The sequence below is a fragment of the Sceloporus occidentalis genome, unplaced genomic scaffold (assembly GCF_023333645.1).
Source record: "Sceloporus occidentalis isolate IW3139 unplaced genomic scaffold, rSceOcc1.0.p SCAF_1, whole genome shotgun sequence".
NCBI classification, from domain to species: domain Eukaryota; kingdom Metazoa; phylum Chordata; class Lepidosauria; order Squamata; family Phrynosomatidae; genus Sceloporus; species Sceloporus occidentalis.
The window spans coordinates 165929355-166001443 of NW_028316981.1; the positions used below are offsets into that span (position 1 = coordinate 165929355).

Sequence of the window (72089 nt, forward strand, 5' to 3'; positions counted from 1 at the left end):
AATTGCTTCTGCTTTATGTTAATTACACTGCCCAAAGATTGATAGCCAGATTGCTCTGCCAGCCTCAGCCATGCTGGCAAACTTTGCTGTGCTGGGAGGTCTGGGGTTGGAAAATGAGTCTGTCAGGTTGATAAAGCCCCCCTTTTTCTGTACGGGAGAATTTTGTGGGTTTGTTGCTGTCACTGGGAGCTCTCCCAATTCGTCTAGTGACAGTAAGTTTCCAGAGGCAAAGCTTTTATAGAGGCAATCTCTTTCAGAGTATTGAAAGTTTGGAGTATGTTTTTTGTAATATCTATCAGCAAATTTTACACTAGGGTGACTGCAGGACTGAGATGTGACAATGAAGGGCCTAAATGCAATTGTTGGTCTCAACTAGAATGGTCTGGAACTAGAACTAGAATGGGGATTACTATTTCAGACTAGTGATTAGATTTATCCTAGTCAAGAGAGCCAGCATACTTTCGTGGTAGGAGTGTTGGACTACGGCTCTGGAGATCAGATTCAAATCCCTGCTCAGCTATGGAGACCCACTGGGTGATCTTGGACAAATCACACTCTCTCTACCTCTGAGAAAGGCAAAGGTAAGCCACCATTTGAACAATATTGTCAAGAGACCCTGTGATAAGTTCATTTAGAGTCACTGTAAGTAAGGAAATGACTTGAAAGCACACAGCAGCAGCAGCAGCAGCAACAACAACTTTGAAGCACCAGCCTTTCCTTCACAAGCAAACTGTGCAGAAAACTGGTGGTTTCTCTCCCCTCCAGACATGGTTCTTCCTGGTCAGCTGCTGAACTCAAACTTCATTCTTCTCTACTGGCTACATTCTACCTAACAAGCGTTCACTCTCCAGAGCTCAGCTCACACCCAAGCAAGTGTGATGCAATGCTTGAGTGAGTTCTAGTTGCCACTAGCTATCAAAAGCCACTGATGTCCCTGCAGGTTGCAATACTATATCCCAATGACCTGTGAATAAGCCCCACATGGGCTCAGCAGAAAATGCATCTGTAGCACTGTGCTACTAAGTAAGCATAAGCAACATCTTTTATCTATTAATTATACAGAAGGCTAGAGAGGGTGATCTCTCTTTACATGTCACACCATAACAGGGTTCTCATTGCAAGCTGGTTCCTTCATCTGTAACTCATCTTAATGGCCCATCCACTGAACAAGTAGAAACATTTCTCCTGGCTATCCTGAAGTGGTAGGCTTGATCTGTTCCATCTGGGACAGGTATTCAATCAAAAGAGGCAAATATTTCAAAATTGTTTTGGGAATGGAGGAAACAGCAGTGCCTTTTACAAAGATGGTGCCTCATGTCCCAGACAGCACTAAAAAGGAAGGCTGCCCAAGGTATTTTGTTGCTCAAGGCAAAGGATAAGATAGTGTTCCCTTTCATTTCACAGCTGATATCAAGATGGGCAGTTCAACCACACTATAGCATGGGCAACATGATAGCATGCTCTAGCGCCACATGTGAGGGCAGCAGGCAAGCTTAGGGATGTAGGATACATAGCTAGGATGGTCATATGAAAAAAGAGGACAATCTTTCTGTACCTTTTGCAAAAGAAAAACGTTCAACAGGTGCCCCTTATCACTAAAGTGATACCTAAAGAAATTTCTTCTTGCACAACTATTAAATGTAAATGAGCCTCATCTTCTTTTCCATCTGGTCACCTATACACAACTATGTCTCCTAAGAGAGCAAAATGACCAGGGGTCTCAAGAGCTACAACTGGGGGAGGTAGTGTCACATTCCTGCCCCCTCCCAGTTTTCCTGATTTGGTTTCCTCACTCTTCCTAAATATATAGAAGGCTATTCTATAGAGGAGAGAGGGCTGAGCAGCCTGCTCCTGGATATTATGACTGACACTTAAATACAGTATCTGGTCAGGCTGTGGAATGTGCTGCCACTCAGTGGATTGATGGATTAGAGAGACTTTGGACTGATCTAGTGTGACTGTTAATGTTCTTGAAAAAAATATGTTCCTGTTCCTACACCTGTAAAACAGAAATATAGTAGGGGAAACTTTTCCTGATGTGAAGGGAGTGTATTCCACTGTTGAACAGCTCTTACTGTCAGAAAGCTCCTCCTAATGTTGAGGTCGAATCTCTTTTCCTGGAGTTTGCATCCATTTCTCCCTGTCCTAGTCTCTGGAGCCGAAAAAACAAGCTTGCTCCATCCTCAGAATGTTGCTGTGTGCCTTCAAGTTATGTATGACTTATGGCAACCCTAAGGAGAACCTATCATGGGGTTTTCTTGGCAAGATTTAAAGAAATAAAACCACTCACATTGTGTGTTGTTACCAATAACACACCAAATCCCTATGACTGTTGTTGAGTTTTTAACTACAGCTTGATCTGAAGGCATATGCTGCTTCAACATGACTATACTGAAGTAGTTGGCTCAGTGCCTAGATGAAGAATCATCCAGAAACACCACATATGTTGCCTTTACCTCATGACTTCCATGGTGGAAGAAGAAATGTAACTGAATAAATATTCCTGGTAGATCTGGATATGCCAAGTACCAGAGATTAGTGAATAAGAGGTGTTCAGTTACCAGGAACAAAATGTAATGCATCTCCCTGCTATATTTCAAAATGCTTAGGTTATTTTCTGCCACAGAGTGTAGTGGAATCTCCTTCCTGGGTGGTAATTAAGCAGAGGCTAGATGGCCATCTGTCAGGGTGGCGGTGCTTTGATTATGTATTCCTGCATGGGAAGGTCTTGGATTGGATGGTCCTTGTGGTCTCTTCCAACTTTCTGATTTTCTGATTCAATAAAATATGTGATGCATAACCCTGAGCACAACCACCCACAAAAGCAGCCAACCAGGCAGATAGGAGAGCACTCCTATACATATGTATTGTTGTTAACTGCCACCAGTTAACAACAATAGATATGTGTTGGCCATCAACAATAGGCCATCAGTTAACAACAATAGATATGTATACACCATCAGGTTGACTTATTGCAACTCCATGAATGAGAAACCACCAAGTCACCCAATCATCAAAAGCCCTGCTCAGGCCTTGCAGACTCAGGGCCTTGGCTACCTTGATTATCCATCTGAAATGCAATCCTCCTCTTTTCTTACTGCTTTCCACTTTACCAATTATTACATTATTTTCTAGTGAGTCATGCCTTCTCATGAAATGTCCAAAGTATGAGAGTCTCAGGCGGGTTACAAATGGCTGAAAAGTGGCGGCCTGCACCCGCCCCTTTCCCAGCTGGATCGGGGCCTCAGTGGTCAGAGCGGCAGCCACTGAGGCCCCGATCCGCCGCTTTTCAGGCTGCGGGGAAGCAGCAAAAGGCCCCTTCCCCGCAGCCTGGAAAGGGGTGTCCTTGGCCCCTTTCTCCTCTGTGTCGCTGGGTGCAGCGCCCAGCGACGCAAACGGCAAAAGGAACTCCGTTTCGGAGCTCCTTTTGCAGCCGGGAAAGGGGCGCACTATGCGCCCTCGCACCGCATGATGATGCCATGTCCGCGCCGCCCCGTATAGAGGCGGCGCAGTCGTGACGTAATGGCAGGGACCGTGTGGAACGGCTGCCACCATTTTGTGCACGCTCTGCGCGTGCTAGGGTTGGGGGCATCCGGAAAGGATGCCCCTTTCTAACCCTAGCACGCACGGAGTGCACACTTTTAGGCCCGTTTGTAACGGGCCTCAGTTTAGTCACATTGGCTTCTAGGGAGAGTTCAGGCCTGATTTGCTCTAGGATTCATTTATTTGTCTTTTTAGCAGGACGTGGTATCTGTAAAACTCTTCTCCAACACCACATTTCAGATGAGTTTATTTTCTTCCTATCAGCTTTCTTTACTGTCTAGCTTTCACAAATATACATAAACATTGGCAATATGATGTTATGAACAATCCTTACTTTAGTATTCAATGATACATCTTTACACTTCAGGATCTTGTCTAGTTCTTTCATAGCTGCCCTTCCAAGTCCTAATGTTCTTCTGATTTCTTGACTGCAGTCTCCACTCGAGCCAAAGTATGGAAAATACTGGAAATATTTTGATGATCTTCATCCTCTCTTTAAAATTATGTAAATCATCTGTGGTCATTATCTTTGTTTTCTTAATGTTCAACTGTAAAGCTGCCTTTTACCTTCTTCCTTGACTTTCTTCAGTAATTCTTCAAAATCTTTGCTATTTTCTGCTAGTGGTATGGTAGTTTCTTGTTGTTGTTGTTGTAGTTGTTGTGTGCCTTCAAATGATTTCAGACTTATGGTTACTCTAAAGCAAACCTATCATGGGCTTTTCTTGGTAAGTTTCTTGGGGGGAGGGAGGCAGTTTGCCATTGCCATCCTCTGAGGCTGTGAGAGTGTGACTTGCCTAGGGCCACCCAGTGGGTTTACATGGCTGAGCCAGGATTTGAACCCTGGTCTCCAGAGACCTAGTTCAATGCCCAAACCACTCCACCCCCTGGCTCCATGGTAGCATCTACATATCTTAAACTGCTGATATTGCTTTCTCCAATTTTCACACATCCTTCCTCTGAGTATAATCTGGCTTTATATATATGTTCAGCAACTATTTTGTTGTTGTTGGGGGCCTTCAAATAATTTCTAATTTATGGCAACCCTAAGGCAGACCCTATCATGGGGATGAGAGAGTGTGGGAGTCTCCCAGTGGGTTTCATTGCCATACAGGGATTTGAACCCTGTTCTCCAGAATCATAGTCTATACATAATTATAAAGAAGGAAGCTTCTCTTAAATCAGTGGGCCTTACTCTCAGCTAACATTCATTGACTTCAGCCTAAAACATTTAGTGGGAGCGCCGAACTTCCACAGTGTTGTGGCTGGACATATCATTTTACAAAAGCTTGGAAAAGTTATTTTTTGCACTATAAATCCCTGAAGCCCACTGGCCTGGATATGAAACCCACTGGGTGACCTTGGGTGAGTCAAATGATCTCAGCTTCAGGAGAAGGTCATGGCAAGTCTCCTCTGAACCAATCTTCCCAACCCCAACCCCCCAAAAAAACCATGATAGGGTTGCCTTACATTCACCATAAGCTGGAAATTACTTGAAGGCACACAACAACAACACAACAACAAAATCTAAAAAGGGGGGGAACTTTTTCCAAGCTCTTGAGCTTTAGGAACTCAGCATTATTTCCTTCCTTTTACTGTACTTTGATTGCTCTTCCTGCTGTTGGCTTCCCTTTGTTCCATTTCCCCGGTTTCTGCCAGCTGGGGTTCTGCTCCCCCTTCCCTGTGGCTGCTTTTTGCAACCACACTCCCCGCCTTTAATCGTCATGCAGTCGAGCTCTACATATTTAACTCCCTTAATCTGCCTCCATAACTCAGTCCCACCAGCCTCCTTTATCATTTTTGTAGCCGTTCTCCCAACTGCTTCCAGTTTGTCAATATCTTTCGGGTAATGAGCTGCCTTTGCAAGCCAGAGAAGGGGAAGGAAGCAGCCGCTTGTTGTGGTGAGGAAAAGGACAACGAAAGTGTGATGAGTTCACAACTTGATAAATGATGGGTTTGGGGACTTTGAAGGGAAGTGATTGCACATAGTTATGGGTACTTCCTGCCAGAGTTTTCATCCTTCAATGGTCCTGTCTCCTTCATGGGATTGTATCTTCGGGCCAGAAGGCATAGCAGCCAGCATGCTGTAGTAGTGGTTTGATGCTTTGAGTGTGACTCTGGAGACCAGGGTTCAAATGCCTGCTCAGCCATAGGAACCTGCTGGGTGACCTTGGTCAAGTCACACTCTCTCAGTCTCAGAGGAAAGCAAAGGCAAACCACTGCTGAATAAATCTTGCCAAGAAAACCCCATGATAGGTTCTCCTTAGGGTTGCCATAAGTCATACATAACTTGGAGGCACACAGCAACATTCTGAGGATGGAGCAAACTTGTTTTTTCTGCTCCAGAGACTAGGACAGGGAGCAATGGATGCAAACTCCAGGAAAAGAGATTCGACCTCAACATTAGGAGGAACAATACTCAACATTAGGAAGTAACAATTCTCCTTGGTTTTAGTTATGCTGGCTATAGCTGGTGGAAGCTTCTTGGTCATGGAAGCCCACTGGGTGACTTTGAGTGAGTCAAACACACTCTCAACCCCTCCAAAAGCCCTTGATAGGTTTGTTTTAAAGTTGCCATAAGTTGGAAATGACTTGAAGGCACACAACAACAGACCACCTTCCTCTTGTAATATGATAATAAAATAACTGGGCACATTATAAAGTTGATGTATTATCATAATTACACTGCCTTTCTCAGCCTGGCACCAGCCAGATCTGTTAGATTACAAGTCCCATCATCCCTCCCACAGCCTGTATGTATGAGAAGTGTTTCAAGCGCTCTTAAGGTCCAAAATATACATTATGGCAAGAAACTTGGAAATGGTTCTTGCCTGTAAAAAGGTGGCTGAAAAACAAAAGAACCTTCAGACCCTGGACTTGCCTGAAGATGTGAAGGTGCCTTCCAGGTTCTAAGTGAGAACACTGGTTGAATTGGACTGGATATTGAGACTTGACACGTTAATCCCCCATGGTCTAAATGTTGACTAAGAGTACATCCATCACATCGTGGAATACTATCTTCTCTACAGCCTTTATAATTGATGACAGCAGTCTTCTTTCTGACTTTTAGTGTTACCCTGAAAGATGCTATCAAAAGGTGGTGAACCTCAATAGTTCCAGCACATTTAAAAGTTGGAAATAAAAAATATTTGGCTTTATCATTTCACTGACATGAGACTGAGAACTAAAAATAGCCTAACACAATTTTTGGATCTGAGGCAGGGGTGTTTTGCATTCAGATGCTACCTGGCTCTTTAACTATTGATGCAACAGCACTGGAAATGGAACCATCCTCTTACAAGGATGAACCATGGTTCTATCTTAACATCTTTGAATATTTTGGAGCATTTCTTGGATGAATCATCTCTGTGGTGTACTTGTCTATTGCTTGTGGTATTCTAAGGTTTAGCTTCGGCAGGGTGTGAACAGTGTGGGGCTTGATGATCTGGTGGACTAATGGCATGAAAATGGATTGGATAGCTTTCTGTTCCCTCCAAAAACTGTTTATTAGACAAGAGAAGTGAGGCCTCCTGGTTAACATATATTTATTCTTGTATTATTTGAGACATGGCGTTTGTCTGCCTTGAAGACAGAGATAGAACCATACAGTTGGAAGAGATCAAAAGGGCCATCCAGTGTAGATCCATTCTGTCATGCAGGAATATACAATCAAAGCACCCATGATAAATGGCCATCCAGACTCTGTTAAAAACCTTCGAAAAAGGAGACTCTACCACATTCTGAGGCAGGTCATGAACAGCTCTTACCACCAGAAAGTTCTTCCTAGTGTTTAGGTGGAATCTCTTTCTGTACAGTGCGCCCGCATCATATGCGGGTGCGCTGTACGTGCCTTTCAGCATATGCTGAAAGCCGCACGGGGAAGAAGGGGCGGCACATCCCCTAGGGATAAATGGGGTGTGCACCTGTGGCATGCGTGCACCACTGCATGCATGAGCCCCCTTCATTTAAATGGGGCTCAAGCATAGGCGTTATTTGTTTTTCGCGGGGGAGTCCAGAACGGATCCCCCATGTAAACAAAGGGCACACTGTAGTTTGCATCTATTGCTCTGTGTCCTAGTCTCTGGAGCAGTAGAAAACAAATTTGCTCCAGCCTCAATATGACACCCCTTCAAATATTTAAAGATGGCTATCATGTCACCTCTTAACCTTCTCTCCTCTAGGCTAAACATACCTTAAGCCACTCCTCATAGGACATGGCTTCTAGACTTCTCACCATTTTGGCTGCCCTCCTCTGGACGTATTCCATCTTGTCAATTTTGCTCTTAAATTGTGCTGCCCAGAACTCACAATATTCCAGGTGAGGTCTGACAAAAGCAGAATAGAGTGGTACTATTACTTCCCTCAAAACCTCAGGTAAAGCATCCTTGGAAGATGTCCAACTAAATTAATTTTGAAAGCCTGCAAGGCAATCTGTTGCACTACTTGAATAGCTGTTACTGTTAGGAGCTTCTTCCTAATGTTTAGTTGGAATCTTTTTCTCTTGTGATTTAAATCCATTGCTCAGTTCCTGTTCCCTGAAGCATCAGAAAACCATCTCACTCAATCTTCCATATGACAGTCCTTCAGCTATTGAGGTAATTATAAAAGCACTTCTCAATTTTCATTTGTGTGTTCCTGCATGGCAGGGAGTTGGACTTGATGACCCTTGTGGTTGCTTCCTATTGATGCAGCCTAGAATTATATTGGCTTTTTAAGCTGCTGCATCACACTGTTGACTTATGTTTAGCTTGTGGTCTACTACGACACGCTGATCCCTCTCACATGTACTGTTGACAAGCCAGATGTCACCCAGCCTATATCTGTGCATTGCATTTTTTTTCTGCTTAAGTGTATTACCTTGCATTTCTCCCTCTTGAAATTTAATTTTGCTAGTTCTGAGCCAGCTGTCTAATTTGTTAAGGTCACATTGAATTTTGATTCTGTCCTCTAGCATATTAACTGTCCCTTATAATTTGGCATCATCTGTGTATTTGATAAGCATGTCCTCTTTTCCATCATCCAAGTAACTGATAAAGATATTGAATAAATGTGGGACCAGGACAGAAAGTATAGCACCTTGCTAGTCATTTATCTCCAGAATAAGGAGGAGCCATTGTTGAGTACCCTTTGGGTTTGGTCAGTCAGCCAACTACAAATCCACCTGTTGCATTGTCCAACACATATTTTACTAGCTTTTTTGCAAGGATATAATGGAGGAATTTGTTAAAAGCCCTATTGAAATCAAGATACACTACATCCACAGCATTACCCTCATCTACCAAGGTTGTAACTCTATTAAAAAAAAAGAGAGAGGAGATTAGTCTGGCATGACTTGATTTTGAGAAACCCATGTTGACTTTTAGTGATCATGACATTCCTTTTTAAGTACTTACAGATTGACTGTTTCATGATCTGCTCTAGAATTTTTCTGGTATTGATTTCAAGCTGACTGGGAGGTAATTATTTGAGTCCTCTCCCCCTGCTCCCCCTTTCTGAAGATGAGGACAATATTTGCCCTCCTCTAGTCTGCTGGGCCTAGTCCTCTTCTCCAGGAATTCTCAAAGATTATTGCCAGTGGTTCTGAGATTACTTCCACCAGTTTCTTTCAATATTCTTGGATGAAATTCATCTGACCCTGGAAATTTGAATTTAATAATAATAATAATAATAATAATAATAATAATAATATGTTTTATTTATAGACCGCTATTCCGCGATGATCATAGCGGTGTACAGTAAAATCGTAATACAATACAAAATACAGTTAAAGGAGGGAGAAGTCTCGTCCTTCAGGCAGTCTCTGATGTTGCTGGGTCTGCCTGATCTCTCCCTCTGAGGCCGAGATGACAGTTGAGGAGGGAGGGGCCTCTTCCTTCAGGCAGTCCCTGATGTTGCTGGGTCTGCCTGATGGCTCCCTCTGAGGCCGAGATGACAGTTGAGGAGGGAGGGGCCTCTTCCTTCAGGCAGTCCCTGATGTTGCTGGGTCTGCCTGATGGCTCCCTCTGAGGCCGAGATGACAGTTGAGGAGGGAGGGGCCTCTTCCTTCAGGCAGTCCTTGATGTTGCTGGGTCTGCCTGATGGCTCCCTCTGAGGCCGAGATGACAGTTGAGGAGGGAGGGGCCTCTTCCTTCAGGCAGTCCCTGATGTTGCTGGTCTGCCTGATGGCTCCCTCTGAGGCCGAGATGACAGTTGAGGAGGGAGGGGCCTCTTCCTTCAGGCAGTCCCCGATGTTGCTGTGTCTGCCTGATGGCTCCCTCTGAGGCCGAGATGACAGTTGAGGAGGGAGGGGCCTCTTCCTTCAGGCAGTCCCCGATGTTGCTGGGTCTGCCTGATGGCTCCCTCTGAGGCCGAGATGACAGTTGAGGAGGGAGGGGCCTCTTCCTTCAGGCAGTCCAAGATGTTGCTGGGTCTGCCTGATGGCTCCCTCTGAGGCCGAGATGACATTTGAGGAGGGAGGGGCATCTTCCTTCAGGCAGTCCAAGATGTTGCTGGTCTGCCTGATGGCTCCCTCTGAGGCCGAGATGACAGTTGAGGAGGGAGGGGCCTCTCCCTTCAGGCAGTCCAAGATGTTGCTGGGTCTGCCTGATGGCTCCCTCTGAGGCCGAGATGACAGTTGAGGAGGGAGGGGCCTCTTCCTTCAGGCAGTCCCTGATGTTGCTGGTCTGCCTGATGGCTCCCTCTGAGGCCGAGATGACAGTTGAGGAGGGAGGGGCCTCTTCCTTCAGGCAGTCCCCGATGTTGCTGTGTCTGCCTGATGGCTCCCTCTGAGGCCGAGATGACAGTTGAGGAGGGAGGGGCCTCTTCCTTCAGGCAGTCCCCGATGTTGCTGGGTCTGCCTGATGGCTCCCTCTGAGGCCGAGATGACAGTTGAGGAGGGAGGGGCCTCTTCCTTCAGGCAGTCCAAGATGTTGCTGGGTCTGCCTGATGGCTCCCTCTGAGGCCGAGATGACATTTGAGGAGGGAGGGGCATCTTCCTTCAGGCAGTCCAAGATGTTGCTGGTCTGCCTGATGGCTCCCTCTGAGGCCGAGATGACAGTTGAGGAGGGAGGGGCCTCTCCCTTCAGGCAGTCCAAGATGTTGCTGGGTCTGCCTGATGGCTCCCTCTGAGGCCGAGATGACAGTTGAGGAGGGAGGGGCCTCTTCCTTCAGGCAGTCCCTGATGTTGCTGGTCTGCCTGATGGCTCCCTCTGAGGCCGAGATGACAGTTGAGGAGGGAGGGGCCTCTTCCTTCAGGCAGTCCAAGATGTTGCTGGGTCTGCCTGATGGCTCCCTCTGAGGCCGAGATGACAGTTGAGGAGGGAGGGGCCTCTTCCTTCAGGCAGTCCAAGATGTTGCTGGGTCTGCCTGATGGCTCCCTCTGAGGCCGAGATGACATTTGAGGAGGGAGGGGCATCTTCCTTCAGGCAGTCCAAGATGTTGCTGGTCTGCCTGATGGCTCCCTCTGAGGCCGAGATGACAGTTGAGGAGGGAGGGGCCTCTCCCTTCAGGCAGTCCAAGATGTTGCTGGGTCTGCCTGATGGCTCCCTCTGAGGCCGAGATGACAGTTGAGGAGGGAGGGGCCTCTTCCTTCAGGCAGTCCCTGATGTTGCTGGTCTGCCTGATGGCTCCCTCTGAGGCCGAGATGACAGTTGAGGAGGGAGGGGCCTCTTCCTTCAGGCAGTCCAAGATGTTGCTGGGTCTGCCTGATGGCTCCCTCTGAGGCCGAGATGACAGTTGAGGAGGGAGGGGCCTCTTCCTTCAGGCAGTCCCTGATGTTGCTGGTCTGCCTGATGGCACCCTCTGAGGCCGAGATGACAGTTGAGGAGGGAGGGGCCTCTTCCTTCAGGCAGTCCCCGATGTTGCTGGTCTGCCTGATGGCTCCCTCTGAGGCCGAGATGACAGTTGAGGAGGGAGGGGCCTCTTCCTTCAGGCAGTCCCCGATGTTGCTGGTCTGCCTGATGGCACCCTCTGAGGCCGAGATGACAGTTGAGGAGGGAGGGGCCTCTTCCTTCAGGCAGTCCCTGATGTTGCTGGGTCTGCCTGATGGCTCCCTCTGAGGCCGAGATGACAGTTGAGGAGGGAGGGGCCTCTTCCTTCAGGCAGTCCCCGATGTTGCTGGTCTGCCTGATGGCTCCCTCTGAGGCCGAGATGACAGTTGAGGAGGGAGGGGCCTCTTCCTTCAGGCAGTCCAAGATGTTGCTGGGTCTGCCTGATGGCTCCCTCTGAGGCCGAGATGACATTTGAGGAGGGAGGGGCATCTTCCTTCAGGCAGTCCAAGATGTTGCTGGTCTGCCTGATGGCTCCCTCTGAGGCCGAGATGACAGTTGAGGAGGGAGGGGCCTCTCCCTTCAGGCAGTCCAAGATGTTGCTGGGTCTGCCTGATGGCTCCCTCTGAGGCCGAGATGACAGTTGAGGAGGGAGGGGCCTCTTCCTTCAGGCAGTCCCTGATGTTGCTGGTCTGCCTGATGGCTCCCTCTGAGGCCGAGATGACAGTTGAGGAGGGAGGGGCCTCTTCCTTCAGGCAGTCCAAGATGTTGCTGGGTCTGCCTGATGGCTCCCTCTGAGGCCGAGATGACAGTTGAGGAGGGAGGGGCCTCTTCCTTCAGGCAGTCCAAGATGTTGCTGGGTCTGCCTGATGGCTCCCTCTGAGGCCGAGATGACATTTGAGGAGGGAGGGGCATCTTCCTTCAGGCAGTCCAAGATGTTGCTGGTCTGCCTGATGGCTCCCTCTGAGGCCGAGATGACAGTTGAGGAGGGAGGGGCCTCTCCCTTCAGGCAGTCCAAGATGTTGCTGGGTCTGCCTGATGGCTCCCTCTGAGGCCGAGATGACAGTTGAGGAGGGAGGGGCCTCTTCCTTCAGGCAGTCCCTGATGTTGCTGGTCTGCCTGATGGCTCCCTCTGAGGCCGAGATGACAGTTGAGGAGGGAGGGGCCTCTTCCTTCAGGCAGTCCAAGATGTTGCTGGGTCTGCCTGATGGCTCCCTCTGAGGCCGAGATGACAGTTGAGGAGGGAGGGGCCTCTTCCTTCAGGCAGTCCCTGATGTTGCTGGTCTGCCTGATGGCACCCTCTGAGGCCGAGATGACAGTTGAGGAGGGAGGGGCCTCTTCCTTCAGGCAGTCCCCGATGTTGCTGGTCTGCCTGATGGCTCCCTCTGAGGCCGAGATGACAGTTGAGGAGGGAGGGGCCTCTTCCTTCAGGCAGTCCCCGATGTTGCTGGTCTGCCTGATGGCACCCTCTGAGGCCGAGATGACAGTTGAGGAGGGAGGGGCCTCTTCCTTCAGGCAGTCCCTGATGTTGCTGGGTCTGCCTGATGGCTCCCTCTGAGGCCGAGATGACAGTTGAGGAGGGAGGGGCCTCTTCCTTCAGGCAGTCCCCGATGTTGCTGGTCTGCCTGATGGCTCCCTCTGAGGCCGAGATGACAGTTGAGGAGGGAGGGGCCTCTTCCTTCAGGCAGTCCAAGATGTTGCTGGGTCTGCCTGATGGCTCCCTCTGAGGCCGAGATGACAGTTGAGGAGGGAGGGGCCTCTTCCTTCAGGCAGTCCCCGATGTTGCTGGTCTGCCTGATGGCTCCCTCTGAGGCCAAGATGACAGTTGAGGAGGGAGGGGCCTCTTCCTTCAGGCAGTCCCTGATGTTGCTGGTCTGCCTGATGGCTCCCTCTGAGGCCGAGATGACAGTTGAGGAGGGAGGGGCCTCTTCCTTCAGGCAGTCCAAGATGTTGCTGGGTCTGCCTGATGGCTCCCTCTGAGGCCGAGATGACAGTTGAGGAGGGAGGGGCCTCTTCCTTCAGGCAGTCCAAGATGTTGCTAGGTCTGCCTGATCTCTCCCTCTGAGGCCGAGATGACAGTTGAGGAGGGAGGGGCCTCTTCCTTCAGGCAGTCCCTGATGTTGCTGGGTCTGCCTGATGGCTCCCTCTGAGGCCGAGATGACAGTTGAGGAGGGAGGGGCCTCTCCCTTCAGGCAGTCCAAGATGTTGCTGGGTCTGCCTGATGGCTCCCTCTGAGGCCGAGAGGACAGTTGAGGAGGGAGGGGCCTCTCCCTTCAGGCAGTCCAAGATGTTGCTGGGTCTGCCTGATGGCTCCCTCTGAGGCCGAGATGACAGTTGAGGAGGGAGGGGCCTCTTCCTTCAGGCAGTCCCTGATGTTGCTGTTACTCTAAATTTAATTTAGAGTAGCCAGGAATTCCCAGACTACCTTTTGTCTATTCTGTGCTGCATTTCCCTTATTGCATCATTTGCTCCAATTTCCCCAAGTTGACCACTGGTTTCCTTTTGGGAGAAATCCAAGGCAAAGAATAGTTCTTTCTTTTTTGTGCCCCTGTTAACATTTCTCCATCTGCTCCACACAGTGAACCTACTATTTCCTTGCTCTTCCTTTTGCTATGGATATAACAACAACAACAACAACAACAACAGCCTTTTATAAGATGCAAGAAAGGAAGGTTTTGTGTGTGTGTGTGTGTGTGTGTGTGTGTGTGTGTATTTCAGTCCAAACACCAGTTTGCCAATTTCTTTCATGTTTCAGTAGTACAGAACACAGTCTCATGCTATGTAAATCATCACCTGCTTTACGCTATAAACTCCCCTTCACACTCCACAATTACAGCTCTTTCATACCATCCTGGGATTTGTAGTTTTAGGAGGTATTAAAACTTCTCTGTTCTGTCATTAATCAAGCTATAAATCCCAGGACTCTGTAGTATGCATACAATACATGGCAGCTAAAGTGGTATCAAACTGCTATACAGTGGAACCTTGTTATACGCTGGTGTTTGGTTCCAAGATCCCCCGTGTATAACAAAATCTGTGTATGCTCAAGTCCCATTAAATATAATGGCAGAGCAAAACGGTGTCCCTTATAAAAAATGAAAAATCAAGGTTTGATCATTGAAATTTATACTTTTTTTGGAACATTTTCAAACCGTGTATGCTTGAATCCGTGTATAACAAATCCGTGTATAAGAAGGGCTGACTGTAACTGTGCAGTATAAAATGAGCCCTAGGTTAAATTATGGGACCATCCAGCCTATGAATAAAGAGTTGGAAAATAACGTGTTTAAAGTAATGTAGTTTCTCATTATTTTGGGGGTGTGGTGGGGGCAATGAGGGCCAATTTAATTGGTTCTAAGTGTTACAATCACAACAAGGTGAATGCTAGGTTTTTAAAAATATATATATATTTGAACACGTGTACATGTGTATACTATCAAGTTGCTTGTTGATTTATGGTGACCCCCATGAATTTTATAAAGTTTTCTAAAGGCAAGGAATATTCAGAGGTGCTTTTGCCAGTTTCTTCTTCTTAAAATCTAGCCTACAGCACTTCACATTCATTTGCCATAACAGGTAGCTATTACTACGGAGTGCTTTTCCACACCAGACCAACTTTGGGGGGTTGTTTTGGGGGTTTGGGGGGCATTTTAGCTAATTTTTTGTATTTTAAATACATTTTAATTTTTAAAAAGCAGTTCAAGCTGATGTATTAGTAACACATTCCTAATGAGTAATAGCCAACAAACTACTTTTTAAAAAAATCAAAGGTAATGCTAATGTGCTATCTTTTCCAGTAACATTTCCAAACCTCTGCCATAATGTTTCTTCTGACTGGCAGCAGCTCCACAGTCTCAGGCAGTGGTCTTTCCAGTCAGCCTGCTACCTGACCCTTTTTTAAACTGGAGATGCCAGGGACTGAACTTGAGACCTTCTGCATGCAAAGCATGTGCTTTATCATTGAGCTGTGGTCCCTCTCCATAATGCGGTATCCACTTGTGACATAATTGAATACCAGCACACACTCGCACTTCCAATGCACCTGTGCTGGAGGGGGAAGGGGAGACCAAAGATGCAAAATCCATTGCAATGCAGTGCAGGAGGCAAGGCCTCTTTCTGATTTACTAGTTTCATTTTGATTTCTCTCCCACCCTCTTCCCAAGGGCTCAGGGATGGGAAGGGACCATCACTCCTGCTTTATACGAAATAGGCCTCAGGTGTCAATCCCTGACATTGATTCAGAGAAGTGAGGAGTGGAAAAGGCCAACAGCCTAGACAGCTTCTGGTGGTCAAAATTGCTAGTACTGGATTAGGAGGACCAAATTTCTGAGCCAGCCATAAAAGTTCCTGGTGTAAAATGTTAAATGGGAAATAAATAGTAGTCAAAATGCAGTCCTCAGCTACATGAAAACCACCCTCTTATCACTTAATTCTGCCCTCTGCCAACCCAAAGATGAAAATTTTGTATCTTTTCTTTAGGAGAATAGTCAGGATCATAGGTGGACAGATGTTTGTTGTTATTTGTTGTCAAGCAGACTGCAACTTAAGGTGACCCTATGGACCTTATCACACATGAGGGCGGTTGCAGCTCAGATCCGCAGTCACTCCTGTTCTAGCAATGCAAAGCGTGATGATTTTTTACACCAGATCCAGAGTCACTCCTCTCTAGCAATTCGGATTGAGGTTAAATCGTGATGTTTTTCCACACCTGGTTGCCTTTCTGTTGTCCTTCCGAAGTGAGGGGCAAGCGAAGTCAGTTCGATTCCAAGCAAGTCATGTGATGCGGACTCAAGCAAAGGGGAGTGAGTGCAAATTTTATTACTACACCAGAGCATACTTTGAGGGTTCAGCGATTCCAATCGGCACCCTTGGGCATGCTCAGTGGGGCTCTTTAGCTATCATCCTTCATCGGGGTCTAGGACAGCGGTTCCCAACCTTTGTTGGGCCACGACCCCCATTGGGGAGGAAAGTCCCGCCTGTGGCCCCCCAATAGGTTGGGAGGCCAGGAAGGGGCAGGATTTTCAGCTGCATACAAGCCCCAGCAGGCTTTGTGGCCAGAAGTCCCGCCCCTTCTCAGCCTCCCAACCAATTAGGGAGGCCACTAGGGGAGAAGGGGTGGGACTTCCAGCCGCAAAGGCCTCTGGGGCTTGCAGTCCTGTCCTCTTCTCCCCGTGGCTGCCTGGCAGCCGTGGGGAGAACAGGAGGAGGCAGCCCCGACCGTCCCTTCCTCCCCGCGGCTGTCTGGCAGCCGTGGGAAGGGAGGGAAGGAGGAGGAGGACCCCCACCCCTTTCCTTCTTCCCCGCGGCTGACAGCCGTGAAAAGGGAGGGAAGGAGGAGGGGGACCCCCACCCCCTTTCCTTCCTCCCCGCGGCTGTCTGGCAGCCGCGGGAAGGGAGGGAAGGAGGAGGAGGCGGCCCCACCCCCATCCCCTTCTCCTTACGAGTGCCTGTGCCAGGGCCAGCCCTTGCAGGGAGAAGGGAAAGAGGAGGGAGCCCCGCCCCCTCCCCTTTGCCCTGTGCTGTGCCTGCACTAGCGCTGGCACCCATGGAGACAAGGGGAGGGGGAGGCGGGGGGGATTCCCAACCTGGCGACCCCCAGGTTGGGAACCCCTGGTCTAGGAGCAGTCAGGGGATGATGGCATAGCTCGCTGGGGGTTCCTGGGGCCAGGATTAGGATGCAGGAGCAGTCGGGATGATGGGATAGGTCGCTGGGGGTCCCTGGGGACAGGATCGGGATGCAGGAGCAGTCAGGGGATGATCGGTTAGCTCTCTGGGGGTCCCTGGGGCCAGGATCAGGATGCAGGAGCAGTCAGGGGATGATGGGATAGGTCACTGGGTCCCTGGGGCCAGGATCGGGATGCAGGAGCAGTCAGGGGATGATGGGATTGGTGGGAGGCTGAAGGAGGGGAGCAGATCAGGGTCTAGGAGAAGGCAGGGGATGATGGGATTGGTGGCAGGCTGAAGGAGGGGAGCAGATCCAGGTCTAGGAGGATGCAGGGGATGCAGTGGATGATGGGATCGGCTGGTTGGCAGAGAGGAGGAGATGGCATGAAGGAGGGGGATGATGGAGCAGGACACAGGGGCCAAGGGGGGTGGCATCGGAGTGCTTTTCCACACCAGACCAAATCGCAGTGCAATCGAAGGCAGCCTGGAAGCGAATTCTCTGGGCACTTTCCCCCCCCCGTTTTTACCAAAATGAGGGGTGACTTCAGAAACACTGCTGAAGCAATTCGCAAGGGGCTCCCATAGAAATCAATGGCCTCTGATAAAACAGTCAGTTTATGACATGAAACCGCATCATTGGAAGTGCAATCACTTCGGAAGTGAGCTGGAACTGAGCCACACCACCACCAAAAAGCTCCGTGTAATAGACTCCTATGAATGAGAGACCTGCAAGAACCCTGATCATCAGCAGCCCTGCTCAGATCCTGCAATGTCAGGGCTGTGGATTCCTTGAGTGAGTCTATTCAGCTGTAAGACGGTCTTCCTCTTTTCCTACTGCTTTCTACCTTTGGAAGCAGCATTATCTTTTCTGTTGAGTCATGTATTCTTATGATACATCTCATGATATTGTGTGCCTTCAAGTCATTTCTGACTAGTGGTGACCCTAAGGCAAACTTATAATGGGGTTTTCTTGGTACAATTGGTTCAGAGGAGGTTTGCCATTACCTTCCCCTGAGGCTGAGAGTGTAACTTGCCCAAGGTCACTTAGAAGGTTTCATGGCTAAACTGGGAATAGAATCCTGGTCTTCAGAATCATAGTCCAGCACTCAAACTAGTTAGCCATGCTGGCTCTCGACATACTACTAGGAAAAGGTTAGGTGTTTCACTCTGGCAAGGAAGCAAGCTGTTGTGTGCCCTTGTTTCTGATGTATTCTGACCCTAAGGCAAACCAATCATGGGGGTTGCACGACAAGATTTGTTTAGAGGGGGTTTGGCATTGCTATCCTCCAAGGCTGAGAGTATGTGACTTGCCCAAGGTCACCCAATGGATTTCCACTTCGAAGCAGAGATTCAAACCCTGGTCTCCCAGTATCCTAGTCCACACTGTCTTGCCCTGTGGTTTATCTTGGCAGTTGGAACACTACAGAGGGAATCTGAGGCTTATGGTGGGATCAGTCAATAAAGAAATGAGATGAAAGGACAAGATGGTGTGTGTGTGTGTGTTCCACACCAGATAGGCATTTGACAGGGAGGGAGCTGGTCCAGGCCATGTGAAAGCATGTTGCCTCCTTGTGAGCAACTTCTCTGCCTGTAATCTCCCCTTGCCCTTCTTCATGTTTGCTTTGCCTTCAGTCACTCTTTAATAAATGGCTTTGCTTGCCAAGCACCCGGGCTGCAGTTTATGGCTCCGTCACCTGCGCCTGAACTCGCTGCTGTAATAAAGCAGCATTGGAGAGGGAAGGAGGGGGGCACCAGGCCATTTGTTATCTCCCTCCAGCCCACCCTCCAGAGCTGCTTGCTCTTGCTCTGCACTCACTCCCAAAGACTGATGCTGCCTGGCCAGGGAAGAAGGAGGCGGGGGGGGGGGGAGGAGGATCCTGCCCTCTGCAAGCAGCTAACAGGGACATCTCAGAGTCAGGATCATGATAGAAACCTGGGAAGAGTCACCTTCAGTTCAGCAGCTACAGCCAGGAGCTTCCCTGTCGGCCTCTTTGTTGTTGTTGTTGTGCGCTTTCCAGTCCTTTCTGACTTATGGCAACCTTAATGAGGCTGCATCTCCACTGGAAAAATGGTAACCAGTTTGACACCATTTTGACTGCTGTGGCTCAATGCTATGGAAGTCTAGAAATTTTCCCAGAATTCCACAGCTTTAAGCCAGTGTCATACTGGATACCATTTCTCCACTGCAGATGCAGCCTAAAGCAACCTTATCATGGGGTTTTCTTGGCAATATGCCTGTGGCCTAAAAGGGAGGCTGTGGAGTAGTGCCATTGCAGCTGGGATTATGTCCTTCCAGACTTACTGGAGAGGCTACACTGCAGTATTGCCAGGGTGCTTCTGATGTCCTAGCCTTTTTTCATTGCCCCCTCTGCTTCCCGCTTACCCCCTCAGCATGCTTATGCTATATTTGTTTCACATGTGGGGATGTGACCCTTCTTCCTCAATCAATGTTAATTCCACCTACTTATTCATCTTGTTCACATGTGCTGGTTTTGAGCAGAGGAATGCTGTTCTTACTTCTTCTCTCCCAGCTATGAAAACTCCTAACTTTATCCTGATTAGTTTCGTGTGTACTTGGCTGCATCTGCACTACAGAAATAATGCAGTGTGATACTGGTTTATTTGCCATGGCTCAGTGCTATGGAATTCTGGAAATTGTAGTTTTGTGGCACAGTGGTTGAGTGTTGGATTGTGACTCTGGAGACCAGGGTTTGATTCCCAGATCAGCCATGAAACCCACTGAGTGACCTTGGGCAAGTCACACTCTCTCAACCTCAGAGGATGGCAACAGCAAACCTCTGCTGAAGAAACTTGCCAAGAAAATCCCATGATAGGGTTGCCATAAGTCAGAAACAACTTGGAGGTACACAGCAACTGTGAAGCTAGCATAATTTAGTAGTGTAAGATATCCATTTTGAATGAAGGGATGCCTAAGGACTACTAGGTTGGCTTATGAAGAGGCCTTGACATGATGTTTAGTTGATATGCTTATAGTTTTATTGGTGATTTGCTCCCAAAGAGGATGTGATCTCATTTTTTTCCTGCAGGAGGTAGTGAAGTCCATTTTCTCCCATGGAGTGTGTGTGTTGGATGTTCATTGTAGTCATCTGTAGAGTCCTGCTTTTCTGGCACATGTCACTTATGTCCTCTCCTCCCCGTGTAGAGTGTTCAGCTGAAGTCTGCCTTGCAACCTATTGTGACATTAGCATTGTTTAAGTCCACCATGAATGACATTTGATGGCAATCTTTCATATCATCTCTCCTGTTGGAATCTACATCAAGACTCTATTTTTGTTTGCCTTTTGAGAGCATAAGTACAGTGGGTTCCAAAGGATGCCCCATCTACCTTAGCATTCTGTGGTTTGGCAAGTCTACTGGACTTGACTCTTTGATGGGATCTAGTCTGGTTTTACACACAGTTATTCTAGCATTAGTGGCTTGACAGTGATAGAGTTAAGTAACTTTAGACTCTGGACAATGATCCTACAGATACACCCCTTGCCTTCCACAGTGGTGTCTGATGGCTTTCATGTCAGTAGGTCAATGAATTTGTTCTGGGGTTTAGTTTTAACTTTGAAAGTGTATCCGAGGAGCTGAACTTGCTTTAGGGATTAGCACTATGGATAACTCCATGAAATTTAAGACTAAATCCCAGAGCAGCCTCACCTTACCTGAAGGACCCATTCCCACTTACTGGAAAATCCATTTCTTGAACTGATTCTTGAAACCAGTTCTGAACTATCCCCTCATCCCTACTTTAAATGGTAACTATTACTATTCAAAATTTGGTGAGCAAGTCCTGTGGTGCATTTGGACTTCTTGCTCTAGTCTAGGATTTACTCCAGAGTCCTACTCTGCTGGCAACACTGGGACCAAGGAAATATACCAGGGAAGTGCCAAAGAAAGGCATATGGATAGCATATGGCTTGCCACCTCTTGCCCTTGACACCTGGCATTGCCCTTTAAATCTCCAGCTGAAGATGGAGAGAAAAAGACCCATTCCTTTTCACAAATGTGTAATCTGTTTCTATGCCTAGAGGTTCCCAAGTGTGTTGGTCAGCAGATGAAAAATGGACTGGGTAAAGCGGTGAGAGAAGGCAGATAACAGGGCCTGGGAAGGAACTGGCAGAAGAAACACTGGTTCCTCTTTGTTGGCTTCAGCTGGAGTTTCAAAATGCAACTTTTGGAGTAAGCTGTCTGGAGCATTAGACCCTGAGTTATACCTACTGCTTTACTTAGTCCTCCACATCACTTGCTAGTTAAAAGGTACACTGTTTGTGAAACTTTAGGGTGTATGGCTGGCTACTAGCCCCCAATCTTTTCACTCCTGTCTCTTCCTTCAAATCTTGTTTGAAAAGCCCCACCTTTTTTTGTGAAATCTTTGGTTGCATTTTCTATGCCTATTACAAGGGTGGGCATAGAAAATGCCCTAGCCCTAGCTAATGGTGAGGGGTGCTGGGAGTTGCAGTCCAATAGTGCTGGACAATTTGCCCTTTGCCCACTTTTGCAGGGGGTGGGGCTTCCTGGGGAGGTGCAAAAAGGGCAATCTCCCCCTGCCTTGCTGCCACAGTGCATACAATGCTCTCAACCTTCTTAGACCCCCTGGCCTTCTGAGTCCTGCATGGCCACGGCTGCACAGGAATTGGAAGGCAGTCACCCCTGCCTGTCTCCCTGGTTTACTACCCCTTCTGGGGTGTCACCTGGTGTGGTCTTCATCCCCCCCCCCCCCCGATGCCACTGACTTCAACTACGCTTATAAGTTACCAAGCGTGAAACCAGGAACCATGTTGTTCACAATGACATTAATGTAACAGGGCAGTCTGCTGTCCTTTTGGATCAGAGAAATGAGGAAGGAGAATCCCTATGGGTATCCAAGAACAGAGTCCAAGTGCCACCTAGATATGGAGTTTGGAGGTAGTTTGACCTTCTAGGCCATAAGAACAGGGCAAATTGCCTTGTTCTGGCCTGGTACTGTTGATTATGTGCAGCATTTGCCCAATGCTTTCCTATTACTTGCTACCTGGTCCTTTTAAGTGGAGTTGTGAACACAGGACATTCTGGGTATAAAGCAGATCTTTTACTTCGGTGTTATGGTTCCTCCGCACGCTATACATGAGAGCCATTAACTTATTGGGGACTTTTAGGCAAGCTACTGTCTCTTGGCCTCAGCCCTCCATCTGCAGCAGGGCAATAATGATAATACAGTTGGCTCGCCTTATCCACGGATTCCTTATCCACGGATTCAACTATCCACAACTTGAAAACATTAAAAAAAATGCAAAAAGAAAACCTCGATTTTACCATTTTATATATGAGACACCATTTTACTAGCCCACTGTATTTAATGGGACTTGAATATCCATGGATTTTTATATCCACGGGGGTCCTGTAACCAAACCCCAGTGGATAGCAAGGGCCTTCTGTACTGTCTTACCTTGGAGGGTTGCTGTATGGTTCTGAAAAGTAATGCCTGTGGAATGCTTTGAATTCTTCTACTGTTTTAGACGTACAAAATATTATCATTAAGTGATCTCATAATCCAAAATATATCTACTGAGTTTTTTGTAGAAAGAGGGTTGTTTGTTAGTAATACACACACATATATATCTGCTTTCTCTCCAAAGAGCTCAAGGCAGTGTACATGTTTCCCTCCTCCCTACTTTTATCCTCATAACAACCCTGTAAGGTAAGTCAGGCTGAAAGAGACAAGGTGACTGGCCAAAGGCCTCTCAGTGAGTTCTGGGACTCAGTGGGGACTACACATTGGTTTCTCTAGGTCCCACCTCCTAACTACTACGGCATAGAGATTTAGTTCTTAGTGGGAAATTTTGCATACCTTTGTGCAAACAGGAAAAAGTCATTGACATCATGGTATTGTAGCAGTTGCTTCCTGTTCTGGATCAGGACAGCAATGCAAAGCAGCACCTCAAATGTGATCTCATCCCGGTCCACAGAACTGAATGGAGCAGGTACCTCTTCACCTATGAGCAGAGAATATTGTGTTTTCCCTGCAGCTTTCTTTTAGACCATGGCTCTGATAACAGGATTAATAAATCTGAAAGCTATCTTGATGAAAGACATTAGGGGATGACAATCGTGGGAGACAAAGGGATAAGACTGGCATGGGTTGTTAGGCTGGGTTCTCCTCTGAGGAAACCTTCCGCTTTTCTCTTCTGCTGCTAGAGCAAAAACATAAATTTACACAGGTTCAAATTCTGCAAAATTGTCAAATGTGACACCACTATCATCCCCCTTTATTTGGAAGATTTTATTAATCTTCAGACTAAAATTGTACTGTAGGATGCTTACCAAATGCATTTTTAAAATACCAAGGCATTGGTGACAAAATAGGAATATAATTTTGTATTCTTCATGACTGAGGGCTTTAAATATTAAAATGTTTTATTTAAAAACCGTTTGTCACTTTAAGATGGCATTTAGACCTGAAAGACCATGACAACTTTGCTGCATGAAGACATGTGGACATATATGGAGAGATTTCTTTCCAGAAATGGCACTGGAGAAAGGATGTGGCATTAGTGGCTCAGTCTTATTCTAAATTAAATACATACTTATAAAAGAAGCATTGGACACTCATGACCAAGTCATGAGAAGCTATTAATTGGCCCATTTGGATTTTCTTCCCTAGGAATGCCCCCTCCCAAAAACTTCCTAAATAACCTGAAATTAGATCTGCCCTCCAAAGAATAAAGTTCTCACCTTCTCTACGAGTCCGCCATATCCAAGCTCCAAAATTCATCTTCTCTGTCTCCAAAGCACTGATCTCTAGGACTCTCACAGCATCCTGGTGGTCTAAGTCCTTCTGGAAAAGTAGCAGCAGCCACCTGTGCAGGAGCCCAAGGTGCATGAAAGAGGATCAATAAGGTAAGAACTTCTTCTCCCCCAACAATGGTGCACACCCCTTCCTTAGAGAAAGCCTTGTAGTTCATTTGTGGGTGTTTCTTCTTTTGCCAGGCTTAGATCTTATACAAACAACCCATGGGGACTCAATCCTGGCATCTACTTTGGAAGGTTGCCATGGATTAGATACAGTGCATGTTTCTCAGCACTTAGTATTCAGAACTGGCCTCCCCTCTAAATTAAAAATAGAAATTTAAATTTGAGGGCAGAAGCTTCCACTTCAAGGGATTATTGTTTTTAGGCAGGCTAATCTATCTATTTTATTTTATTTTTATCCTGCCTTTCTCCCATTGCAGGACCCAAGGCACTGCATGATACCTTAAAAACACAATTTGCTGTTGTTGTGTGCCTCCAAGTCATCTTTGACTTATGGCAACCCTAAGGCAAACCTATCATAGTGTTTTCTTGGCAAGTTTCAATACAATTTTTAAAAAAAATCTTAATATAAAAGTTAAAATACAATTAAACTAACCAATTTTAAAACACAAGTTAAAAACATAAATTAAAACAGCATTGAAATTAATTTTTAAACGTGATGAAATAGAAACATTACATTCCCTCCTATTAAAAGCTTTATCTGCTGTCACCTAATGCCTCATTTAATATAAATAAACATCTTCACTTGCTGGTGGAAAGAAGGCAGGGAAGAGGCCAGTTGGACCTTCCATGGAAGAGAGTTCGAGAAGACTCTCTCTCTTTCTCTCTCTCATGCTAGGGAATTCTGGGAACTGAAGTTTTGTGAGACATTTAGCTTTCTCTGTCACAGAGCTCTGGTGCCATAATAAACTACAATTCTCAGGATTCCCTAGCACTTAGCCAGGACAATTAAAGCGGTCTCAACTGCAGTGTGTTTTGGACCTCTCTCTCTCTCTCTTTGTCTTTCTCCTTCTCTCATCCTTACTGACTGCACCTGTGAAAGTGGTAGAATTGAGAGAAAGCCTTCCCCTGCAGATCTTAAGGCATGTGCTGGTTTATATAAGGAAATACAATCTTTCAACAGTCTCAACCAAAGCCCTGTAGGATTTTCAAAATGCAAAACAACACTTTGGCCTGTTACAGAAAAGCCAAAATAAAGCTGCTTCGAGTCACAGTGGAGGTATGGTGTTTCAATGATGCATGTGTCCTAAGAGTCCAGAAGCCACACCAAAGCCACGCTCCAGGGCTGGAGCATGGCTTTGGTGTGGCTTCTGGACTCTTAGGACGCATGCATCATTGAAACACCATACCTCCACTGTGACTCGAAGCAGCTTTATTTTGGCTGTCTGTAACAGGCCTGAGAATCCTTTTTAAAATCCGCACACTTCAAACTATTTAGGAAACAGTCATCCCCATATCTGAGTCCACTAGTGACCACTGCTTCATTTTTTCCTGGCATCTCTATGCAGATTGATGGCTCTCTGACTGGTACCACTCCACAGACCATCACTTTAAACAGCACTGCCCTAAATGTTCTGGACTGCAACTCCCAGTATTCTTGACCATTTGGTATGCTGGATAAGACTGGTGGGAGTTGGGATCGTGAGCAACTGGGGTGCATCAAATCAGAAAAGACTTATATGCAGCATATAATAAATAGACATGTGGGTTTAAACACAAAGGGATAAAAAAACCATCTGAATGCCACTGGCCTATGATGCAAAACACACTGTCCTCCCTTCATTGTGACTTTAACACACTCAGCAGAACAAGAGACACTAGTGCCAGTCAGCACTTGAAATATTCCTTCGCCACCATTTAGTGAGCCCACCCCAACATAACTACACAAGTGAATATTAAAGCGACATCTCAAGAAGAGTGAGGTTACCCTTCTTTGTTACAACCGTAAGGTAATGTGATTACCTTTCTTCTTGGAAAAATGAATTAATTATAAACCATAGCTGGTTAATTCCAAAGTCTACCTTTGGAAATACAGAAGGTCAAATTTGCAAGAAGAAAAGCAAAGGTTTTTGTATGGTTTCTGTATGGCTTAATATCTAAAAGATATATAGATGCTGACTGTACAGAGTAATCTTGCATAAGAAATTGTTAAAAATATGCTTAATTTGCATGATTTGATTTATACAAGTCACAAAATTCAGCTTTTTTGCTGCAGAATGTGGTTGCCTCTAAAAGCAGCTTTCCCCAACTTTGCATCCTCAGATATTTATTGTTCAGTTACAGCTCCCATCATGCCAAGCAAGCCTTGCCAATGATTGGGAATGATGGGAACTGGAGTCAACTACATCTGAAGACCCAAGGTTGGGAAAAGCTGTTCGAGTTTGTGATTGATAATAATGCTGTGTTAGAATAAGAGCTTGAAAATGATTAAAGATGAATTCATGATCTCTAATTTGTCAAAGCTTTCAGCATTGCTTATAAAAGTTGTTTAAATGCTTAAATGAGAACAATGTTAAAGTTGAGTAATAAGGGAAAAATCATGTTATTTTGATCTGTTTAATTTTGGGGCATATTTGCAGAGGGGCTGACCATTTTTGATCCTCTTTATCTATTATGTTCTTTGAAACATACTTAAAACCAGCTACAGTTTATAATTAATTATAGTTACTAGTGCAGAATTAGTGATTGAAGCAATGATATAATTATGTTTCCCCCTAAAATGATCACTGTCAATGGATTAAATCCAAAATTAAGGGCAATGAATTAGGCTAATACCCAATGTTTTAAAATTCCAGTCAAAATCACTTCTATATCCACTTCCTTCTTGGATGGGCAGACTCATTTTTACCTGAGGCAGAAGATCAGCTTTTCCTTGGACACACTCTCTATGTGGCTGTACAGTTCTGGGTCCACATGTCTCAGAACTTCCTCGCAGATTTCTGCATGGACACAGCAGGAGAGAATGAGGTCTTTGTGGATCTCCTGCTGCCTCCTCCCAGCACCTCTCTTCTTGCTGTCATCTCCTCCCTTTTCTCTTGGAGGAGCAGCAACAATGGGCAAGAGGGGGTGATGGTGGGTGACAAAAGAACCGACTGTGTGATCTTACTGTGCCACATTGGCAAAAAAGGTCAGATCACCTTGAAGCCAAATGAATGTTCACATGAAAAATTAGACATACACAATCATTTGCTGAAACGTCCCCAAGACCAAAGGAAAATCATTAGGGTGTGCAGGAGTCAGTCAGTGGATCACCTTGTCCATCTTGCAATTTGTCATCTTTATAATTATCAGAAGTTGAATACGTTCAAAGCTTGGAAATGTTGTGAAGTCAAAGGCTTTCATGGCTGGCATCCATAGTTTTTTGTGGGATTTTTGGGCTATCTGGCCATGTCCTAGAAGAGTTTGTTCCTGATGTTTCGCCAGCAACTGTGGCTGGCATCTTCAGAGAAATGCAGATTGATGGCTTCTCTGAAGATGCCAGCCACAGTTGCTGGTGAAACATCAGGAATAAACTCTTCTAGAACATGGCCACATAACCCGAAAAACCAAAAACTTGGAAATGTTACTTTTTTGGACTACAACTCCCAGAACCCTCCTGTCTGTTCTGGCTGGGAGATTCTGGCTATTGTAGTCCAAAAGGTTACTTTCCCAAGTTTCAATTAAATTATACATCTATATGCATTTGGCTTCTTTGTATCATTTATACAGGCTGAAGAATTTACCTTTTCTTAGCACTATAGATTTAACAGTGCACAGCACAGCCCTTTCCTACAGCTATAATCTCATCTTCCAAAGCCTAATATGTACAGTGCAGCCAATAGAAGTCAGGAGACATTGCACCTACATGTATTAGTTAAAGATCCCCCTTTTTCTATCCTGTTGCTTAGTAACTGCCCACTCTCATCTCTTTTTTGCTCCCTAACAGAAGACAGCAATAATATTTCAGAAGAAGCCACAGTGGGTTTTCCAACCTCATTATGAGTGCAGTTTTCTCCTCATTTTGCAATTTGCATGAGAGATGTTCATTTTAACAAGTTGAAATGCAGGTTACGTGCCAATTTTGCTTCTTCTCCTATGTTCCAGGCAGGATGCCCACTCACCTTTATTTTATTTTATTTTTTAAATATACACATGTATACTTAAACATTTACAGGTTCACCCTTTCCCGTACTCTTTTTTTTTTTAAATACAAATTTATATATACTGGAAAGGTACAAAAATGTTGTGATAATTGGACAACATATCTGGATAACATCACAGGCACCAGGCAGTTGGTGGTTTCCACAATTCCCTTTCACTGAAAATTTGTGGAATTATCCTGTCACTACTATCAATAATTTCCAAGCTTAAGACTGCAGATTACTTTTGCATCAAATGTGGTCTTGGTGCTTCTAAACTAGTGCCACTGTCCAATGAATGTTGCATCTGTCTTCAGCCCTCCTTTTCTCACTCACGTGTCTTGCGGCGCACACCCATGGTTGTGAACCTCCATGCTGAACGTCGCATGTATCCCACAAAGCACCAGAAGGCTTCGGTCTCATTATCCAGGGTCTCCAGAAAGCGACTGGCAAAGTCATTCATGCCATGGCAGTACCCAATGTCTGCAGTGAAGACAAAGGAATGAGAAGCACAAAAGAAGTAGTGCAAGAGGTGTGAACCAAAATTTCAGCCATTTGGCCAAAGCATGGCAAGCACAAAATTGAAATCTAGGTGACCTAGTTAGAAGTAGAACCATAACAGCTAGAAAAATGATAGTGTTACAGAGTCAAGAAGTAAGATAATTTCCTCTAACATTTTATGGGCCTTGTGTAATCATATACCCCTGTATTTTTACTCAAGGATGGCTATCTGAGCACACCTCTACAATTACACATTGCAAATGATTTCTCTACTGACTATATGCTGTGTGTATTTATTTCCATTGCAATAACCTAGCCTTCTCTGCTTTAAAAGCAAAGCAAATGCTCATTATTTGGGTTCAAAGCACACTGCAAAATGAATAATAAATACCCTGTAACACATTGGTATATTTATTACATAATATTTCCTCTGGATATCTAATTAGATGTAGGTTGTACTGGCTTCTGCTAATTTAAGTATGCACAGGACTACAGCCCTAAAAGATCAAATTAACCTTGCAACTATGTAAAATGGCAGTCTGGACATGCACAAGCCAACTTGATTTTTCCATTACATGCTTGGATCTGTGGGCTTGTGTGCTCAAGTAAAGATGTATCTATCTCCAGTTAGACTGACATATAGGAATCTGAACAAAATTAACTTCCTAAACTCTGCAGATTTGCAATGACCAGGATAGAAGGTGGAAGATGGCTTTTACCACCAACCTGCTGATTACTTTTTTTTTAAAAAAATCATTCAGTGGTTTCATTGAAGTAAAAATAATGACTCTGGCTCCAGGGATGGTGTACATCTGCCATTTTGGGTGTGTGTATCAGAGAGCCAACATGCTATAGTGGTTTGAGTGTTGGACTAGGACACTGCAAGACCAGATTTCAATTCCTGCTCAGCCATGGAAATTCATTGGGTGACCTTGGGCAAGTCACACTCTCTCAGCCTCAGAGAAGGGCAAGGGCAAAACCCTGCTGGACACATTCTGCCAAGAAACTCTTGTGACAGAGTTGCCTTGGTCACACCATAACTCAGAAGTGGCTTGAAGGCACACAACAACATCTAGTAGCTCACCCCAACCTCCTTCTGATAGCCCCCCTGCCCTAGCTGTCAGAGCTGCAGCAGTAGGGCAGGCAAAAGTAGTGTAGTTTTCCATTCCCCAACATGTGCTGTACATTGTAAAGACATAACAGGGGAGGGCTGAAAGCTAGCAATGCTTATTGCCATTTTAAAACGTTTCAAGGAAAATCTAGGATTTATCAGTGATTTATCAAGAACATGTGGCAGAAAAACAAAACAGGGAATTCACTGATAAATTAAAATACATAATTTGCAATAAATAAAAGTCACTCAAAAATTAATTGATTAAGTTTAAAATGTGGCTTGTTTAGATATGTGCCTAGTTTGTTCTTTTAAACTGATGTTGTGTTTTTAACTGAAGTTGTGTATTTGTTGGTCTGTTGCTGTTCCCCACCTCAATCCATGGGGAGAGTCAGGTAAGAAATAATAATAATAATAATAATAATAATAATAATAATAATAATGTGATTATCCATGATGTTGTGGTAGATTTTGAAATGCAGGCAACTCACCATGGTAGTCTCTTTATATTTGCCCCCTTGAAGAGTCCAAAATTCAAGTAGCAGTATTGATCCATCTTGACAAATCAAATTGTTTCTAGCAATTTTCATCTTCATGAAGAGCTAAGAGGTCGTAATTTACCACTTAAGACCAAGATATCCCTAAATATTTGTGTTAAATCAGGGCTCTCTCACAACAATATATTGTTGCTGGTAATATCCCCCCCCCTCTCTCATTCACACACAGCACTACTATGAGGAATGCTACTAAGCTCAGAGAGAATAGAGAAGCCTGAGAGGGGTGCCAGCTGATGCCAGGGTCCCTGCTCATCAAAACACCTCAGTGCTTCAACCCTGAGAAGCCTGGCTGTCCTACAATATGAGTGATAGCAGCAGGGATGTTCAGCAGCTACCCATGAAAATAAAGCTGGTTCAGTTCCAAAACCTCCTTGGGAAATGCTCTAAACTTCTTTGACAAACAGTTTGGATTGAAAAGGACTTGCCAAATTAAAAGCACTATATAAATGATGAATGGCAGAGCTGTAAAGTGTCAGAAAAGGAGGTGAACAGAGCAGAGAAACTGGCAGACACAGAACTGATGCCATCAGACAAGATTCCTGGAAGCAGGTTCTGTACAGCACTTTCCTCACCTTGGTGGAAGGCCACGTACGTGATGAGAATGTCTCGGAGATAAAGTAGGTTCACTAGTCCCTCACATCTGTAAAGAGAAAGAAAAGCCACAGGTTGGTACATCCAGGTTTGATTAAAAAATAAGAGCGAGGGGGAGAGAGAGAGAGAGAGAGAGAGAGAGAGAGAGAGAGAGAGAGAGAGGTGCCCAGCCTTGTAGGCCCCCCCTATTCTGAATGAGAAACTCTGCTCCTATCTGAGATATATGGAGGCTGGGTGAGATTACTCAGTGATGATAGAAAGGCAAAAGCTCTGTCTGGTCCCCTTGATGTTCAAACTATACACAAAGTCTTTGAGTGAGGTCAAGAGCAGTGGGATTCGAATATTGTGCAGTCCATACATCTATGACAAGCTGCTTTGATGCTCCTACAGCATGGAAATGATATTTTTATACACTTTAACTGCCATGGCTCAGTGCTATGGAATTCTGGGGACTGTGGTTTTATGAGAAATTTAGCCTTCTGTCAGAGAGTTCTGGTATCACAATTCCCATAATTTCATAACATTGAGCCATGGCAGTTAAAATGGTGTCAAACTGGATTATTTCTGCAGTGCAGATCCAGACTAAAACTCACAGAATCTTCTAGCTGCTGTGGCCACAGACTGAGGGGTCTGGGAGCTGTAGTCCAAAACAGGCACCTTTTTGAGTTCTGATTTCTTCTCTTCATAGAGGAAGGTATGCAGGTGCTGGACTAGTGCCCAGACACAGTAATGGGATTGGGCAAGGCCTGACAAATTGAAGTTCAATGCAGGCATAATGCAAGTTTTACTTGTAGGCAGTTACTCAGACCAGATGACCTGGGTTCATACTGAGCTAGAGAAGATTGCACTCCCTTTGCAAGATGAGGTTTGTAGCTTGGGGATGCTCCTGGATCCCTTACTGCTATTAGAAGATCAAATAGCCTTTCTAGCTTGGAGTTCCTTTCCTCAGACTATTATGGCTTATTTAGAGACAGATAATCTTGCTCTGGTAACCTCCCATAATCTCTTTTATGTGCACCTGCCTTTCAACTTGGCCAGAAACCTCAGCTAGTGAAAAATATGGCTGTGACTGTTTTAGCAGGGATCCAGACATTACAATAATATTATTGTGGTCCTTTGCAGGCTTCCAATTGGTTTCTAGGCCCACTTCAACATACAGGTTTTGACCAAAGTTTGGAAATACTACTTTTCTAGACTGCAGCTCCCAGACTCTCCCAGGCAGTCTAACCTATATTCATACTGTTTGGGGGATTTAGCAAGATGGAGTCCCCAAAAGTAACTTTTTTAGGTTTTAGTCTTGACCAATAAATAATTACAAGGCTCAGAATCATAGCACCTGATGGAATGCCTCCTCCCACTTGTGGCATCAGGTCATCTAGGAAAGCCAAAGTTTGGCAAGTGGGTATGACAGAGAGAGCAGTCTTGGTGGCCATCACTCTTGCTTTGGAACATTCCCCAGGGAAGCCCATCTGGCACCTTGCACAATTATCTTTGCGCCACCAGGCAGAAGATTTCTTTATTGTTGCAGGCACTTCATGCATTTTTGATCTATTACTTTCGTATTTTGAAGATGGCTTTAGCTGGTTTGTTCTATCTTTGTATTTTGTATTTTTTGTGGTGCTCTGTTGATACATGCTTCCTAGATTTTTATACTATGCTGGATTCCAATGATTCATTGTGGTTTTTAAAATTTTTATTATGATGTATTTAACTGTTGTACTATGCACAAAGAACTAGTTTTATGAGGCATTTCATTAATGTAATAAATTTTCCTCCTTCTCCTCTTCCTCTTAAGCCCCCCCCCCCCACCTTTAAAGCACAGGGCAGGGGCTCTAGTTTGACAAGAGCAGTGGTTCCAGGGGAAGAAAGTGATATCCTTTGTCATGCACTGTTTTTCCAATTTAATCCACCCCATCCCTGCTGCTCCCTGCCCCCAGCACTATTACCAAGGTGGGTGTTTACCAAGAAAGCAGCTCAGTGGGAAGTTAAAACACCCCTTCATCCAATGTAAAGGCCATAAGCAGTGTGGCCATGTGTTCTGTTTTACAGTGGAGAGACCTCTAAAGGAAGATGTCATCTATCTGAATGGCTGTCCAGATCAAGTTTAGTTTCAAGATAAAGATAAGATGGAAGAGTAGTGGTCTTAAACTTGTGAATCTACCTGGACAGTAGGCTGAGCAGGCAGGCTGACCAATCACCAGGTCACTGTCTTACACACTAAGGTGAGAGGTGCTGTATTTGTATTTCCATTTAAATTATAGTAATCGTTTATAGATTTGATGATATGTTATATGCAAAGCTTAAGCACATATCTTCTTCTTTTTTTTTTCTGTGGCGATGCCTAAGTGGCCACTGTAGCTCTGAACAATACTGGAGTACTATTGACTGCTTTTAAACATTAAAATAGAAATTGTCAGGAGACACAATAGCAGATGTCATATCTGTCTTTGCCATCAGGTTTTAGTTTTGAATGGCTTCTTTTTTGCATATTGCAGACTGAAAAGTAGGAAGAGAGAGAAATTTCAGCTGGCGAACACTCAGAGGTTGTTAATATGTCAAATATGTCAAACTGAGTGCTATAGAAAGCCAGATAATCCCAGAAAGTAACATGTTATGATTTCCTTCTTGGAGAAGAAGACAGCCATATGCAAACTTTGGTGAAATCTGCCCAAGCATTCTAGTACTCTAAATGAGGAGTGGATAGGACAACCTTAAATCCTACCAAATCAAAAACAACACATAAATTATAGACTCAGTTTAGAAATTGGATTACCAGTTCCCATAATCTCCCAGTCAGCATGGGTAGTCACCATGTTGGCTAGGATATCCTGGTGACTGCATTCCAAAAAGGTAACTGTTCTACTTGTACGCTACCCTAAGAGCTCGTGATATGGGGTGAAAAACAAATATTTTTATTAGTAAGTAAACAAATAATAAACAGTTCTAAGCTGACCTAGGCACTGGGGAAGGAGGGTCAAGCGCGCACACATGCACCCCTCCCTTCTTCCCTGGCACCTCACATGTCCAGCATCCTCCCCAGAAACCCTCGGTAGGCATTTGGGTGGTGGGCATCCCCCTCCCAAAGCCCCAGGCACCTGCACTGAGTGACATCAACACTAGGGACATGAGTGCCCACCAGGAACTTCCTGAAGAGAGGGGTATTAATAATAATAATAATAATAATAATAATAATAATAATAATAATAATCTGAATTAACAAGTCCTGGTTTTACTATGTTTTTGCTGTGTGCCACTACCCAGCTCTTTGTTTTGGCTTGGTTAGGACTGAGGAAGTGTGTATGTGTGTGGGTGTGGGGGGAGCAGTGTCTTACTGGAAGAAGGTTCTATGCCGATCAGTTTGGGGAACGTCAACATCAATGTCTTTTAGTGCTTGTTGGAACTGCCGTTCATCGATGTACTGGAGAGGCAAGTTATCCTGGCAAAGAGAATTGTATCAATGTTAGTATAAGGCCTAATCGGTCCTTATAAATTCCATGGGATAACTATAGGTTGACAGGTGACTTGAAGACATCTGTATATACACACAGTGCATAAATACCCTAAAAGTACCAGATCCCCTCTGATCTTGGAGGGGTCAGCCCTGGTCAGCAGTTGGATGGGAGACCACCAACACATACCAGGTGCTGTAGGCTGTATTTTAGAAGAAGGAACTGGCAAAACCACCTTTCTTGCCTATGAATACTCTATGATATTTATAGGGTGTCCAATAGTCAACAGGCAACTTGGAGGCATACACACATGGGCGTGCACATTATGGGAGTCCCCGTAAATAATACAGAGTGCCATTTGGGAAAAAAGCATTTTCAGCCTAATCATAGCTGTTATATAGTGGTGGTACACATGTCATCTGCACACAATTTAACATCTGGGGACAACATAATGAGAGCCACAATCAAGTTTTCCAGCAGTTTAATCAAAAGATAGAAGTAGGCATGGGGAGTGAGGGTTAGAGTAGACTGGATCCACAACACTGGGTTAATTTTGGGTTTTTTGATACTGTTTTCCCAGTCTAAACTGCTTGCTCTGTCTGGCTGCCCAGGGCTTTTGGTGATTGGCCTAAATCTTACTGTTCCTAAGCGGAATAACTATTGTAACTATTGATTTACCAAGTTGGCCATTGTTCCCGTAGGTTTACTGTAGTTTGGACTAGCAATTGGATTTAGGCTGTGGTTCACTTCTGTAAAGGCCCACCCCTATGACTAAACTTCACAACTCCCAGAGTACTGATTATGGCTTTATTACTCACTTCGTTGTAAATATCTGTAGATGGCTTGGCTGCATCAAGTTCCCTTTGTTGTTCATCATGCTTCTGGATGGCCAAACAAAGCTCCACTGTAGGGGAAAGTGAGAAGTAAGCACCATAGCACCTGCTAGCTATGGTACCTGCAAAAGAAATTGGGGAGGACTCTGTTGCCCCACCCAATGGGAGGATCCTAGATAAACAGAAAGCTAAAAGGCACTGGTGGCACTTACAGTCAGAGTGAACTCTCATGGTGGCAGCCCAGGGGAAGCGCTGTTTCCATGATTGTTTCATCCAGTGATACTGAGAGATCATTTGCTGGTCCAGCTCTCTCCTTTCTTCAGTTGTGGATTTCTCAGGATACACGCCAAAAAGAAACTTCCAGGTGATTTTTCTCTCACTAGGGTGGGTGCCTTAGACAAGAAATAACCCCCACATCCAGCCATGGTGGGTAACAATCATTCAAGAGATGTAAAGACACCCTCCTCATTCTCTCTTAGCAGTGCAGTATTGGTGGGATCGACTCAGAGCTGATCCACTAATTTAAGCTTCCAAACTTATTTTTTGTTACCCTGGTGGGGGACTTTGTTCTGTGGGTAGAGAAGAAGATAACTCTCTGGGAAAGGGTTAAGCACCTCTCCCCATTACTATCTTTCTACTTGATATTGCTCTCTCCTGAATTTGCTTCCCCTCACTACCTGGCTCCTTTCTTTCTAAAAAGATCTTGCTTGGACTTTGATATGCAGAAAAGTAAAGAACCTGGAAGTGGTCTTTAGCATCCATTATTATATTCTGTGCCCTCCCCTATGTCTTGTTCAGAATCACAAAATATACACCTGATCATGTAATATACCCCACACTTGATTAGAATTACTCCAGCCTACTGTGCACCAGTATTGTCCAAAACCTCCATTAGATGACATACACAAGGCAGACATCCACTTTTTCACTTGCCATGAGGGAAGTATGCAACCACTCTTGCAGAGTGTAACAAATGGATGCTCTTTCTTGGAGCAGCAATCGGTATCATCCTGGTAGTTGTGAGACAATCTCAATAACTAACTACAAAGTTGGGAGAAAAGCTGGGGTAGTTCAACCAATTTATTATTTAGGCACCTGGACAGTAGAGCAGCCAAACCAGAGGGGAGACTAGTGATGTGCCCACCTTTTGGTATGGCCCAGTCCTCGATGCTCATCATTTTTGTTTTGGCTAGTTAGCCAAGAGTAAAAATTATGGGCCCTTAGGGATACATGATAACAGGATAGAACTGGCTTCAGCTTTTAAGTGGCCTGCCTTTTCTTTTCATATTTTCAAATGAGGATCTCTGGTGGGATCTATAGATTACAAATAGCAAAGAATTACAAAGCAAGAGGGCACAGAATCTTTTAGAGGTCAAGGCGTTTGTGTGAAGCACTGTAGAGTATGACCTTTTGTTTTAAGAACATAAGAAGTGCCTGAAGGATCTGATCCAGAGCTTGGAATCAATACTTATGGGACTAAATTCCCATGATTTCCCAATCAGCATGGAGAATGTGCTTCTTTTGTGATGATTATGGCCCGTTACAAACGGGCCAGAAAGTACGTGCAGAGCGTGTACTAGGGTTAGAAAGGGGCGGTGCTTCCGCACCCCCTAACCCTAGTGCGCGCTCTGTGCGCACAAAATGGTGGCGGCCGTTCCACACGGCAGCAGCCATGACAACATCACGACCACGCCGCCTTTATACGGGGCGGCACGGACATGATGTCCTCGCTCCGCGCCAGGGTGCTTAGTGCACCTTTAGCGCGGAGCAGGAAGGAGCTCCGTTTTGGAGCTCCTTCCTGGTTTGGTCCGCTGGGCGCAGCCTTCACACAGCTGCGCCCAGTGGACCAAAGGAGAAAGGGGCCAAGCGGCCCCTTTCTCCTCCTCCCCGCCGCCGCGGGGTGTCCTTGGGGCTTGAAGCCCCAAGGACACCCCTTTCCAGGCTGCGGGGAAGGGGCTTTTTGCTGCTTCCCTCCAGCCTGAAAAGTGGCGGATCGGGGCCTCAGCGGCTGCCGCTCTGGACACTGAGGCCCCAATACCCCGGGGAAAGGGGCAGGTGCAGTCCGCCCCAAACAGGCGGTCTGTAACCCGCCAAAGTTGCCTAACTTCAGGCTTGGGGAATTTCCTAGTGTTGCAGGACTGCACTGAACTCCCCTAAACCACCAGGGGTTGCACTGCTACTACTGCTGACATTCAGGCCTAACTCCCACTAAGGTTTAAACTGGATCATGATTCCAAATGATTCGGTTTAAATCACCATGGTTCCCACTTAATTTTAATCACTGAAGCAATTTGGAAATGGGGGGGCATGGTTTTACCCATTTAACCCACATTTTACCCAGCATCAAAAAGATGCTGATAAAATGGGGTGTTTTTTGGGCTGAATTGATTTATTTAGAAATAAATTGATTCAGCCCAAGTGGGAACCAGGCGGATTCAAATCGGATTTGAATTCGCCCTGGTTCCCACTGGCAGTGGCTTTCCCCCGGCCTCTCCGCCCCGGCCATGCCTCCCTCCGTTTCCGGCCTTCTCCCGTCACTGGCCTCTCTTGCTTGCTCTGTCTCCGACCTCTCTGTCCCTGGCCTCTTTCTTTCTGCTCCCCGCGGCCTCTTTACCGGCTTCCTGGGTTTCTGTGCAACCTTCTTACCAGCCTCCCCTTGCGGCTGTCCTGAACTGATTCCTGAAACTGGCACAAACACAGTGGGAACCGCTGTGTTTGCTGAACCGGTTTCAGGAATTGTATCTAAAGGTAAGTGGGAATTAGGCCTCAACTGATGTTGCCAGGGCTCCTGTACCAAAATTTGGTGGCTATGATGGAGGATCTCAGTGGTGCAGGAGGGTGCCAGAATGCATATAGAACTCTGCAGACTATTAGAGAAGAGTGTCTCCTTATCTTGTAGAAGGAAAGGAAAGGACAAAAGGGCTTTATTTTTTATAGAAAGTGCCAGATTTTGGTGATGATTTAAATGCCAGACGCAAGCGTCAGATAATTTTGGCAGAAATAGGGTGGGAAAGGCCTACAGAATCAGCTGGGAGTGTGTGCTAATGGTTTCCCATCCTTGCCTTTGTCATTTGACACATTGGGAGGTTGCCTGATTTGCAATCACTTCTCAACCCATATGGTCTGCAACCAGCAGCACAGTGTCTGGTGAAAGAGGCAAGATGAACAGCTTATAGTTTACACAGGGTGGTTGGGGGAATGAAAACTGATCAGTCCAACAACTGTGATATTTCTGTTCAGCGCTATGGTACTGAACTTGGTTTCCCGCATAGCATCCTTAATAGTCAGTCCAGCTTTCAGCATAGCTATCTACCCACTCAGGAGATGAAGGATACTAAAACTAGGCTGTGCCATCCCCAAGAAGATTCCTAGTGTGTAGATTGTTTTGCTAGTACCTCTCTCGTAGACAAGTTTGCGCATGCGGAAGATATCCAGCCTCCCCTCCCCATCAAATAGGCTGTAGATGGACTGGGAGGGAAGGGATGTGTTCTCTCTCTTAGAGCTGGAAGAAGTTGCAGCATCTTCATTGTGCTGGTCCTTGGGGCTCTGTCTACTGTTTGCTGTTTCTTCTTGTTCTTGTTTGGGGTTTGTCGTGAGCTGAGCATTCTTTCTGTGTTGGCACCATTAAGATTTTTGTTTTGTTTTTGTTTGTTTTTTGAAAAAAAAAGCAAAACATATCAGATTTTTAAAACAAGTCCCACAGATACCCCAATCTCCTGTTTAGGATGAAATTAGCTTTAGTACAAAACTAGAATTAAAACAAAGTTCCACATAAATTTAAAACTTGGCTTAGTACTTCAGACATAAAAGAAAATTTCTGTTGTCTGACACTTTCAAATTGTCCTTTTAAATTTTTGTTTTGAAAAGATTTTAAAAGATAACCTTCATGAGTTTGATAGGTATCCTCTACAAAGAGGGCCTCTTCAGTGCCCCTCTTTCTCCAGGAGGTATATCTCTGGACCAATCATTGGCCTTTAAGCACTAACATAACCTGTAATGTTGCTGTGTGCCTCCAAGTTGTTTCCAACTTATAGGGATCCCTAAGGTGAACCTATCATGGGGTTTTCATGGGAGGAGGGTTGACATTGCTTATGAGGCTGAGAGACTGTGACTTGCCTAAGGTTACTCAGTAGGTTTCTATGGCTGAGCAAACCAAATCTCATGCAATCCTAATTTAACCACACTGGCTGTCTTCTCTTAATAGTGCTTAAATTAATTTTATAGGCCCTAAATCTCTAAAGATACCACATCCAGTTTGATGTTGGAAGCTAAGCAGGGTCAGACCCTGCAGGTACTATAAGGTATATTTCAGAGGAAGGCACTGGCAAAAATACGTCTGAATATTCCTTACCTAAGAAAACATATACATTCGTGACAGGCAACTTGAAGAGGCATGCACATGCATACATGCACATTTTACCAAATTTTAGCTGTTCTCTGCACTTCTATTAAAGGATTTAATTGGCTTTTACAAGTTGTGTCTCCCTTATCCAAAATTATTGGGACCAAAAGTGTTTTGGATTTTTGGAGTTTTTTTATATTTCAGAATACCTGTATTTGCAGGTATACATAATGAGATATCTTGCAGATGGAACCCAAGTCTAGACACAGTCTTCCTTTATGTTTCATATACCTTATACACATAGTCTGAAGGTAATTTTATACAATACTTTTTAATATGTTCATGCTTGAAACAAAATTTATGTACATTGAACTATGAGAAATGAAAGGTGTCACTATCTCAGCCACCCATGTGGACAATTTTAGATTTTGGGGTATTTTGGATTTTGATGTTCTGGATAAGGGAGACTCAACCTGCAATATTCTAAATTTTCACTGCTAACTTTTAACCCCTTTCCCCTTAATTTTGTTTATCAACTGCAAATACAGACTGGCATCCATCAATCTATTAACAGAGTTTCAAATAAAAGTAGATTTATGAACCAGGTTTTAAGTTCTGTTTAAGAGCTGTTGGTGGCAGAGCCAACTGTACTTCCCAAGAGAGGAAATTCCAAAGTGATGGGGGCCTCCTCCAAAAATACCTTTTTTGGTGGATGACCTGATGAAATGTGATGGGCACATGAGCAGGCTGTGGCTGATCATAAGCACCATGAAAAAATTCAAGCAATGTTTGTTAGTAGAAAAAAGTAGCAATCTGAAGTGCACTGGGGACCAGTTTAACCAGTACATAATAATGATTGTCCAGGCTCCACAAAGCAACAGAATAGCTGCATTTTGGAGCAGCTGGAGCTTCCAAACTGCCTTCAGAGCTGTTCCTGTGCAGAATGCATGGTAGTAGTCCAACCCAGATATATCCAAAGCCTGAATAACTCTGGCATGGTCTGCTTACTCTAGTTAAGAGTGTAATTAGTGACTCAGTTATCCTCCTTTCCTTCTAAACCAGCCAAGCCAAACAATTTATTCTCTGGTAGATGCTCTGACCTTATATAGGATCCCAGACATGGACACAGAGTCTGCAGCAGATGATTACCGGAAACCTGTTCGAGTACCCACTGGGCCTGGTACTTAGCAAACTGAGACAGCAATGTGGTGGTTTCTCTGTGAGGAAGAGAAATGAGCAACAATGCAGAAGGTACCAACAGCAGGTATCAACTTTTCTGTTGGTTTTACTAGAATAGAACCATAGACTCTTAGAGTTGGAAGGGATCATAAGGGCCATTGAGTTCAACCTACTGTCATGCAGGAATTCATTGTTGTTGTGTGTACTCAAGCTGTTTCCAACTTATGGTGACCCTAAGGAGGCCCTGTCGTGGGTTTTCCTGGCAAAAGTTCTTTAGAGGGGGTTTGCCTTTGCTTTCCTCTGAGGCTGAGAGAGTGTGACTTGCCCAGGATCACCAGTGGATTTCCATGGCTGTGTGGGAATTTGAACTTTGGTCTTCAACGTTTAGTCCAGTGCTTAAACCACTATGTTACACTAGCTCTCAGTGCAGGAATACACAAGACAGGATTATAGACTTGATCAGCTAGAGTCTGGTGCAAAATAAAGTGAGACCTTTGGACCAATATGGAAACAAGCAAACAAAAAACAAAACAGAAAATTCACTGGCAAGCAATAGTTTTCATTAGGACTGTCTATATACACAAAATATGGTGCAAGTTTCAAAATCCTAACATTTCTTAGACAGGGTCATAAGCAGGTTAGTGGTGGGGAAGAGAAGTTTGTAGAAAGGGAGGCTGAAATGTCAGAATCATGCAATCTCTGTTATAATGAGATTGCATGATTCTGACATTTCAGACTCCCTTTCTACAAAGTGATGTGAAGTGATGGAGGAGTGGGGGCAGACTAGGTTGACCAAGCCACTGATGCATTGCCAAAATGAAGAAATTCGTCAAACAAAAAAGAATAAAAGATCTGCATATCATTTAAATATGTTTAACATATAGATACAAATTTAGAAACAATTACAGTGGGCCCTTGGAATCCGCTGGTGTTTAGTTCCAGGACCACCTGTGAATATGAAAATCTGTAGATGCTCAAACCTAATTAAATACAGTGTTGTAGTAAAATAGTGTCTATTTGTACAATGCCAAAGTTTTTTGGAATTTATATTTTTTTAAAAATATTTTCCAGCTCTGAATGTTTGAATCCATGAATAATGAATCCATGGATACAGAGGGCCAACTGTATAACAAATTTAAACAGAAAAGCAATCCATCTCACCATAGCGAGGGAAACTGTGACAAGTGTCACCTGCCTACTTTTTATAATGCTCACAGTGGAGGGCAACTTCAAGGCCCTCTCAGGTCTCCTTACTTAACATTTTCTTACTTTTAAAGTGGACTTGGGCTGGGGGACTGTCCTCTGACAACCTTTAAAAGAGAAGACTGTCTTCTATACATTTTAACACATAGCTAGCCCACTGTAGACATCAATAGTTTAAGGTTAAGCATTGTTATTCTGTGCGTTTGAATTGTTTCCAAGTTATGGTAGTCCTAAAGCAAACCTATCACCGGGTTTTCTTGGCAAGATTTGTTCAGTAGGGTTGGCCATTGCATTCATTTGAGGCTGAGACAGTATGACTTCCCAAGGTTACCCAGTGGGTTTCCAGTCATTGTTGTTGTTGTTTTAGTCTGAAGTTAAAGCTATCAGTCAAATGCTGGTCTCCTGGAGTCCAGTCCAGCACCCAAAACACTTCACCACAGTGGCTCAAGGCCAGGTATACTAGATATAGAGTTAAATAATAGCACGATGCCCTACAACAGTGCGTGACTAAGAATTTGTGTTTAGTGATGGAACTGATCTCTGGAGTCTTACACACACACACACACACACACACACACACACGCTCAATCCCTGGCACTGCCCTACTCTCCATCATTTTAGCAGGCTAGTTAGAACAGAATAGGTGGTGGTGGGGGGGAGGTAGTAATTGTCTCTGACTCTTTCGGCTTCTCTTGTAGATGTACTGCAAAACTTTCTCAGGAGATCTGTCAGTAGATCTAGATCTAACCTTTGCACATCTTTGGCTTATAAGATTTTGTAGACAGTTGATGGGAGAAGCCAGGTGGGCGAGATAAAATTTCACCATCTCCACAAACACCTAGCAGCTTAGGAAGAGTCCTTCAGAGTTGGACCCATATAACACAGCATCCCTATTTCCCTGCAATAGTAATCTGGAAACACTTACTAGGGAAAATCAAAGAAGAAAGTGCAAAGGCAGAACATAATGCTGAACATAAAGAAAACAAAAATAGTAAAAGAATCCCCATACCTAGGATCAAACATTGATAGACATGGGGACTGCAGTCAGGAAATCAGAAGAAGAGTAAGAATGGGGAGGGTGGTTATGAAAGAACTAGAAAAGATTCTAAAATGCAAAGATGTACAACTCAGCACAAAAGTTACAATTATACAAGCCACTGCATTCTCTATTACCATGTATGGATTTGAGAGCTGGACAGTTAAGAAAGAAGATAGGAGGAAAATCCATTCATTTGAGATGTGGTTCTGGAGAAGAGTACTGAGGACAGCCAAAAGGACAAACAAATGGGTCCTAGAGCAGATCAAGCCGGAAACCTCCCTCGAAGCCAAGTTGAACAAGCTGAGGCTGTTTTACTTCGGACACATCACGAGAAGAAAGGACTCACTGGAAAAGACAATAATGCTGGGAAAGATGGAGGTAACTAGGAAGAGAGGAAGGCCACATGCTAGATGGATGGACTCTATTAAGGAGGACACAGGTATGGGGTTGCAGGAATTAAGCAGACCAGTGGAGGACAGAGGGTCTTGGAGATGTTTCATTCATAGGGTGGCCATGAGTTGAGATCGACTAGGGGGCAGCTGGAATGTTTTTGGAAAGTCCATGGTGGGAAACTCTTTTCTGGTGTTATAACTTACCGGATTGCTCTTAACCAGCTCCATAGAAGCTGATACACCAGGTCCCTCGGCTCTGTGGCCTTCATCCCCTGCCTTGTGGTGCCATAGGTGTGGGGGCTATACATGGATGTAAATGGACATGACTCAGAATCCCCTTCTCCACTGTGCCTATCTGCCTGCCTCCTTCCCTTGTCACCTTTGTTCGCTGGTAACACTGCGTGGAATCTTCTGTCCCCATGACATCATAATGGCCCTTTCTGCTATGGGAACCCATTCAGGGAACAAAGGTTTTCTGTCTGTTTAGTTTCATTGCACTTTGGCTAGATTTTCTCTCCTCAACATTTTCAAACAAGAGTGACAGATGGATTAGGCTGAAAGAAAAAGTGAAGGTAGGCATTGTTAACTACCATTGTTAATTTCGATTTATGGTGATCTATGAATGAAAGACCTCCAAGTTCCCCTATGATCCACAGCCATACTCAGGTCTTGCAGACTAAGTGCAGTGGCTTCTTTGATTGAGTCCATCCATCTGTACTGTGGTCTTCCTCTTTTCCTACTGCCTTCCACCTTGCTAGGCATTCTTGTCTTTACTAGTGAATCATGTCTTCTCATCATTAAATTAAAATTTTAATCTAATTAAAAAGATTGTATGTACAGTGCTGTGTACATTTACAGTGCTTTATAAATAAAGGTTAATAATAATAATAATAATAATAATAATAATAATAATATGGCCAAAACAAGACAGCCTTAGTTTAGTCATCTTGACATCTCCAAAGAGGTCAGGACTGATTTATTCTAGGACCCCTCTTTACAGCATTCTTTATCCCATTTATCCACAAAACTCTTCTCCACTTCATTTCAAACAGATTGATTTTCTTCCTATCCTTTCTTTTCACTATCCAGTGTACATAGAAATTAGAAATAGGATGGCATGGGCAATCCTGACTTTAGGATCTTGTCTAGTCCCTTCATAGCTAGGGACTAATCCTCATCCTTCCTAATCCTAGGTAGACATTGTTAGTATACTTGACATACCCTGTATTATATTTCGGGCTTCCATTCTTGGAGCCAGGCATGTTCTTAAGAGGTCACAATGACTTTTGGAACGCCAGCAGAATTTCCCATGGGAAGGACATGTATACCTGAAGACATAGGAAGGACCCACATAATACCAAGATAAATGCTGAGTGGGTTTGTTGATTGCTCTGTCCTCCCGCCAGGCTTTCTGCATACTAAAGACAAAGGGAAAAGTGAGTAAGCAAACACTTCCTACTTACCCTCTTCTGTATTCCCAACCAAATTTTGTATCCATTTATCCTGAGGTTGTGCTAAATCCAATAATTGTTTTAATTACTCTGAAGTTAAAGCCATCAGTCATTTCAGAACCCCATTGGGAATGGGATTGGCTGGTTGGGAAAACCACTAGGCTTTTGTTACATTACCAAATAGCACCTAGCACCCTTGAGGCTAGGATCTCAGGTATAAATATCAGTCCCAAACCTGGCACACAGTGCATATTCCACTCGCTGCATCTTCCTCAGACACCATCTGAGCTACAATCTGTTTTCCTTGGTGTCCTCTGCAGGACAGGTAAGTATCACCCCATTACAACCCTAAATCTCCACTATCAATTTGCATACCTCTGTTTCAGTTGGCTCTGAATGGTGTGTCTATTTGAATTGTTATTGTGTGTTTGGTTGCACTTTTGCATATTTCTATATAAAAATCTGTATTCACCATACTTGGAGTCCTCAGTTAGTACTGATATAAATGGATGGACACAATCCTCAGTGTTACCTGGTCCCTCACAAGCTTGTTTAAGCTAATCAGTTCCCCAGCATTTAAAAGAAAAGCTGACACAGTTGGGGGAACCCTCCAGATCCCACCTCTTTGGCATTTTCTGGGGCAAAGTGGCATGGGGGGAAAAAGGAATTTAGAGAGTGGCTTGGGTAATGCTGCTTGTAGGGCAAAGACTGCCCTGACTGGGTAGAACCATTACAGTCCGAAAGTATTTCACAATGCTATAGGTGTCCTCTCTCTGAATTGCATTGTTATTATCTGCACTGCAAGTGAATATTTTAGTGAGCCATCCCAAATTGTGCACAAAACAGAACTTTTTGTGAAAGTGGAGCTACAGCAGGGAGCGGGACATCAAGCCTGCAAGCCAGGTGCAGCCTGCAGGTGTTCATGATCTAGCTCTTAAGCTTCTTCCAACCTGTTACCTCCCAACAGTGGTAGCAGTGATGGCACCCATTTTAGTGAGGTTGGCGGGATACAGACCGCCGCTTTGCGGCGGTCTCCCGCCGGCGCCATTTGCTCCGCGAGGGAGCCGCAGCAGTCAAACCGCGCGGCTCCCGCGCGGAGCAAAAAAGAAGCTCCAAAATGGAGCTTCTTCTTGCGGCGCTTTTATGACGTCGCGAGGCGCCTGGCGCGGACTCGCGACGTCATAGGCGCCGCGACACGTACGGACGCTCAGCGTCCGATACGTAAAGATGGCGGCGCCCATGTGGAAGGGGCGCCGCCATCTTGTACGTATTCTATACGTACTAGGGTTAGGGGGGTGCGGAAGCACCGCACCTTCCTAACCCTAGTACGTATAGAAGACGTACTATATGGCGGTATGTATCCCGCCGTTGTGAATCTTTTTTGAACTTTAGACAATCTGTTCAAGGTAATGAATGTGTTTTGGGACCAGTGTCCAGTATCTTGGTCCTTTAAAATTCAGACTAGAACCCAGAGTATCCCAGTCCACTATTGTCAGAGCAGCCAATTAGCACTGGATAAGAACTATTTAAAGATATTGGCTATTGCACAGAAGGGTGGTATGTTGTGCCATACAGTTCAGGAAGTTGTTACACTGGGTCTAAGTCCTGAATAGCTATATCTATATCGAACTGAGCAAGATGTTGAATGCTTTTTGGGAAAATGTCCAAATTGGCTAGAAGTACATCAGCCTGCTCTGTGTTGGCTTTCCCTTCATCCCCATACCAACAGTTACAATGCAGCTCCCTAAGAACTGACCCCTTCCCTAAAAATAGAAGGAAAAAAGATCCCTGTCCCTGAACAGCATCGTGCTCATTGTGTGTCCCCATTCCTGCAGAACACTGTTAGCAGAATAACATTTTTAAAATGTCACTATGTTTCTCTTTCATATAGGAAGAGCATAGCAGCAGGGCATGTTTGTTTCTCATGGAAAATGTGAATGGAGACAAATATCCTTGCGCTGCTGATAGGAAAGGGATCAGAGACCTGTGGCAAAACATGTTTTGCTTGTGCCAGTTATGGGTCTAAAAGGCCTTTGGGCAAGAAGCGTTTGGTGCTCCTCATTGAGTCTACCCACTTTTTCCTCTATGTAGTTGCCACTGCTTCTTTATTTCTGTCTGGGTCCAGTCCATACTGTTTCCCAGCAATAACTGCCAAGGCATTTAGAGGTGACTGCTCCTTTTCTTGCTCACTGGGCGAGGGCAAGTGAACAGGAAAACTAAAGCAAAGGAGAGGAAAAGTCAGAACCAGCAGGTTGCAGAGGTTAAAGGTGGGCCTCCTGTTGGGGCAAGTGGCTTGGCGGGTGACTAATAGTGCAAATTCTGACACAGACCTTAGGTGTGAGCAACAGAAGTTTCGAGATTCTGTCCCTGATGTATCCAGTTCTGGGATTACCAAGGGAAGGCAGGAGGAACCTAGACTGAGACTTTTGAGAGATGATGCTAGCCAGAATAGCTATAAGGCCTTCTACTAGTCTTCAGGATAAAAGATTCATCACATATGGGAAGCGATGGGGAAATATCTCATTATCTTACCTTTAGGCAGAAACCATACAGTATCGCTCTTTGATGGCACCACTTCTCTTTCTCAGGTTATTTGCAAAATTCCATTTTGTTTTCAGCCCTGTTTTTAGGTCATTTGCTTGATATTTGGAAAGAGAATGCCTCCGTTAATGTGGCATTAATCTTCATTGTTGGTTGGGTTCATTAGTGCTCATTGCCTGGGGCAAGGGAGAGAATGTTTCAATGAACACAAGGGAAAATTTGCAGCCAGTAGTTTTTTCTTTCCTTTTGTGGGTGTGGAAAGTTGGCTGTCAGAGCACACAGTGTGAGAATGAAGAAGAAAAGTGGGTGTTTGTGAAACAGAATATCTGTAAAGGCAGGTTTTTACCCTAAGCTGCTTGACTAACTAGTGGATCTGAGTGTTCAGGAAATGTCTAGTAGGTTTTTGCTATGTGCCTACTGGACTTCACATGACAACGTAAGACTGTTAATTCTAGGGGATCCACAGGCTCTAGTGGGAAGGGTCCCTCAGCCTTTGGCATCTGTGCACAAGATCAACCACATGTCTCCATAATGCCTGCAAATGTAGGCATACACCCACACTCATGAAAGCTTTAAGGGCGTTGCTGAACTAAGGGCCCATACAGACAGGCCAAAATAAAGCTGCTTTGGGTCACTTTGGAGGTTTGCTGTTAAGTGATTCATGTGTCCTAAGAGTCTGGAAGCTGCGCCAAAGCACAGCAATTCTTTTTTTAAAAAAAACCTTAGGGAGTGCGTCTACATGCAGCAAAAATAGACAGGTGATGCCTGCAGTCTATGTATTGCCTCTTACTGTTGTGTGCCTTCAGATTCTTTCTGATTTATGGTGACCCTAAGGTAAACCTATCACAGGGTTTTCTGGTGCTGAGAGAGTGTGACTTGCCTGACACCAAGAGGATTTCCATGACTGACACAACACTGGCTCTCTTATATTGCCTACTGCTACATTAACCCCGCCTTACATTTTCCACCACAGGCACTCCCACACCAGAGTATCATCTAAATCACTGCGGAGACTGATAAGGTCTTCTAATGCTTGCAATGGGAAGGATTGTTTTCTTAAATGGTGGGCACTCTATGGAAAGGGGGGCAGAAAAAAAAATAAAGCCCTGTACTACCACAGTCCTGGCAAGCAATGGTGCCAATTTGAAAACTGGAGAGGGCTGATGTACCTTCAGTGGTTGGGTAAAAGTAGTAAGACCAAGGTGTTTATTTATTTATTGAATGTATATCCTGCCTTTTGTCACCGAATGAGATTCAAACACTGCTTACAATAATCCAACAAAGATACTGAAAAAATTAAAAAGGAATTAAAACATGTGGATTATTTAAAACATGTTTAAAAACAGTTAAAAACACTGAACACATATTTAAAATATAATTTCAATAAAAGGTTAAAACAGCACATCGTTCACTCGTGTGCACACACACACACACTACAGCTGCATAATTGTCACATAACCAGGTGACAACCAACACCTCTCAAAATTCCCCCTTCTACATAACCTTAAAAGTAGAGGAACGCCTTCCAGTTTTTACTTTGACAACCTTATGGCAAGAGCCTGGCAAGGTTTTGAGGGCAGATCAGAGGCTCCAAAGAGGTGAGTCTCTATTCTGCCAGGCCCAGGATTGCTCTCTTAATGGCTTTATTAGGGCAGATGGGGAGTGATGCTCTGTAGACCATGTTGTTAACTGCCCTCAAGTCAACTTTGACTCATGGTGACTCTCTGGATGAGACATCTACAAGACCCTCTGTTCTCCAGTGCTCTACTCTTGCATGTGGCCTCTCTGACTTATTCTATCCATCTGACATGAGATCTTCCTCTCTTTCTACTGCCCTCTACCTTTCCTAACGTCATTATCTTTTCTAATAATTCACACCTTCTCATTATGTGGCCAAAATATGTCGGTCTCAATTTAGTCATCCTGGCTTCCATGATTTCAGGCTTAATTTGTTCTGTAACCCTTTTGTTTGTCTTCTTGGCCATCCATGGTATATCTTCAACATTCTTCAGCACCACATCTCAAATGAGTTGATTTTCTTTCTCTCTGCTTTCCTCACTGTCTAGCTCACACATCCATACATGGTGATGTGGAATATGAAGGCTTGGACAATTCTCACTTTAGTGTTTAGAGCTATATCTTTACACTTTAGGAACTTGGTGTATTTCTTTCATAGCTGCCATTCCCAGTCCTAGCCTTGTTCTGATTTCTTGACTGCAATCTCCATTCTGATTAATGCTTGATCCAGGGTATGGCAACGCTTTGACTATTTCAATTTTCTTGTTAACTAGGATGAAGACTTGATGTAGCAGCTAAAAAATGGTGACTGCATCAGTAGATGTATTCTTTCTAGATCAAGGGAAGTAATAGTGCCAGCCAATTCAGCTTTGGTCAGGCCTCACCTGGAATCCTGTGTCCAGTTCTGGGCACCACAATTCAAAAAGGATATTGGCAAGATGGAACATGTTCAGAGGAGGGTGACCAAAGTGGTGAAAGGTCTGGAAACCATGCCCTATGAGGAGAGACTTAGGGAGTATGTTTAGTATGGAGAAGAGAAGGTTAAGCAGGGACATGACAGCCCTATTTAAATATTTGAAAGGATGTCTTGCTGAAGATGGAGCAAGTTTGTTTTCTGCAGAACAAGAGATTAGGACATGGAGCAATGGATTCAAATTACAGAAAAAGAGATTCCACCTAAATAATAGGAAGAACTTTGTGACAGTAAGAACTATTTGACAGTAGAACATACTACCTTGGGGTGTGGTGGAGTCTCCTTCTTTAGAGTTTTTAAAGCAGATGCTGGATGGCCACCTGTCGGGGGTGCTTTGATTGTGTATTCCTACATAACAGGAGGAGGGTGGACTGGATGGCCCTTGTGGTCTCTTCCAACTCTTATGATTCTATATGTTTGATCCAGGGTATGCCAACGCTTTGACTATTTCAGCCCCCCCCCAATTAAAACCCCCCATTACCTCATTACCTACACTGAATACTTGAATATTTTTAGATTTTCCATGGCCATTACTTTTGTTTTCTTAGGTCCTGTACAGACTGGCACTTTTTGCTGGCCTGGGGCCAGAGTCAGGGCGCAGTGTCTTGATGACGCACACTTGACTCTGCCTCCCCAGGGCGCCCTAATGCCACACACCTCTCCAGATGGCACGGGGCATCATGACGCACCTCTGGTGCTGCATCCAAATGACGCAGCACTGAAGGGGCACCATAGAGCTGCAGCGCCACATTTATGATACCTCTTTGGAGGGTGCAAAAAGGAGCTACTTTTTGCGGCTCCTTTTTGTGCCCTCCAGAGACTGGATAGGGGCCGCAGCATGAAGTTGCTGCAGCCCCGATCAAGATGAAGAAGGGGCGACTACATGCTGCCGCTTCACGTTGGTCTGTACAGCCCTAATGTCCGACATCAAGTCTACCTTGGTACTTTCCTCCGTGACCTTTGTCAGTAATTGCTCCAGATCTTTGTTGGTTTCTGCTAGTAGTATTGTGTTCTCTGCATATCTTAGCTTGTTACTATTCCTTCCTCTAACCTTCACTACTCCTGCCTCTGGATTTAAGCCTGCTCTGCATTCCTGCAAAAGAGGGCAAAGCAGCCTTGCTGAGTCTGAGGATGGTGCTTCTTGCTAACCCCTTCTTCTTACTGAGGCCTTGAACCTCTGCCCTCAAGTCCTGCCCTGATAGTCCCCACTGGACTCAGAAGGTCTCCATACTTGGATGCCTGTGAGGATTTTCTCCAGCACAGGGCGATGCCCTGTTTTCCCACGACATGTCTTACACTTCAGCCTTCTGTCTGGAAAAAAAATCCAAAATGTCCCCCATTTTAAGTATGACTAGGAAGCATATTTATATGAGTGTTTTTAGCATTTGTTTGGGAATGTGCTACATTTTTCTTGAATGTCCTACATTTTGCCATTCCTTGTCCTCCTTTGCAGTTAGGACATCTGGTCACTCTCCTCTTGCAGGATAGTTTTGGCTGCTCAAAGGAGGTTCCAGAAACATGCTGCCTTGCTGAGGACCCTAATCGTTTTAATTGAAAAAGCAGCCCCTCTTCCTCTCTTCCAAGCCCTTTTTAACCAATGCCAGCCGCCTGCTAGGATCATTAGGGGAGCTGAGCACCGTGCTAATTGCACTAATTAATATGGAGCAGATGCAGCAAGAAGCCAGGAGAGGGAAGGCTGGGGAATGTTTGGGCAGGCAGAGGCAGGAGGATTGATTAGGGAGACAACACCCAGCTTCCTTCGCTGTGCAGCCACAGAGGAACAGAGATGCTCTGTTTGAAAGTGCTTTTCCTAGAGTGGGAGGCTAAAGGCTACACCCACACTGCAAAAATAATCGAGTTTGATACCATTTTAACTGCCATGGCTCAATGCTATGGGATTCTGGGATTTGTACTTTTGTAAGATGCATGGTTACGATGCAAATTCTGACTATCGTTCGTAATTCAAGGACCAAGTGCTGCATGATGGGGTGAGCTCCTGTCCCACTGTCTGCCAGCCTAGCAGTTTGAAAGCATGCAAATGCAAGTAGATAAATAGGTACCACTTTGGTGGGAAGGTAACAGCGTTCGGTGCAGTCACACTGGCCACATGACCACTGGAGTCTTTGGCTCAGTAATGGAGATGAGCATTGCCCCCCACAGTTGGTCACGACTAGACAATTAAAAGACATACCTTTTAAAGACATTTGGTCTTCTCTGTCAGAGAGCTCTGGGGTCACAACAAATTACAAATCCCAGGATTCCATAACATTGAGTCATAGGAGCTAAAATGGTGTCAAACTGGACTATTTCTGCAGTGTGAATGCAGCTGAAGAGAGACAGGAGACCAGGGACAACATGGGCTGCAGCAACCTGGTAGTCTAGGGTTGGATCTGCACTGCAGAACTAATGCAGTTGGACACCACTTTAACTGTCCTGGGTCAATGCGATGGAATCCTGGGATTTGTAGTTTGTTGTGGCACCAGAGCTCTCAAGGCTGGAGCATATGGGCAGGAAAAAGCAGCTTGATTCAGCTTTTTCCCAAAAAAGGTTGAACCCCCTCCAATTGCATGGCCCGCTGTGGAGGTGATCCAAATACATATGAGCAGAACACATGGTGCATCATCAAGCCACACCGCTGGGTACACTTTTTGTTGCCACCTCACCATGTGTGTACACCATCACACAAACACACCACTTGTGACCTCCAGGTACCACCCATGTCCACCCAGATGGCATATTATTGGATGGCTGTCCCTTTGATTGTCCACACAGTTGCACATGGAGGCTCCCCATACATGCCCCCTTCACCCCCCTTCATCCCATGCTCCCTATTAGACTGTCTGGTTTGTGTATGTTGTAATTACATCCATTGGAGTTGTCGCACTTTCATTTATTTATTTTTTGCTTTGCTGCAGCCCCACACTTGCGTCAGGGCATTTATATGCAGGCGTGAAGATGCACATTTTCTGGGCTAAGTCAGACTATCGCAGCTTCTTTTTATTCCATTTTTTAGCCCTGGAACACAGCTTTGTTTCAGTTTTCACCCACTTTGGAGACATGCATCATATAAATGGCCATCTCCTTCAAAGCAGCTAGAAGCCACTTTATTTTGCCCATCTGTTTCACCCCTCAGACAGAGAAGGCTAAATGTCTCACAAAACTGTAAGTCCTAGAATTCTGTAGCATTGAGCCGTGGCAGTTAAAGGGGTGTCATACTGCATTAGTTCTGCAGTGCAGATTAGACTGCAGAAGATGGTTTTAAAATGGCATTCTAGAAGACCCTGAGGTGCTAGCACAAAGATCAGTCATGTCAAAAAAGCATCCTTGAAGAGTTTGCCTACCAGCCTTCAGGTACAAAGGTTGGGTGGAGGTCAGCCCTGGCATGTGCCAGCCGCAAGCAAGGGCTGGCACCCTGCATATGAACTACTTTATTGAAATGCAGGATTTCTTTCAGGTAGACTTTTTCAGTTTCCTATGAGAGCCAGTGTGATGTAGTGGTTTGAGCTGGACTAGGACTTTGGAGGCTAGGGTTGGAATCCTTGTTGAACCATGAAACCCACTGGGTGACCTTGAGCAAGTCACACTGTCTCAGTCTCAGAGAATGGCAAATCCTCTCTGAAGAAATTTGCGAAGAAAACCCCATGGTAGGTTTGCCTTAGAGTCACCATAAGTCGGAAACTACTTTAAGGCACACAACAGTAACAAATAGGAACCTCCTCTCCCCACCTTTTGGGCATAGGTGTTGCCAAAGGTGTTGCCCTTTGAAAACAAACAAAGAAATGCAAGATTGTAGTGTAAAGCTTTGATTGGACTAGTGCTGTAGTGGTCAAAATGCTGGGCCTTCATAGTTTACCTTCACCTGTTGCCCTCTCAACTGGAGATGGGGATAGATTTTCCCAGGAGTAATGTGTTGATGGGAACTTTATTCTCATGCACCTGGGATGGTTTGGTCTCAAATAGGCAAGTAAGAGGGGAAACAGACTGGCAGAAAGGGGCATCGAGACACCACCCCTTTCTGCCCTGGATGGAGGATGCAGCAGAAAAATGGTGCAGCCTCCGGGATGCCTAAAAAGAACCTATTTCTGATGGGTTCTTTTTACGTCACGCATGGGGTACCATTGGTATGCTCATGCGATTATGACATCTGTGCGGCACAGCACTGTTTGGGTGCTGCGCCACATGAACGTCATCGTTGTGTGCCCTGTCCACATGGGGCTCAGCAAGATGGTGCCCGCGTGCCGATAGTAGGGCTGGACATGTGTGGACACTCAGCCCTACCTAACCCCAATTTCAGCCCCAGGCTGGTGCAAAACACTGGTCTGTATCAAGCCTAAGATCCATTAGCTTTACAAATGATCTACAAAAAACTCTATATATCTCTACACAGAAGTAGAGATATAAATCAGCACTGCTGTTGCTTTTGTATTCTGCTTTGTGGTATGACTCTTCGGTAATCTAAAACAGTTTAGAAAAGTTAGTTTGGGGAATATAATTCCCAGTATTCTTGGAGTAATAATTTTAAAAAGTAACTTTTGAATGATCTGGTCTAAAAAAATACCCTCCGAAATTGCACTAGTGGCTATCACAGCATCCTGATGCAGTGAGTTCCAAAGATTAATTATAAATGACATGAAGAAGCACATGTTTATTAAAAAAAAAATGGGCCAGTTGGGATAATACAAGGGCAACCCCATGTGTCCTCTCCTTTTATAATATATAATAATAATAATAAAATCTTTATTTATATTTCCTGCCTCTCCTCATGGATTGAGGCGGGAGTATAACACATAAAATCAGCATTACAACAAGCACAAATTATGTAAAATTACATCAATTAATGAACAAGACAAATTCATAAAATTAATACAGTCCATACCTATATAAAATTAGGGGAAGATTGGGTATTACCGAGGTTCCATTATGGTAGATAAGCCCGCCGGAAGATATCTGTCTTAGTTGCTTTCTTAAAAGCATCTAGGGTGCTGATGTGACAGATCTCCTCCGGCAGGTTGTTCCAAAGTCTGGGGCCAGCAGCAGTAAATGTCCTGTCATAGTTTGATTTCAGTCTGATTTTTGGGTACTCTAGTAATATCTTTCCAGATGTTCTGAGTGTGTCGGGCAGATTGTGTAGGGAGAGGCATTCCTTCAAGTAACTTGGACCTGAGCCATGTAGGGCTTTAAAGGTAATAACCAACACTTTGTATTGGGCCCAGAAGCTGATTGGTAGCCAGTGTAAAGATTTTAATATCGGTGTGATATGTTCTGATCTAGATGTTTTAGTGATCAATCTGGCCACAGCATTTTGAATCAAGTAAAGCTTCCGGGTTTGGTACAAAGGTAGTCCCATGTAGAGCGCATTACAGAAATCTAAACAAAGTTACTTTTAAACTTTCTTTTTGTTCTAAGTTTTGCTGAAAATAAATGAGAAATTAATAACTGTTCAAAATAATACAGTAGGAACAGGGTCATGATCACCTCTTACCATGAAACACAGGTCTGTTGTCCCACTCCCTTCTCTCTTTGCCACACACTTATTCTTCTACATCCTTATTCCTGCTGCCATCATCTGAACTTGGGGTTGTACTTAATGATCCCTTCTCTTCAAGGTTGGGAGCTTGAGACAGCAGCTGCTGTTCCCCACCCCAAAGGCACAGGCGTTTCTCCTTCGACCCCTCACCCTGAAGGGAACATGAGCCCAGGAGTTTTATATTACAGCAGCTGGAGAGTCATATAAAGCCCACCTGCCCCACTGATCCCTAGGCTGGAACTTGGGTGGGCTTCCAGGGGTTAGAGAGGAGGACAGAGTTTAAATTCTGCCAGTGGCTGGTATTGAGCTCCTTGAAGTGCCTCCTTTGAGTGCTTCCCCTGCTTCCTGATGTCAAGTTTATGTGGACATTCACATGGTGCTGGGGTATTATGCCGGTTGCTGCTACCTGGATATTTGATGTCATGGCACTATGTGGAGTCCTGATTTTCTTTCCTACTCTAGGCTCTAGGTCTTTGGCCACAATGTTCTTATGTCTTGGAACAATGCTCTCATTGTCTGTGTGAGGATTGTATTCCTGAAAGAAGTACCTATATAACCAAAGCTTGGAACAGTTACTTTTGGGATTCCAGTTCCAAGAACCCTCCAGCCAACATGGCCACTGGTTGGATAGTTTAAAATAAAATAAAATAAAATGCTTATTCCATGCTGAAGATACTCCAAACTCCCATACTCCCTTGCTCTGCATATCAGGAAAGATTACCAAAGTTGCACCATAAGTAGAACCCCAATGGATTTAAAACTTAAGTTTCATCCAGTGCCTCCCCTCCCCAACACTTGGCTACTCAGCTGGCTCCAGGGAGTTTATCATACAGGAAGAATTTCTCTTAATTTTGAATGAAAGGAAAGTGGGGCCAGAACACATTCACGTGAATTTGCTAGTTCAGCGAATTTACATGAATTTGAATTGCGTTTGAACTGACTTCCCATTGCCCGAAATTGCAATTACGTGTGGTAGTTTATCACACAATAATGTGAAACCTCATGATTGCATTCGGACTGACTTCCCATTGCCCGAAATTGCGTGTGGTAGTCTATCATGCAATAATGTTAAACTCCATGATTGCATTCGGATTGCCGTTGGATTATACTTCCAATTTCCCTTGTCTGATAAACTCCTAGGAAAGCTAGCTGACTGCAGGCATGAAGACAGAGTCCTTCTCTTATGAGTGCTCCCCACCAACTGGTACTCATTGCTATGCAACAGCCTGGGACCACTTTTCAGCAACACCCGGCTTTGTTCCTGATAGCAGCTTCTTTCTTTATGTACAGGGCAGCCTCCTCCATCTTTGCAGTCTCTAGATGTGTTGAACTGTAACATTCGTAGTCTCCATCTACTGTTGTCAATTGTCAGGGATTATGGGAGTTGCAGTTCAACAATTTGGGAGGCACTATATTTCTTTTGAAGGTGGTGGTGGGGGAGTCAGATTTGTTGTTGTTGTTTTTAGCTGCCCTCGAGTTGCGCTCGACTCATGGAAACCCTGTGGATGAAATATCTCCTAATCTCCACTTCTCTTCTTAGGTCTTGTAGATTCAGGCCTGTAAGCTCCCTAGTTTAGTCTATCTATGTGATGTGCAGCCTTCCTCTCTTTTTACTAGCCTCTACTTTTCCTTGTATTAATTGTCTTTTTATGCCTTTTCATGATGTGGCCAAAGTATGAAGTCTCAGTTTAATCATCTCGGCTTCCAGGGAGAGTTCAGGCTTGATCTGGGCAAAGACCCATTTCTTTGTCTTTTTTGGCTGTCCATGGTATTCTAAGCACTCTTCTCCAGCACCTCAAATTTTCTTTTTATCTGCTTTCGTCACTGTCCATCTCTCACATCCTTCCATGTTTGTCTTCCTCAGGTAGAAAAGACAATCTCAAGATCCCAATACCACTGCAAGCTTTGTCACGGTTTCCATGTCAGAGGGCTGCTGAATCCACTCTGGGTTTTAGTCCACTTTAGTGGAGGTAAACCTGTTGTGGGGGATAGAGTTCAGCACGTTGGATAGCTCCTTCAAATTTCACATAATAACTCAGAAGTGATCAGCTGCCACTAGTCAGGACTGAATTTTTAAATCAGCATGAATATTATTCTCCACAACAGAAACCTGACTTTCTAAAGCATGGTGGGTTTAATCAGCAGATCTTGAGTCGGTGATAGATTTTAAGCCGTTTAATTTTTCTGTGTTGACACAAAGGGCCCTCTTGCGATCCTTGAAATGGCCACAGGGAGGCACCTTAGTGATATGAATTTTTTATAAAGCTATCTCTTTGCCTACTGTGAGAATGCTAGTCACCTGCAATCAGAAAGTCAGTACAGCTAGATATGGAAGGAAACCAAATTTGCAAGTCATTCTTGCCTTGATTTGGAATTCCACCTGGAAAGAGGATTTCATCTCTTGGTCCATCTGCAGAACAAGATTTGTATCCATCGATTTAAAGTTTGACAAGTCACTTGGCAAGATAGATTCAGAAGACTGTTCTATGTTCAGTATTATGGGGAAGAGAAATTGGCACAGAAAAGGACAGGACAAGCTAAGAGGGTGTATGCATGTGCCATGGGCATTTTGGCTTTTTGCACTTTTCCTGCACAGAAAACCCTTCTGTGTAGCAACTAGTATACAACCTCAATCATAACCTTTTTGATTTGGTGTATGTATGTTAATGGCTGATGATTCCTAATGCTCATCTATTGTTGATAATAAGCTGCAGTTAATTCCTCCAAGGACTGTTGATAATGACTTGTAGTTTTAAAAACATTTAACATAACCATCATGTTATGGTCTGTGTGCATATTTTCTTTTGTGTCTTCTATGTAGGAAATATGTAATTTTCTAACACTGCATTCCTATGCACACTATTTTGCATTAAGCTCAATGACATTTATGTCTGCAAAAAACATACTTAGATTTGTTCTGCTTTGAATCAGCTCAGTATCATGATGTAGATATAGCTGGGGTAGCAGGTGAGGGTTATGTTTTCTGTAGGTTTTCCAAGTTTCATTTTGTTGTTGTTGTTAGGTACCCACAAGTCAGTTTTGACTTATGGTGACCCTATGAATGAGAGACCTTGAAGAGAACCTGTTATTAACTTCCTCAGACAGGTATTCAAACTTGGGGCTTCCTTGACTGAGTCTGCCACCTCTTTTCCTACTGTGTTCAACTTTACTGAACATTAGCTTCTTTTCCAGTGAATCATATCTCATGATATGTCAAAAGTACAATAGCTTCAGTTTACTCATTTTGGCTTTCAGTGAGAGTTCAGGCTTGATTTGCTCTCAGGCACATTTATTTGTCTTTTTAGCAGTCCACGGTATCTGAAGAACTCTTCTCTAGCACCACATTTCAAATTAGTTGATTTTCTTCCTGTCAGCTTTCTTCACTGTCCAGCTTTCATACAGAAATTGGAAATACTATAGTGCAGAGACCTGGCTTTGGTGTACAGTGATACATCTTTACACTTGAGGATCTTATAGCTGCTCTTTCAAGTATTTATCTTCTAATTTCTTGACTACAGTCTCCATTTTGATTAATGACTAAGCCAGAGTATAGAAAATCCTTAACAATTTAGGTGCCTTTATCATCCACTTTAAAGATGGGCAGATCTTCTGTGGTCATTATTATTTTGTAATGTCCATTAACATTGTAAAATTCTGCATGGCAGAAATACCTAGCAGAATGCATGTGTGTGTGTGTGTGTGTGTGTGTGTGAGAGAGAGAGAGCGTGTGTGTGCATGCGTCTATATGTGTCTTTATATTTATGTATATATGCGTGATAGGAGATGCAACATAGTGAAATGGTTTGAGTACGATTCTGGAGACTAGGGTTTGAATTCCTGCTCAGCCATGGAACCCACTGGGTGATCTTGGGCAAGTCACACTCTCTTGGCCTCAAAGAAAGGCAAAGACAAACCACCTCTGAACAACTTTTGCCAAGGAAATCCTGTGGTAAGTTCACCTTAGGGATGACTTGAAGGCATGTAACCACAATGCATGATAGCATGGTCTTATAATGTCTAGCCTTCCAATGAAGCTGGGCTAAGAATGGAAGCCAGTGTGATGTAGTTGTTTGAGTTTTGGAAACTTACTGAGTGACTTTGGGCCACTTAGTCTCTCTCTCTCAGCCTCATCTGCCCCACAGATTTGTTATGAGGATGTGGGGAGGAGGAGAGTATAGCATCATGATAGCATTAAAATAATGATGGGACAAAACAAACAAACCACTGTTTAGGAAGGGGAAAGAGCGAGTAAGACTTGGCTATCCAGGGGCATCTCTGTGAAGTAGTAGTGTGGTAGTAGATAAACCTCAGGCTTAGTTCATGGTCCTGTTTTTAGATTCCTGAGCAATGAGTATTACAGGATTTAACTCAGGGACCAGACTTGCAGTCTAAGAAAAAAGGGCTAGATGGTTTATAAGAGGACTTGAGAGAAGCTGCAGGAATATGGTAATTATATCTGAAGAATTAAAAATCAAACCAACCCAATAACAGATCAACAGGCCACAAGAATCAAGGTCCAAAAACCAAGACAACACCACAGATGCATTCCAGTTATTGCCTCAAGCAAGAGGTCTTAAGCAAAGAGTATGGGAAGAGGACCCTGGCAGCAAAGAGATGAGAGCAGACTGCAGCATGGAGAGAAAAAGGTCTAAATCGTTGTCTCTTTTACAATACCAGGAGGATTCATGTTTGCTCTAAGGCTCATGAACTGTCTTAGAAGCCCTAGAGCACAGATCTCGATTCTGTTTTGAGTGCTAGAACTTGACCTTGGATGAATGAAATATGCAGTGAGAGCATGTATAGGATGCATTTTTATTCTGAAGTAAACACAGGCAACTTTGGGGAGGTTGGTTAGGTCACAGGTTGTGGGTTCCTTGCTTCAGATTTCCCTAGCTCAGTGTCCTTCAACCATGTTAGATTGCAGTGCCCATCATCCCCATCTAGTATGGCTATTGGCCACTGTTATTGGGAATGATGAGGAATTGCCATCCAACACATCTTGAGAGCACTGGACTGGAGAAGACTGTCTTAATGCCTATCCTTTTTGGAAATTAATTGCTAGCATAAAGAGCTCAGCCCTACCATGAAACATCCACTTAATCTTATTGAATTTCCTTCAGAGATTGGTGAGCTTGAAACCCAGGGGATACACTATGCAGCTTATTAAAAACAGATCTAATTCCAGCTCTGGCAAAAGGAAGTGAAGAGTATGTGGCTTGATTGACTTTGTTGCCTTAAAAATCATAGACTAAGCCAACCCAAATACTTAGACCCATATATATATATATATATATATAGTTAAAGAACACCTTATTTTGGCATAGTTCTGCAATGTGTATGACTTCACATAATTTATTTAGTCCTCTGAAATTTTAGCCAACCTGCAAATCCCTAAGACATCACGGATTTCTGCAGACACTGCCCACATATTTTCACGTATAATTTCCTAACCATGAAGTCTAGAAACTTGCTTTTTTTTAAAAAAAAAAAAAGAAAGACAAAATTCCCTCAAGCCTGTCTTTTTTTTTTTTAAACTAATGCCTTATCCTGTAGTTTATGTGCTTCTCTGGAACTGTGGAATATCTACATGCCTCCACTATACCAGCTGGCAATGCCAGAGTCTCTCAGTAGCCCAATGTTCCTAGTCTGCCTCTGGAGCCCCAGGTGCAGTGAAATCTCTGGCCCACAGTGGAGGGACGCACCTCGTCAGGAGGTGATTCCCCTTGGTTAATTTCATGGCATTTAATGAGCTTGGCATTAGAAGCAGCTCATCCATCGGGCACTGATTGCTCCCTGACTGCTAATGATCTGCTTTTGTTCACTGGAAAATTTGCCAGAAAGAGGAGGAGGAGGCAAGAAAGCATGCCAAGGAAGCTCTGTTGTAATGTCTTACAACAGGGGGTTGGTGCTTTTGCCAGCTTCTACATCTGTGCTGCTGTAGGTGCTCTGATTCCCCAGTTCTCATACAGTAGGCACACATCCAGATGCAGGATAATGGGATGAGGCCCTTGGGTGTTTATCAAGGGACTGTGAAAAGAGGTAGAGGAAACCAGAGAGGGCTATAGTACCATGGCTGGCGTGGGGTTTTCTTTGGGATCAGATTGCCTCGGAGTGTTTTGCTGGCCCTTTAAAGGATCATAAGTGCATTTCATATTTCTTTAGCTAATGCCGTGCCACATTCGGCCCCAGTGCAGTGGCTAGGCTATTGGGAGACTAGGATGTAGTCATCATTGAGCTGTGAAATTGACTGGCTGTCCTTGAGCCAGTCATTTTCTCTCAGCCTATCCTACCTCACTGGAAAGGAGGAGAGACATGTGGCTTCCAATGAGTGTAAAGGGGTATATATGTTTAACTTATGTATAACCAATGAATGTAATTTGCAGTTTTCTTTGTTCAAAGTTCTATAAAAGACTGGGTCACTTATAAATCAGGGCTCCAGAATTTGGAAGTTTTCCTCTGGAGAGAGCTACAGCTAAATAAACTCTGGCCCTGTCCAGATGGACCCTTTGTGGCACGTCCACGCCGTGCTAGGGTTGCCCCGGGGCGGCGCGTGCACACGCCCCACAACCCCAGCATGTCATTCACATGCCGCAGTTGCACAGCGCCATACATATGGCACGCGCAACGATTACGTCACAGCTGCGCTGCCTCTAAATGGCACTGAGCAGCTGCGATGTAACCGCGGCATCTCGCGCTTTGTGACGCTTTGTGGCGCCACAAAAAGGAGCTGCTTTTTGCAACTCCTTTGTTGCTGCACGGCTGTGCCGTGCAATTTTTATGCTGCAGCGCTCCTGCACAGCAATGAGAGGCGCCGAGGAGGCGCCAAGGAGGTGCCTCTTTTGGGCGGTCTGCACCCCGCCTCTGTTTCCTTTTTAATCGTGCTCCTGGGTCTCCCTGGTTCTAAAAAAATCTGCAACAAAACAAATAAAGGAAAATTTAAAAAAATACCTATAAACAAATGTATTCATGGGGGAATGGGTTATTATTTTAGCCACAAAGCCTATGCATGGAGGCTCCATGTTTGGGAGCAGTATATCCCTCTGATTCTCAAATGCTAGAAATAACCAGCCCCTTTGTGCCCAGCTTCTTAAAGGTGACTGGTCACAACTGCTGCTGAGTGTAAGAAATTAAGTTTTTGGTTCAATCCAGCTTGATGCTTCCATACCTCAAGCCTCCCTAGAAATGTTATTCCCATCCCTTTCATCCCAGGTTGTGCAACTATAACTGGTAGAATGGGATGAATTCTACACATGGAAAGGGGTATACATCCCATATTATAGCTAAGATAGGCATTACAAACTGCTGTGATTATATTGTGGGATACATTATAACATGGAAAAACTTTTTTAGTACTGGGGTGGTTATCATCTGGCTTTCCAGATGTTTTCTACATAAGGCTCTCAAAGCCCCAAGCCAGGAAACCACACTTGGCTAGTTTGGGGATTCTGGGATTTGTAATCCCCAAAATAATTTTTGTCAACTCTAGGAGGAAGTGATTCGTGTCAGAATTTGTTTCTTTTTTCAAACTTTAAGAGATTATTCCATATCTATTTTTTTATAGTAACACAGAGGTGTGCATGTGTGTACATGCATGCGCATGGCAGAAAAGGAGAGAGAATGATTGAACATTACCTACTGCATTTCTACCTGGCATATACTTATTAAAGGTCCAGAGGGCTTCCAAGAAGAACATGGAAATCTGTTGCTCCTCCTTCTGCTCCCCCTGCCCCAAACTTGGCATTTCTCAGTTGTTGACAGCTCCACCCTTCTCTCACTTTGTGGATATGTGGGATGAGGGAAAAGGTGAAAAGGCTCTTTTGCCCCCCCCCCCCCCCAAAGATTCTCCTTCTGATTTAAATATATATTGTTGGTTTCTCTTCCTAGCAGGTCTTCTCTGAGTTTTGCACTGACCTCCGAGACTGCATTCAGTGGTGCCTTCTGTGGAGAAGAGAATGCCCCATCTCTGCAGCACAGCACCCCTGTGTGGTTTGGTGTGGCACTGAGGCTTAAAATGGACTAGCTAAAGAAGAGAGAATTGCCCTTTGTACAGAGCCTCCTGTAGTGGCACAACCCAGATGCTCTCTGGTAGCCCCATGCCTGAATTCAACTCTGAAGGTGAGATTGGAGTCATTCAGTGCTGTGCCCTGTTCTTACAGCAGTCTCCACCTGCCTTTCATATCAAAAGCAATGCATGGTCTCCTCCAGGGCTGCATGTCCTCCCATCCTGTAAGAGCACCCCTTCCATCCTACCTCCTCCTCTCACAGAAATTTCACTGAAGGGATCATGTCCTGTAAAAAACACCAAGATAAAGCTGTGGATTTTTTTTTTTTTTGCCACGATGGAAAAACCAACAGGGTACATGTAAGCCCCTAGGTATCCAGCAAAGGGGGAGGTTAGGATCCCATCTCTCATGCTGCTAGTGCTACCTTCCTCCCATAGGTGCAGATAAAGTAAAAGTACATACTTGGCTGTGTACCCCTTGGGTATTGGGGAACAACTGAATTACTAGTTGTTGTTTTTTTCTAATGTATGTTGATTATGAAACATACATGATCCACAACCATGAGAACAGATCAGCTGCTTCTACTTCATTTTATCTCTAATCTTACAAAAGTAGCAGTAGTAAATGTGTGTGTGTGTGTGTGTGTGCGCGCGCGCGCCTTCAAGTCACCTGTTGGTTTATGGCAATCCAGTGAATTTCATATGGTTTTCTTAGGTGAGGAATACTCAGAGGTGGCTTTGCCAGTTCCTTCCTCTGGAATATAACCTACAGCACCTGGTATTCCTTTGCAGTCTCCCATCCAAGTACTAACCAGGGCTGATTTTAGTTAGCTTCCAAGAGCAGACAGAATCTGATACCTTCAGAGTATTTAGCTCTATCTGTAGTAAATACAGGGGCATCAAATATTTAACAACAACATGTAGTGTAGTGGTTTCAGCATTGGTCGGGGACATCCAAGTTGAGACCCTCCCCATGAGCCTTGAATTATTTGGGTAACCTTGAGCTTTTCATTCTCTCTGTGTGTCCCAGCCCTTTTGTATCCCATATGGTTGTTGTGATGATGAAAAAGTGCTGGTGGTAGGGAGAGCACAATGTATGTTTTCTTGAGCTCATTGCAAGAAAGGTAGGTTATAAGTAAATAAATAATCAACAAATGCTATAAACGTGGCCTACTAAAATGTATATACTCATTCTACAACAAGCTTCTCCAGTTTAATGCCCTGCAGATGTGTTGGACTACAGTGTCAGTATTCCAAGCCAATGTGGCCTTGCCGAATGGCATTAATGTAAGCTGTAGTTTTTGGAAGGAGATGGATTGAGGAAAGTTGCTATAAAAATATATGCTTGCCTTCCAACTGCATCCATCCGGTTCCTATGCTTCCGGCTGTGTGTTTTAGCACACTCTTGGTGTCCTGGGGAAAAAGCAGGTACCTTTTTATTCTGAAGCATACTCATGTTGGTTCTTTTTGATCCTCTTTGCTGCAACAGACTAAGTTGTCTATCATGTGCACATATATTTGAGAGTAAGTCCCATTAAATGCAATGGAATATATCTCTGAGGTCCCACAGTAGATGTGTGTGAATAAATCTACACTTGCATTGAATGTGCATGCAATTTTTTAAAAAATGCATCTGCTGTTAGGAGGTTCATAACTATTGGAATCATAGTAGTTGAGGAGGGGTTTAATGCATTCCTCCTCTGCTGCAGTCCTGTTGAATATTGCTCCTTTAAGTTTGCTGTTCTCATTGGAAGGAAATCCACTCTTGTTCTAATAATAACCTTTCTTCCAGTGCAGTGAACAGCTTCTGATGAAGTATTTAGACCATATCCCATTGCTTACTGTGAATCTGAAAACCTTTTCCCATTTCAAGAGAGCCTGCTATTTGCATGAAGTGTGCATTTTTTATTTTTTAAAAAATGCAAAATTCATTTAACATCACAGAGAGTTGTTCCTGGATAAACATGCATAGAATTAACCTGTTAAGATGTTAACTTTGTGATCTCCAAATTGAGCACGAGTCTCATTCAACTCAGTAAGACTTGGTTGTTGATTGCCATCTAGTTGATCTGACCTCAGCTTATGGCAACCCTATGAAGGAAGGGCCTCCAAGCAACCCTGTTATCAGCAGCCCTGCTCAGGTCTTGCCGAGACAGGGGCATGGCTTCCTTGACTGAGTCTATCCACCTTTAGTGCAGTCTCTTCCTCTTTTCCTCCTGCCTTTTATCTTAAAAAGTATTATTTTCTTTACTTTGAAGTAAACATAATAGGTTCAGGCTGTAGCACATATGGGCACATATGAAGCTGCCTTGCATTGACCAAGTCATTAGCTTTATCCAAGGTGCTACTCTGACTAAAGGTATTTTAATACATAAGATGGTGTCTGTGTCTTTTTCTGTTAAATAAAGATGACTGCGGTGGTGACTGCAGATTCCCATATCAGTGGAATAGTGAATTCTTCCCAGGCTTTCATCAGAGCTTCAAATGAAATTTTCAAGGTGCTGAACCTATTTTTTTTTTGGGGGGGGGTAGTGTTCAGCATGTCAGATAGCTCCCTTAAAATTTGGACTAAAAGTCAAAGCAGAGACACTGTGTAACTGATATGAAAGTCACCAACTACCACTGAGAAGGTGGTCTTAAGTGCTGGGATGGTGTGAATATGCTGCGACGTAAAGATTTAACCTTTCTCCTGAGGGAAATATGTGAGGGAAATACCTGAAGGGCTGACTTTTGCATGGAAGAATGGTAGACAAAGAAAGAGTTAACCAACCACTCTATTAAAAATCAGAACCTCATGGTGCTGCTTTTCATTAATTCATCTTTCTCTCTCTTTTCATCTCAGGGCTTTGTTCTACCTACCTGCATTCATCTTTGCAATTTGATCCTTAAAGCATGCTCTTCTTTCAATGATTTAGATTACAAATATCTTTCTCCTTTTTCTTTAGCATGAATAATACTTGAGGTAAAAGATAATGGGAAAGAAAATCAAAGGTGATGCATTTAAACTTGACCTGTGAAGAAAAATCCTTGGACTGTACTTTCTCAGCAATGCATGGTACCACATCTGAAGTCTATTAAATTTCACTCCTGCACTCCATGGTTTTTCCCAAACTGTTGTTCTTCAGATATGTCACCCCATTATCTCCAATCAGTATGGTGAGTGGACTGTATTCTAGTATCCAGTGCTTTCTATGAAGCAGAGATGGGAATTTTGCAGCTGTCCAGTTGTACTGCAAACTCTCACCATCCCTTACCATTGGCTATACTGACTAGGCCTAATGGGAATTGTAATCCAACAACATCTGGATAACCATTTTCCCCACCCTTGCCTTAAAGCAGGGGTATGGAATCACACAATCCTCCAAATACTGTTGGATGGCATTTCCCATCAGCTATAATCTCATGTAAATAGATTAGACTTGACTGTCCCAGCTTGCCCTGCCCCACATATTTGACACAAGCTCCATGAATTGACAAGCTAGATAGAATAATGCTGGGATGTAGCTATGGTGTGTTTGTGTGTATCAAAATCAGGACATTGCCCTCTAATAAGAATGCTGTTATAGCAATTGAAATTTTCTTTCATTTCCCAGATTTTGAGCATTGTATTAATGTAAAAAAAATAATCAGTCATACATTTAGAAATATAGGCGGGATACAGACTGCCCCTTTAGGGTGGCCTGCACCCACACCTTTCCCCGATGGATCGGGGCCTCAGCGGCCACAGCACCAGCACCAGAGGCCCTGATCTGCCGCTTTTCCAGGCCTCGGGGAAGCGACAAAAAGCCGCTTCCCCACAGCCTGGAAAGGGGTGTCCTTGGGGCTTCGTGCCCCAAGGACACCCCGACAACAGCGGGGAAAGAGAGAAAGGGGGCGCTCGGCCCCTTTCTCTTTTGTATCGCTGGTGCAGCCATGTAAAGGCTGCACCAGCGATACAAGCGGCGAAAGGAGCTCCGTTTCGGAGCTCCTTCTGGCGTCACTGAAAGGGCGCCACAAATGCCCTGCAGCAGCACAAGGGCGTAACATGCACACTGCTCCGTTTGGAGGTGGCGCACGTGTTATGTAATCATGGCGGCCCCCGTGTGGACGGGAGGTTGCCATGATTACGCCCCCGTCATGTGCTAGGGCTGAAGCCGGTATGGACTCTGCATCCTTGGCCAACCCCTAGCACGTGACGGGGGTGCTGCAAAGGCCCGTTTAAATCAGGCCATAGTTTAGGCATCCAAGAGACTATAAGCACAGGAAATAGAAGAGTTCTGAGTATGAATAATTTTCCACATCCCTCTGCAATGCTACAAATTTGGGGAATGAAGCAAAATTTTATGGGAAGGGAATTCTTATCGTGGAAGCAGTGCCTTCATGTTGGATCCAGCATGCTGTAGTGGTTCGAGCACTGGACTATGATTCTGGAGACCAACATTCAAATCCCTGCTCAGCAATGGAAACCCACTGGGTGACCTTGGGCAAGTCACACTCTCTCAGCCTCAGAGGAAGTAAAAGGCAAACCCCTCTAAACACATTCTGCCAAGAAAACCTTGTGATAGATTTGCCTCAGGGTCTCCATAAGTCAAAAACAACTTGAAGGCACACAATTATAACAACACCACCCTCATTTTGTACCCTGAATAGCTACACTCCTGGGATGAAGGTTTTTTTAGCCAACACATCTGGAGGGGAACAGGCTGGTAAAGGCTGGACTGATGACAAAGAGAAGGAAATGAAAAGCGGCTGATTGGGAAAACATAATGACACTTGCTACTACAGTATATGATTTCAGTAGCTAACAATAACCCAACTTGGAGCCTCATCCTGAATATGTATTTCTGGAAGAAAATTCCACTGAGCCTATGCTGTGTGCACTTAAGGACTGTAAGCAAAGACTGCAGTTCTATGTGCACCTGTACATTTGGGTAAACCGTGCTGAATACCATGAGACTTGCTTCTTAGTAGACATTTATACCTCTGCTCTCAAAGAAGGTTAGAAGAAACATTGCCTGATTTTTGCCTAAAATTTATCCAAGGCATTAGAGGGGAAATTGAGGAAGGAGCAGTATTTATTTAAGCAAACATGTACAAAATAACCAGGTAGCCTCCTTTTTCTAAACAAGGGGAAATCTTTTTTTTTTTAATGTGATGTTATAGACATTATTTTCACCATCTTCATTCAGGATCTTGGCAGGTTGCAAATTATGTAAACTAAATCAATAGACTCATTTTTGTTTAAAAGGCCTGCTTTTAATATTGAATCAGTTAGCATTCTTGGTTGAAGCATGAGAATGCTATTTCAAACCTGACAAAAGAAACACCAGTGTGTTGATTTTCTGAACTGAGGCTATGCAGTAGCACCTTCACAGCACTAGAGGACAGTGAAGTGCTTCATCTGTGAACCATTGGCCCTCTGCTGTGCCAGACTCCAAAATGCCTAATAAATAACCAAAAATGAGACTTTGCGTCTAATGTGTTCATTAATGAGGATAATTGGCATAGTTTAGAGAGTGAATCCTCACATACAAGCCTGGGTGGGGGCAAGTGAGCTGTCTATCTCTTGTGCTCCTTTTCTCTGTACAGTATTGATGTGTCTGTGAGACCTCGGATAACTTGTTCACTATTGTTGTCTTAACAGATTTCAATATTTTTTTTAACTGTTAGTTAAAAGGCAAGGCAGCCAGCAAGTGAAGCACAGGCCATTGTGCACGTGTGCTGAATGTGGCTATTGTTGTCATTAACTGCCTTTGAGTCTATCTTAACTCATGGCTAACCTGTAGATGAGACATCTCCAAGACTCCCTATCCTCCACTGCAATGCTCAAGTCCTGCAAATTCATACCTGTGACCTCCTTAATAGAGTTCATCCCACTCTTCCTCTCTTTCTATACATCTCTACACTTTTGCTAGCATTATTATCTTTTCTAGTGAGTCATGTCTTCTCATGATGTGGCTGAAGTAGGACAGCCTCAGTTGGATCATCTTGGCTCCAGGGAGATTTCAGGCTTGATCTGTTCAAGGATTGATTTGTTTGTCTTTTTGGCTGCCCACGGTCTCCTCAGAACTCTTCTCCAGCACCACATTTCAAAATAATTGATTTTCTTCTCACCTGCTTTCTTCACTGACCACCTTGCACATGCATACATGGTGATGGAGAATACAGTGGCTTGTACAATTCTAACTTTTGTGTACTGGAGAATTAGACATTAGCAAGCTATTTTTAATCTTCAAATTGTGAAAAGTATTAATCTCTGCATGCCATCTTGTTGATAAAAGCATAAGAGCAGCTGGATGAGGTTTTCAACTCCTGACCAGTTCACAACTCCTGCTTTCACCATTACAATATAAAGCAGTATGTCAGCCTTCTGTGGGTTCTGACATCCATCCATAATGTTTTGTGCACATAGAGTAATGCACAGGGAGGCTCCCTCCTTGCTCTCCTTCCACTGGCAAGCAAAAACATTCATATTCTGTCAGGCTTTTAGGAAGTGACTGTGATGGGTTTTAATGGTTGCTGAGCTGTTTTGTGGATTTTTATATGGTCTTTTAATGAACTTTAAAAGGTTTTATCCCTATAGGTTGTTTAATTGTTTTAAAAATAACACAGAGAGACACAACCAATGTTTTCTATGGTCTATCAGCTGTAGTGGCTTTAATAATGTAAGCCACCTTGATTCCCATCACGGGGAAAAAGACAGAATATAAATGAAACAACAATAACACATTTAGAATAAGTGGGAGTAAATCTGGACCATGAAATTAACAGTTCAAGGGGAAAGTGGAGACACTGGAAATAACCCTGGAGCAGGTCTTTCAGGACTTAGAGAAGACTGGAAATGTTCCAGGATGCGGAAGCAAACAGATGTCTTACAGTGCTTAATGTCTATAAGGGAAGGGGGAAAACCCACAGCCATCCTTGGCCAGGAAATCTTAATTCCTTGTGCCATGAACTCTTCTGCAGGGACAGAAAAGCACTCCACATGTGCTCAGATACATATTTGTTTCTCTGTGTTCTTAGGCTCAATTTTTCTGGCTTTCAGTGCATTTTCAAATGTTTGGCCTTCCTTCTCTTCCTAATTCACATTAAGCATTGCTCTAACTGAATGGTGGAGAGAGAGTGGGGGAAATTAAATTATGACTGTGAGAGCAGGCATGTGTTGAATGGCAGTTAGCAGGGACCAATGGAAATTACTTCATGATCCACTTTGAGGCTGGATGAGGGACAACACAGCTCCCTTCCTTCCTCTCTTCAGATCCTTCTTCCAAGCCACATTTGTCCTATTTTTCATTCCCAGCTTAAAATCAGCAGCATCAACTCTAGACAGGCAGGCAGGCAGGCAGGCAGGCAGGCAGGCAGGCAGGCAGGCAGGCAGGCAGGCAGGCAGGCAAGCAAGCAAGCAAGCAGGCATCTAATTTGACTTGCATTCAGTCATTGCTACCAGTGTTTCCTGTCCAAACTGACCTACATTGGTGCTGAGTCAAAGGGATTCTGTATAAAGAAGCATAGGGATAGGGGTAGCCATGGCTAGAGAAACGCTGAGAGACTGCTTTCCAAAGGAGCTAGAGGAGAGGAAGCCCTGGGTGTTTGAAAGAATAGGGGCAAGACTACACAGTCACAGATGCATGCTCCTCCAGGGGAAAGGCCATATAGGTCAGTTGCCAAGAATGTGCTTTGTGTGCAGAGGGTCCCTAGTTCCACTGCTGGCATCAACTGTGAGTTGCCTTCCCTGACTACCCTGAATTCTCCATTGCCATTTAGGGTAGGCAACACTGGGCAGGAGGGGTCTGTATCAGCAGGGTAGGGCTACAGGGAGCCTCTGGACTCACTTTTTTGCAACCTTTCAGTGCCTCAGGATACCTATTCTTTTTTAAGTTCAATAGTAAGTTCAAAATCACAGAAAAAATATCAAAATCACTGCAAAGCAAAGAAGTTTCAGAGATCTCAGAACTGTTTTTAAGTGTGTGTGTGTGATGACTGGCAGGTAAGTCAGTATTAATTTTGTGTACTGCATGTACATGATTAACAAAACAGTAAAAATCTAGAATGAAGTGAATAATAATAATAATAATATCACCAGCTACTACAATTAACAAGGAGACTAAAATGAAGAATATGACAAAATAATAAATTAAATATTTATAAAAGTGTTTAAAGAATAAAATTATAATATCAAGGAAGAGAGAAAATATGTAAAATATGTAAAACCTTATTAAGCAAATGCAAAGATGGCTATAAACTAGGACACTTGTGACTGGTAGTTCGTCAGGGAGCTTAATTACATATGAATCTTGGTGGTCCTGATTATTGATGCCTGATCATTTTGGGGGGAGAATCAGCTCCCAGTCTAGCCTGCCGGGGACTCAAACCTCCCTGTCCCATGATCCAGAGAGTCCATGAGAGGTTTTACTCTCTTCATTCTTCCTCACTCTCCCAACTGACTTCCATCAAGCATCCCCCTAAAAGCTGAAAACTAAGCTGCGAGTGACATCACATTCTTTTTGATATGGGGATTTTTGTATAGGCATAGCCAGTGTGGCTTAATGGTTTGACTGTTGGACTGTGACTCTGGAGGGGTCGAGTCCCAGCTTGGTCATGAAACCTACTGGCTGACCTTGGGCAAGTCACATACCCTCAGGCTCAGAGAAAGGCAATGGCAAACCTCCTTTGAACCAATCTTGCCAAGAAAACCGTAGGGGTCACCACAGGGTTGCCATAAGTTGGAAACCACTTGAAGGCATGCAAAAACAACAGCCCACTAGGAGTTCAGGGGAAAGAAATAGGTCTCCATTAATGCTGTTGCTCATCCTTGATCTATGTTCTCTAGCTAAGGCAGCTTAATTCATCCATCCTGTGATTTCTCATGACACTGAACCTAATCCAGGGAAGCTAGCAGCATGCATGGGACAGGTCAGGATGACACTGTGATGCAGACTCTAGGCTTAATGGGCTCACAGAGACAATACTCATTTCTTAAAATGCACAAGTCAGATGGAGATACAGCTGTCAGGATTGATCATCCATGTTTTACTT

General features: G+C 44.3%; 1 protein-coding gene across 1 annotated transcript; it reads right to left on the bottom strand.

The window, feature by feature from the left end:
* Positions 1 to 19955: 19955 nt before the first annotated feature.
* On the bottom strand, positions 19956 to 43370 carry LOC149322657 (TBC1 domain family member 15-like). Its single transcript, XM_089530877.1, has 12 exons — positions 43267 to 43370; positions 40350 to 40466; positions 38303 to 38517; positions 35120 to 35299; positions 34893 to 34978; positions 33958 to 34061; positions 30607 to 30674; positions 28202 to 28348; positions 26596 to 26686; positions 23670 to 23794; positions 22786 to 22930; positions 19956 to 20140 (listed from the first exon to the last, which is right to left on the bottom strand). The coding sequence occupies exons 1-12, from the start codon at positions 43368 to 43370 to the stop codon at positions 20089 to 20091; spliced, it is 1434 nt and encodes a 477-aa protein (XP_089387003.1). The 3' UTR covers positions 19956 to 20088.
* Positions 43371 to 72089: the final 28719 nt, after the last annotated feature.

What these genes read in the sequence shown, in the direction of transcription:
- LOC149322657 (XM_089530877.1), bottom strand. Translation starts at nt 43,370, where the DNA reads ATGTATAGCCCCCACACCTATGGCACCACAAGGCAGGGGATGAAGGCC. An exon ending in CTACAGATATTTACAACGAA is followed by an intron (nt 34,062 to 34,892) that starts GTGAGTAATAAA and finishes TCTCTTTGCCAG; the next exon opens with GATAACTTGCCTCTCCAGTA. An exon ending in AAGCTGATCTTCTGCCTCAG is followed by an intron (nt 23,795 to 26,595) that starts GTAAAAATGAGT and finishes GCTCCTGCACAG; the next exon opens with GTGGCTGCTGCTACTTTTCC.